Source organism: Ornithorhynchus anatinus, chromosome 6 (assembly GCF_004115215.2).
Source record: "Ornithorhynchus anatinus isolate Pmale09 chromosome 6, mOrnAna1.pri.v4, whole genome shotgun sequence".
Classification (NCBI taxonomy): domain Eukaryota; kingdom Metazoa; phylum Chordata; class Mammalia; order Monotremata; family Ornithorhynchidae; genus Ornithorhynchus; species Ornithorhynchus anatinus.
The window spans coordinates 15,307,088-15,379,176 of record NC_041733.1 but is presented as its reverse complement, the minus strand read 5'-3'; the positions used below and the strand labels follow the sequence as shown (position 1 = coordinate 15,379,176).

Below are 72,089 nucleotides of genomic sequence, written 5' to 3'. Positions count from 1 at the left end.
GACACTGACCATGTCCCACATGGAGCTCCCATTCTTAATCCCCCATTTTACAGATGAGATAACAGAGGCACCAAGCAGACAAATGGTGTATCTGGAATTAGAACCTAGTTCCTTCTGACTCCTAGGCCTATGCTCTATCCACTAGGCCATGCTGCTTCTCATCTCTACAGAGAACAACCTTTGTGACCTACATCTCAAGACCAGGCTGCCACTTGTTAATTCATTCATTCAATAGTATTTATTGAGCGCTCACTATGTGCAGAGCACTGTACTAAGCGCTTGGAAGGTACAAATCGGTAACAGATAGAGACAGTCCCTGCCCTCTGACGGGCTCACGGTCTAATCGGGGGAGACGGACAGACAAGAACGATGGCAATAAATAGAATCAAAGGGAAGAACATCTCATTAAAACAATAGCAACTAAATAGAATCAGGGTGATGTACATTTCATTAACAAAATAAATAGGGTAATGAAGATATATACAGTTGAACGGACCAGTACAGTGCTGAGGGGATGGGACGGGAGAGGGGGAGGAGCAGAGGGAAAGGTGGGAGAAGAGGGTTTAGCTGCGGAGAGGTGACGGGCGGGTAGAGGGAGCAGAGGGAAAGGGGAGCTCTTGTCTGCTAAGTGACTTGTCCAAGGTCACCCAGACAAGTCACTTAACTCCTCTGGGCCTCATCTGTAAAATGGGGGCTAAGACTGTGGGCCCATGTAGAACATGGACTGTGTCCAACCTAATAATAATAATAATAATGAATAACTGTGGCATTTGCTAAGCACTTACTATGCGCCAGGCATTGTACTAAGCTCTGGGGGTAGGGACAAGGTAATTGAATTCGATACAGGCCCTCTCCCACCTTGGATTCACAGTCTTAATCCCCATTTTGCAGATGAGGCAACTGAGGCACAGAGAAGTAAAGTGACTTGCCCAAGGTCACACAACAGACAAGTGGCAGGTCCTTCTGAGTCCCAGGCCCATGCTCTATCACCTGTGTCATGCTACTTCCCTGATTAGCCCGACTAGCGCACTTAATACAGCGCCTGCCACATAGTAAACACTTTACAGATACCACAGAAAAACCAAAACTCAAAAAACCCAAACAAGAAAAAACAAAACCCAAAATCACCTACACGTGATTTCCCAGACAGATAAAAGCGGCACACAGTGCTGACTGAGTTAGGCCTCGACTCTCCCCTCTCCTCAAAGGACCTCCTGCCCTAGGCACCAAGAAGGAAACCCAATTGGGTGTTCTGGGAATTGGCCCCTCAGAGACCCCTAAAGCCTATTCACTGCAAGAAAAGGAACTGTGAGAAACTGGATGTAAACAGAAGCCCTTGGCAACTTGAGCCAGCTCATTTCTGATTGCACGGGGCAGAAAAGGTGTCAAGAATCTTCCGATTAGGTAAATCAAGCCACGGGGCTTTGTATCCTGGAATTCCTCAACTGGCGACATGTCTACGGTTTGCAGACGCGTCCCCCATCGAGTACAAGGGCTACCTGAGCTGCAGATGGGAAAACCAAGGAAGACGCTGTAGTTCACACTCCAGCAGACATGGGGCAGAAACGGAATGACTTAATGAAAGACAAGAGCTCAGGATCAATCAGTGGTATTTACAGAGTGCTTTCTGTGTGCAGAGCATTGTAGTAAGCACTTAAAAAGCCCTTTTGTTTGATTCTGTTTTGCTTTGCTGTCTCCCCCGCTTTTAGACTGGGAGCCCGTCGCTGGGCAGGGATTGTCTCTATCTGTTGCCGAATTATACATTCTAAGTGCTTGGTACAGGGCTCTGCACATTGTAAGCGCTCAATAAATACTGATGCATGAATGAAAGAGGAGACTGTAACCTGGTCTGCAAACTGACCCCTCTTATGCCAACCTACTCGATGCACCTTGATCTCATCCGTCTCCCCTCTGACCTCTTGCCCACGTACCGCCTCTGACCTGGAATGCCCACCCTCTTTGAATCCAACAGACCATTCCTCTCCCTCACTTCAAAGCCTTATTGAAGACCCATCTCCTCCAGGAGGCCTTCCCTGACTAACCCCTCCTTTCCTCTTCTCCCATTCCCTACGGCATCACCCTTGCAATTGGATTTGCTCTTTTCATTCACCCTTCCATCTCCCTCACAGCACTTCCTCAAAATCCATAATTTATTTATATTAATGTCTGCCTTCCCCTCTAGCCAGTAAGCTCATTGCGGGCCGGGAATGCGTCTCCCAGTTCTGTTATCTTGTTATATTCTACTCTCCCAAGTGCTTAGTACAGTGCTCTGCACACAAGTTACCTGTTAGGGGGTATTAGGGGTGAGGAGAGATTCAATGCCCGGCTCAAGAGCTGCAAGCACTGCTTCTCTGAATGGAGCTGAAGGAATCGTGCCTGGTAGGGGTATGGCCAACGAGTCTACCCACTCTGTTGGATCGTACTCTCCCAAGTGCTTAGTGCAGTGCTCTGCACAGGGTAAGCGCTCAATAAAAACCCCTGACTGATTGAAGGGCAGCCAGTCTCAGGGTTTTTAATACAGCTTCGGCTTTGGGCTTTGAGTCTTTCGCATCTGGGGCTGGTCCACCCATCTCAGGTCGATGGGCAAGCATCTAGCAACTCCGTTAGATCGAACTCTCCTATGCATTTAGTACAGTGCTCCGCACGCCGTAAGTGCTCAAAAAACACCATCGATTGCCGGTTCGATCTCGGGCATCCACGGCTTCGGCTTCTGCATCTGCGGCACGAGAATGTCACGCAGCCAATTCTCTTGATGAGGATCAGGGTCTGTTGAACTGCCCAGTCAGTCTTCGTTCTCCAACTTTACCGACTGAGTGCGAGTGAGGCCTTAATGTGGGTTTGACAGTCATAACTCACCGGGCCCACGGGATGACTCCCTTCGGGCTGACGTCTTGCTGACGTTATCATCTCCTGGTTCTGTTTTCATTTTTGCAGCCTAGCCTTGTGGTCCTCTGGCAGTCTCTGTTCAAAAAATAAAAGCCGGATTCTCGAGCGAAGCATGTCTGGCTGGTCTGCTTGGTGCGTTGTCTCCCAGCATTCAGCTACGATGCCGCAACGTCTGTGAACTATAAAACGTCAACTATAAATACCATAACAAAAAGTTCCGGCTCCGTCGAGCAAACCGGCATCTTCAGGCTACTTTGGTTATTAACCAAGTACAAAATAATTCCTAAAAAAACCTTCCATCTCTCTCACAGGATTATTGTCAGTTGATTCATTTAGACCCATTTTTGGCTTATTGAACCGTTTGGAATTTGACGTGGTTTGGATTTGGAAAATCCGTCATAGAAAATATTATTGCTGTCACTAGAGCTAATTCATTTTAACGAGCCATTATTCCTGCAATACTTTTCTCTCCCACGTACCCCCGAATGGTGCCACTCATGCTTTCTGTTGTTTCTATAGCTCCCTTAAGAAATAAAAGCCACACACTGGGAAATGATTAAAAAGACAGAGAGGAGCTTGTCTAAGAGGCAGAAGCCATGGGTTGCTAAAATGTTAAAATCATCCCTCGATTTCTATAGCTCACTTTTGTTTCCAAAACCACCACCCCAAACACACACCAACACAATCGTGGGTAGAACATGAACTTGGGAGTTAGAAGGCCTTGGGACTAAATGTGGGCTTTGCCTCTTGTCTGCTGTATGACCTTGGGCAAATCACTTCACTTCTCTGGGCCTAAGTTACTTCATCTATAAAATGGGGAGTGAGACTGTGAGCCCAACGTGGGACGGGGACTGGGTCCAACCCGATTTGCTTGTAACCACCCCAGCGCTTAGTAGGGTGCCTGGCACATAGTAAGCACTTAACAAAGACTGTAATTATCATTATCACAACCCCGAGGGTATTTTCAAATGACATCCAAAGGGGTGAAGTGACTTAGCACTTCCTTATCCCCTTCCTTAGCATTTGTAATGATAGTAATATTTATTGTTCCTGTCTGTCTCCCCCATTAGACTGTAAGCCCCTCAAAGGGCAGGGACCGTCTCTATCTGTTACCGATTTGTACATTCCAAGCGCTTAGTACAGTGCTCTGCACATAGTAAGCTCTCAATAAAGACTATTGAGTGAATGAATGAATGAACAGTAATACTTGTAGTGTTTAAGTGCTTACTAGGTACTAAGTGCTGGGATAAAGATAACCAGATTGATCACAGTCCCTGTCTCTAATGGGACTCACGGTCTACGTTGGAGGGAGAATGGGCATTTTATCCCCACTTCACAAATAAGGAAACTGAGGCTCAAAGAAGTGAAGTGACTTGTCCAAGGTCACACAGAAAGCATATTCACTTATTCAATTCTTTATTTCAGTTACCCTTCTTGTAAATAGTTTACTGTGTGTCTCCTCCTTTAAAAAGTAAACTGCTTCTGGGTAGGGAATGGGCTACTTGCTTGTTTTGTACCGCCCAAAGTTTAGTGCATTGCACCCACTGGGTGCTCAATAAATGCTATATTATTAATCATAGTGGCATTTAAGTGCTACGTGCCAGGCACTGTATTAAACGCTGGGGTGGATACAAGATCATCAGGTCCCACTTGGTGCTCCCGGTCCTCGATAGGAGGGAGGACGGGGAATTGAATCCCCATTTTGCAAATGAGGGGACTGAGAGAAGATCAGAGAAGTTGTGACTTGCCCAAGGTCACACAGCAGATAAGTGGTGGAGCCCGGATTCGAACCAAGCCTCTCTGACTCCCAGGTCTGTGTTCTTTCCGGTAGGCCGTGCTACTTTCCCTAGTATATTACTACTACTGACGGTGGCCTTCTTCGAGTGTTTAGTACGTGCTGAGTACTGTGGTTGATACAAGGCAATTGGCTGGGATGCCATTTTTTAAAAACGGTATTTCTCAAGAGCTTATTATGTGTCAGATAGAGTTAACACTTCAGAGAAGTGAAGTGACTCGCCCAAGATCACACAACAGACAAGTGGCAGAACTGGGATTAGAACCTAGGTCCTTCGGACTTCCAGGCCTGTTCTCTATCCACTGACCCATCCTACCAGCCCTGTCCTACAACTACTTGTTTTAATCAATAGTATTTATTGAGAGCTTACTACGTGCAGAGCACTGTACTAAGCGCTTGGAATGTACAATTCGGCAACAGAGGGAGACAATCCCTGCCCATCGACGGGCTCACAGTCTAATCGGGGGGAGACAGACGGACAAAAACAAGACAACTTAATCGCGATAAATAGAATCAAGGGGATGGACACCCCCTTAACAAAATAAATACCTCCTTAACAAAACACCCGTTACCTGAGTTAATGCAAAATAGGGAAGAGGGGGAAAATTCATATAAAAAAAATTTACCTGCTCCAATAAATTAAGAGATTAAGAGCCTAATACCCGGCCCGAACTTTACTGCTTCCCTCGGAAGTTTATATAAAGCGTAGCATATCTTCATGGATTACGAAGACACTTTTTCAACCATATCCCCTGTCCCCTCTGATAATGCACCATCTCAGAGATGGTTAAGGAATCTGAGGGAAAACCGACAGCTAACTGCAAATGTAATTTTTAATTTGAAAGATTTAAGTTACTCTTTCTCGGCCATGATGCAAACAGCAGTTCATCCTTTTGCTTTTACTAGTACTCAGTTTTGTTCATAGTATGGATCGATTTGTTAGACCACGTCAGAGATGAATCCTTATTACATCTCTGTTGCTTACCGTCGTGTCCGACTCATAGTGACGCCACGGACACCTCTCTCCCAGAATGCTCCACCTCCATCTGTAGTCGTTCCGGTGGTGTCCCCATAGAGTTTTCTTGGTAAAAATCCAGAGACGGTTTACCGCTGCCTGCTTCCGTGCAGTAAACCCGAATCTCCGTCCTCGACCCTCCCCCGTGCCGCGGCTGCTCGGCGCGGGTAAGTTTTGACTTGTAGCGGATGGCCTTCCACTCGCTAGCCACTGGCCAAGCCGGGAAGGGAATGGGTAGGCCTCCGCTTGACCCTCCCTCCCGTAGTTGAGAGCGGTAGAGGACTGGCAACTCCTACTTGTCTAAAACTCAAACAACTGGCCATTTGCTGAACTGGGATTAAATCCTCTAAGCTAGAGGAGTCTAGCTCTGTCTACTGGAGAACCCTGAACCACATTCAATTCCGTTAAATACACCAATCCAGCAATGGTCTCTATCGAGCACTTACTGGGTGAGGAGCACTGTATTAACTGCCTGGGAGATTAAAATACAACCGAGTTGGTCGACACATGCCCCGCCTAAAGTGATCTTACCGTCTAGAGAGGAAGGAGTGTTGGGATGAGGGAGTTAAGGTCCGTAGTTTGTACTAGAACCCGGCTGACGATGAGAGAGACGGGGCTTTTCGTTTCAACGCGGAAAAGGAGCGTCACGGGGCCAAAGATCCGAGAGAGGCAAAACTATAAACCATTATTTAGTTGTGCCCTTTTATTTCTCTTGCGTGCTTTAGGCGAGGGGAGGGGATGAGCTATGAAAACATAAGAACAGGGCCCTTGGTTTTAACAAGCGTAAAGAAAACTTGGAACACTTCAGCAAGGGATTAATGTATCTTGTTAAATGTCAGATCCTTCCCACTGCCGCAGCTGGGAACCGAAGAGCTCACAGGTGACTGGCCTTTGAAGGGGCCTCTTGTGTGTTGCCTCCTTGGGACCGATTGCCCCCCTTGGCGTGTTAACGGACACTCCGGAGAGGGATATTTTTCCAGATCGCTCCATAGATATTTGCTGACAGTTGGGAAGAGGAAGTGGCAGCTACCTGGTTTGGGGACCTCGTCTTCTCCCCGCTCCTCTGAGTTTTCAGCAGTAAGCGACGACGTCAGTAGACAGTAGCAAACCCAGAGGAGCAGCGGGGCCTGGCGGACAGAGCACGGGCCCGGGAGTCAGAAGGACTTGGGTTCTAATCCCGGTTCCTCCACCGGTCTGCTTTGTGACCTTGGACAAGTCACTGACCTTCTCTGGGACTCAGTTACCCCATCTGTAAAATGGGGATTGAGACAGTGATCTCCACATAAGATAGGGACACTGTCCAATCCGCTTTACTTGTATCCACCCCAGTGCTTAGTACAGTGCCTGCACATAGTAAGCACTGAAATACCACAGTTTCTTCTTCTTCTCAACCGAATGGTTTTGAGGCTCTACTTTTTAACTCCAGTTCGGCCGGTCACATCCTGGGAAGCCTCGTGGCCCAGGCTGGGAGCCAGAGGACCTGGGTTCTGATCCCAGCTCTGCTACTTGTCCACTGGGTGACCTTGGACAAGTCACTACGCTTCCCTGTGACTCAGTTGCGTCACCTGTAAAATGGGGATTAAAACCGTGATCCCCACGTGGGACACGGACTATTTGCAACCTGATTAGTTTGCATCTGCCCTAAGCCCTTAGTACAGTGCCTGGCACAGAAAGCACTTAGCAAATATCATTTAAAAAAAATCTGTTTCCCAAGAGGTCTTAATTAGAAGATAACATAACTTGGTGTTTAATAATGAGTATTCTAGTATGGGTTATGGGGAAATGAGAGCAGGGAGATCACCCAGTGAGGAAAGGGGTAGCTCTCCTGGAGACGATGCCTCAGGAAGATGCTGTAACCCAGAGGCATTTTAGAAAACCATGACAGATCCTGAACGTGGCAAATCCAGCATAATTAATCAATCAGTGGTATTTATTGAGCATGGTATTTATTGAGCACTCTCTATATGCAGAGCACGCAGCGTGGCTCAGTGGACAGAGCCCGAGCTTGGGAGTCAGAGACCATGGGTTCGAATCCCAGCTCCGCCACTTGTCAGCTGTGTGACTGTGGGCAAGTTCACTTAACTTCTCTGGGCCTAAGTTCCCTCATCTGTAAAATGGGGATTAACTGTGAGCCTCACGTGGGACGACCTGATTACCCTGTATCTCCCCCAGCGCTTAGAACGGTGCTCGGCACATAGTAAGCGCTTAACAAATACCGACATTATTATTAACTTCTCTGGGCCTAAATTCCCTCATCTGTAAAATAGGGATTAACTGCGAGCCTCACGTGGGACAACTTGATTACGCTGTATCTACCTCAGCGCTTAGAACAGTGCTGTGCACATAGTAAGCGCTTAACAAATACCAGCATTATTATTACTAATCCCCTGGAGAGAACAAAGAGAGTAAGTAGACACATCCTTGCTTTCAAGCGAACCCCCCCTCCTTATTAGAGCCACATCTTTTCCAAGAGACTTTCCTCGATTAAGCTTTCCTGTCCCCGACTCACTCCTGCATCATTTCTGCACTTGGATCTCTAGCCATTGGGCATTTGATACTCACCCCACCCTTAGCTTCACAGCACTTATGCACATATCTGTAAATTATTTCTTTATATTAATATCTGCCTCCCTCTCTAGACCGTAAACTGACCGTGGAAAGGCAGTGTGTCTACCTACTCTGTTGTTTTGCAGTCTCTCAAGAGCGTAGTACGGTGCTCTGCCCACATTAAGTGCTTAATGAATATCACTGATTGATCAATCAAAATCTTAGTACAGTGCTTTGCACGCAGTAAGCGCTCAATAAATATGATTGCATGGATGAATTAATCGAAAGGGGACTTGACCCTGATGCTGGCCTCACTGGATTGAGCATAGGCTTGTAAATCAGGAGGACCTGGGTTTTAATCCTGGCTCCGCCATTTGTCTGCTGCGTGACCTCGGGCAAGTCACTTCACTACCCTGGGCCTCAGTTGCCTCATCTGTAAAATGGGGTTGAAGACTGCAAGCTCCATGTGGGAAAGGAACTGTGTCCAAACCTGATTAGCTTGTATCTACTGTGCTTAGAACAGTACTTGATACATATTTAGTGCTTAACAAATGCCATTATTATTATTATTAATTTCCAGTTTTCTCTGTGGTTGGAGGAGCTCTAAGCGTTAAGTTGGCAGGGAGGGCAACACCTCAGGTTTCTCCTCACCTGAGAGGTAGCAGTCCCTGCTCTGTTCACTGTTTCCCTTTCACAAGAGCAATCAATCCATCCGTGGTATTTACTGAGCACTTACTATGTGCAGAGCACTGTACTAAGTGCTTGGGAGAGTACAATACAGCAGAATTAGCAGACACATTCCCTGTCCATAAAGAGTTTATAGTCTATGAGGAGGAAGGGGAGAATCCCAACCTCAGGGGAACCACAAGAGTGAGGAGATGTCTATAGTTTATAGACTAGTTTATAGTAAAAATTGATTAAGATAAATAAAATAAATATTTCCAGTAGGTTAACTTCTTGGAGAGAGTGTGAGCAGGGAACATGCCTCTCAACTCTGTTGTGTTCATCCAAGCACTTATTACAGTACTCTGCACATAGTAAGCACTCATGAAACACAATATTATATTATCACAGATTGGTAATAATAATAATGGTATTTAAGTGCTTACTATATTTCAAGCACTGTTCTAAGTGCCGGGGGAGATAAAAGGTTATCAGGTTGTCCCAAGTGGGATTCACAGTCTAAATCCCCAATTTACAGATGAGGTAACTGAGGCATAGAGAAGTTAAATGACTTCTCCAAGGTCACACAGTTTACAGGTGGAAGATCCGGAATTAGAACCCCCCCACCCCTGACTCCCAAGCCCGGGCTCTTTCCACTAAGCCACGCTGCTTCTCGTGGCACTTCCCGGTGTTCTTGTGAGGGTTGAGGAAGGATCACAAGATTCCTGGGAAGTAGTATAAAATTTTCTGCTCCATTCACAAATGGGAATAATCAAGACTAGAAGGCATGACATTTATTTAAGATCTAGCTAAGAGCAGATTCTGACCTTCAGTCAGTCAATCAATAATTTATTGGGTGCTTACTATATGCAGAGCACTGTACTAACTGCTCGGGAGAGTGCAGTATAGCATCGGAACAGAATTGGGAGACACGTTCACTGCCCACAGTGAGCTTACCTTCCTACTTCACTCAGTTCCTGGATTTTGTTCGGATCTTTTGTGATTTCTTTTATGGGACATCCATTTATTGGCTGGAATTCAGAAAATGAACTGATATTAATGATGCAAGGGCTGTATAATGTCATGAATGGATATGGGCTTTAATGCAAATGTTTCTTCCTAAGGGTGACTTACATGACTGGGCGGTTTACATGATTGCGTGCCTGATTTTAGTCTCAGAAATGTGTGTTCTCACAATAAAGGAAATTCACAGATGATGTGCTTTTCTTTGGGCTATAGTGATAAGAAAATGAATCAAGTACTGTGATTTCATGATTGATGTACAGCCAACCGAAGCGGAGGGAGGAAAGCAGCGTGGCCTACAAAGAGCCCAGGAGTCAGAAGCCCTGGGTTCTAATTCTGGCTATTCCAATTGCTTGCTGACCTTGGGTCAGTGACTACTTCTCTGCCGTCTCATCCGTAAAATGGGTATTATATCCTCTTCCCTATGATTTAGATTGAGAACCCCATGTGGGACAGAGACCACGTCCAACCTGACAAACTTGATCTGACCCAGTGCTTAGACCGGTGCTCGACCCGTAGTAAACGATTAACAAATACCTTTTAAAAAAAGGAGACTGGAAGCAAGGATTTGGGGCTGGGAAATGATTCTACCCTATTCACTCTCCCTCATTCTACCTCATCTGTAAAATGGGGATTAAGACTATGAGTCCCATGTGGCACATAGACGGTTTTCAACCTGATTAGCTTGCATCTACCCCAGCGCTTGGTACATTGCCCGGCACGTAGTAAGCGTTTAAGTGCTTAGAACACTGCTTGGCACATAGTAAGCACTTAACAAATACCGTCATTATTCTATATTATAAATCATTCATATTAATGTCTGTCTTCCCCCTAGACTCATTATGAGCATGGGACATGTCTGCTAATTCTCTTGTAATGCGTGCTCCCGAGAACTTAACACAGTGCTTGAGAAGCAGCGTGGCTCAGTGGCAAGAGCCCGGGCTTAGGAGTCAGAGGTCACGGGTTCTAATCCCAGCTCCGCCACCTGTCAGCCGTGTGACTTTGGGCAAGTCACTTCACTTCTCGGTGCCTCAGTTACCTCAACTGTCAAATGGGGATGAAGACTGTGAGCCCCACGTGGGACAACCGGATTCCCTTGTATCTACCCCAGCGCTTAGAACAGTGCTCGGCACATAGTAAGCGCTTAACAAATACCAACGTTATTATTATTATTGCTCTGCACGTAGTCAGCGTTCAATAAATACCAGGGAGTGATGAACGAAAACCATTCAAGAAAACAACGCAAGTGAACAATGTGCGTGTTAGAAAGTTTACACCTATGCACAGTCTCTAGCCCCATCTGGTGTGGAGATGCAGCAGCCGTGGGCTTGAGGAGAGTCTCCGTGTGGTTTTCCACGGAGATCCTGAAAACTTTTGGCAGTTCCCTGTTTAAGAGTGTCATATTGCACTTTGGACTTCTGCTCCTCTCTTTAGGCGCTTGATCTCCTCTCTGTTTTGAGCAGCTGCTTTGCTACTGGCTCTCGACAAGGATCGACCGCGAGCGAATCGGTAAACTTTGTTTCTCCTGTCCACTAACTCTCCCTGAGACGTGTCTTTTAATGGCAAAGGTGACACATAGTAATTTTGGTAGTTGGTGAGCCATTCTGTGCTGTGGCAAGCTCTGGGATGGGTATAAGATGATCAGGTCTGACTCGGTTCCTTATCATTTGGGCCTCGCAATCTAACTGGGGAAAGAACAGATATTGAATCTCCACGTTACAACTGAGGAAATCGAGTCACAGAGAAGTGAAGTGACTTGCCCCAAATCACACAGCAGGCAAGTGGCGGCGCTGGGATCAAGAACCCAGATCCTCTGACTCCCAAACCCGGGATCTTTCCACCGGCCAGTACTGCTTTTAGATACTATGGCATCGGCCCTGCAGTGGCAGTGAGATCCTAGGTTCTGGAAAAGTGGAATAGGCTTGTAAAATGGGGATTAAGACTGTGATCCCCATGTGGGACACGGACTGTTTGCAACCTGATTAGTTTTGCATCTACCCTAAGCCCTTAGTATTTGGTCAGCCTGAGACCTAGGACTACCTAGGTCATTTCATGTAGAAAAAGGAGCATCCTGTCAGGCCTTAGAAATACATTTGCTATGCTGAACAGGATACGTTCTACATGGAGTCATTTCTGCTGGTGGATTTTTCAAGAACCCCGTTTTCACCTTAGGGTGAAGGGAAAAGAGTAGCAGAAATGAGAAGCGGCATGGACTAGTGGAAAGAGGAGGGGCCTGGAAGTCAGAGGATCTAGGTTCTAATCCCAGCTCTGTCACATGCCTGCTGCGTGACCTTGGACAAATCACGTAACTTCTCCCTTACCTCATCTGTAAAATTGGGATTTCGATACCCGTTCCCCCTCCTAATTTGACTTATGAAGCAGCGTGGCTTAGTGGCAAGAGCATGGGCTTGGGAGTCTGGTCGTGGGTTCTAATCCCGGCCCCGCCCCTTTTCAGCTGTGTGACTTTGAGCAAGTCACTTAACTTCCCTGGGCCTCAGTTCCCTCATCTGTAAAATGGAGATTACACGCGGGACAACCTGATTACCTTGGATCTATCCGAGTGCTTAGAACAGTGCTTGGCATATAGTAAGTGTTGAACAAATACCATTATTATTATTAGACTGTGAGCCCCATGTGAGACTTGAGTATCCTATAACTACCCAGCACTTAGCACCATGTTTGGAACATAGAAAATGCTTAACAAATATTATTATTTATAGTTTTCAGAGTGTGGGGGGTTACTGCATCCTTCCTGGTCCCCTCATAAGCAGATGGACTGAAATATACCTATCTCCTGGTAAGTAATGAAGGTACAGTTGGTCCAAGGTCAGTGTGGGGGGAGAAGGAGACAGAGTGTTTGTGTGTGTGTGTAATCAGGAGTGGGCAGCTCTTGGAATGCTGATCCCAGATTAACCCTGAAACGGCAATTTCCTGCTTAGTTAATTTCGGACCATCTGCTCATCCCATAAAGGAAGGTGCAGGTCAATCTGGGTCACTCTGCCACTGGCTGGGGCGGGCAGTGGATCCCCCGCCCCCCTCGGTTGCGCTGGCCCGCAGCGGAGGGCAGCCAACTGCCAGTTGGATAGAGTGAGAGCTGAGAAAACCAGCTGGCAACCAACCCTCTAGACCGTCACCCCGTGGGAGGATGAGCCACTCTTTCCGTTACTGTAGAGCCACCCGCTGTCTCTGTTCTCTGAGGGCGTGGCTGTGTCTTGCTAGTTCACCAACGGGAGATTTGAATCATGGTGTGCAGGCTTTAGCGCTTAGTAGAGTGCTTGGCACATAGTAAACGCTTAACAGATACCACCGTTATTATCATCAAGGTCTTCTCTGCACAGATTTACCTGAACGGAGCTTCTGCCGTCGATCGACTTTCACCCGCTCCCAAATCTGGAAATGCTGAAGTTCAGATCTTTCAAAATGATGTTTACGGTACTCGTATGCACTGCTCTGATCTGATTTGGCTGGGAACGCTAATGATTACTCTCGGAACACCGATGAATATTGTACAGGTGCAGAGGCGATTCCGGGAGCTGCATGTAGCGTATGTAAATCGAGGGAACCACCCCTCCCAGATGTTCTGGCTGCGCCATTTATCTGCTGTGTGATCTTGGCCAAGTCACTTCATTTCTCTCGGCCTCAGTTATCTCATCTGTAAAATGGGGATTAAGACCGCGAGCCCCATGTGGGACAGGGACTGTGTCAAATCTGATTAGCTTGTATCTACCCCAGCGCTTAGAACGGTGCTTCACACATATTAAGTGCTTAACAAAAAGAGCAATAATAATAATAATAAATGCTCCCAATCTGCTACTTATGTCCCTGGGATTCATGGGACAACACGATTACCCTATATCTACCCCAGCGCTTAGAACAGTGCTCTGCACATAGTAAGCGCTTAATAAATACCAACGTTGTTATTATTATCCCTTCTTTGACACGGTCAGGGCTGTGCTAGTTGGGGAATGGAGGTGCTGTTTTAGGAGAAAGGGCAGTAATAGCTGAGGGACGTAGTAATAATAACTGTGGTATTTGTTAAGTGCTTACTCTGTGCCAAACACCGTACTAAGCGCTGGGGTAGATACGAGCAAATCGGGTTGGATACAGTCCCTCTCTCACGTGGGAATCGCAGTCTCAATTTCCATTTTACGGATGAGGTAACTGAGGCACAGAGAAGTGAATTGATTGGCCCAAGGTCACACAGCGAACAAGTGGCGGGGCTGCGATTATAACCCACGACCTTCTGACTCCGAGGCCCGTGCTCTAGCCACTACGTCACCCCTTTCGTCCATCTGCTAAAGTGGTCCTAATTGGTCAGGTCACGGGGATGAAGTTCGGTTAGCGATGGAATTTAAATGTTATCGGCTCGAAGTCTCTGAGACTAATGCATTGGAGAAACAAGCGTGACTCAGAACGATACGCAATTCTATCAGACCTGGAAAGTGCAAGGGCAGACTTGGTGTGGTAAAGGTCTGTGAAACACACAATTCTATGAGTTGAAATTCACTCCCTTTTTCAAAGCATAGGTGAAACAAGGAGTTCTCCACCCTGTCCCACTTCTACGCTATACTTCAGCGGGGTTCTCGTTCACTCTTGAATTGGAAAGAAGAGAGGTTGTTACTGAAACCATATTAAATTCCAAAGCACCTGGATTTTCCTTAGAAGACCCCTTTCTAAAGGGTGATCCAGCTGAGTATACGCAATATGACAAGATTTGAAACCCAAGGTGGGAGCTCTCCTTGATATGAATGAACTACTCTATCTCCTCCAGTAAAACAAAATGAATCTGTGCAACCTTTCTTTCTGACACATGCAGACAAACTCTCTCGGTCTCTTCATGCCCTTCCCTATTGCCAAGATGATACCACAGATCATTTCTTCCAGCTCCTCTACCTATCTCATTCATTCATTCATTCAATAGTATTTATTGAGCGCTTACTATGTGCAGAGCACTGTACTAAGCGCTTGGAATGTATAAATCGGTAACAGAGACAGTCCCTGCCCTTCGACGGGCTTACGGTCTCATCGGGGGAGACGGACAGACGAGAACAATAGCAATAAATAGAATCGAGGGGATGGACATCTCATTAAAACAATAGCCGATAAATAGAATCAAGGTGATGCACATCTCATTAACAAAATAAATAGGGTAATGAAAATATATACAGTCGAGCGGACGAGTACGGTGCTAAAGGGAGGGGAAGGGAGAGGGGAAGGAGCGGAGGGAAAGGGGGGAAGAGAGGGCTTAGCTGAGGAGAGGTGAAGTGGGGGGGTAGAGGGGGAGCAGAGGGAGCAGAGGGAAAAGGGGAGCTCAGTCTGGGAAGGCCTCTCGGAGGAGGTGAGCTTTAAGTAGGGTTTTGAAGAGGGGAAGAGAATCAGTTTGGCGGAGGTGAGGAGGGAGGGCGTTCCGGGACCGCGGGAGGACGTGGCCCGGGGGTCGACGGCGGGATGGGCGAGAACGGGGGACGGCGAGGAGGCGGGCGGCGGAGGAGCGGAGCGTGCGGGGTGGGCGGTGGAAAGAGAGAAGGGAGGAGAGGTAGGAGGGGGCAAGGTGATGGACAGCCTTGAAGCCTTGAGTGAGAATCATATTTATTTAGAGTGAGAATCATATTAATCATATTTACTGAGCACTGACTCTGTGCAGAGCACTGTACTAAGGGCTTGGGGGAGTACAACAGAACAGAGTCAGTAGATACATTCCCTGCCCACAGTGGTCTGACAGTCTAGAGGAGGAGACAGAAATTAATATAAATAAATGAATTGCAGATATGTACCTAAGTGCTGGGGGGTTGAGGGAGGAATGAATAAAAGGTGTAAATCCTAGTGCAAGGACGATATAAAAGGGAGTGGGAGGAGAGGAGAAGCAGCGTGGCCTAGGGGATGGAGCACGGGGATTGGCATCAATAGGAACCTGGGTTCTAATCCCGCTCTGCCACCTGTCTGCTGTGTGACCTTGGGTAAGTCGCTTAACTTCCCGGCATCTCAGTTACCGCATCTGTAAAATGGGGATTGAGACTGTGAGCCCCATGTGGGACAGGGACTGTGTCCGACCCAATTTGCTAGTAACCACCCCAGCGCTTAGTACAGTGCCTGACACAGACTAAGCACTTAACAAATATCACAGTCATTAAGAGCAATGAGGACCTAGTCGGGGAAGATGTCTTGGAGGAAATAGACTCTTTCATTCATTCTATCGTATTTCTTGAGCACTTACTCTGTGCAGAACACTGTACTAAGCACTTGGAATGTGCAATTCGGCAACCAATAAAGACAATCCCTGCCCAATAACGGGCTCACAGACAGCAAAGCAAAACAGAACTAAACAAGACAACATCATCAAGATAAATAGAATCATGGAGATATACACCTCATTAACAAGATAAATAAGGTAATAAATAATATATATATAAATATGCACAGTGCTGAGGGGAGGGGAAGGGGGAAGAGCAGAAGGTGGGGGGGAAGGGGAGGTGAGGAGGAGTAGCGAGATGGGGGGGCTCAGTCTGGGAAGGCCTCCTGGAGGAGGTGAGCTCTCAGTAGGGCTTTGAAGAAGGGAAGAGAGTTAGTTTGGAGGATGTGAGGAGGGAGGGCATTCAGGACAGTGGTAGGAGGTGGGCCAGGGGCCGACGGCGGCCCAGGCGCGAATGGGGGACGGTGAGGAGGTGAGCGGCAGAGGTGCGGAGCGTGCGGGGTGGGCAGTAGAAAGAGAAAAGGGAGGTGAGGTAGGAGGGGGCAAGGGGATGGAGAGTTTTTAGGTCAAGAGTGCGGAGTTTTTGTTTTGTGCGAAGGTTGATAGGCAACCATTGGAGGTTTTTGAGGAGGGGAATGACAGGCCCAGAGCCTTTCTGTAGGAAGATGATCTGGGTAGCAGAATGAAGAATAGACTGGAGTGGGGGGAGGCAGGAGGAAGCGAGATCAGAGAGGAGGCTGACACAATAATCCAGTCGGGATATTACGAGAGCTTGTACCAGCACGACAGCAGTTTGGATGGAGAGGAAAGGATGGATCTTGGCGATATTGGTGTTGGTGACTCTGCTTAGCCCCAAGAGGACAGTCAGCTAAACTACCCAACCAAACAGTCTTTGCATCTTCAAAATATAAGACCAGCTCCATTAAGAAACCAAGATTTCCTTTCATAGTGCCTTTTATCTGTTCCACCAGTATGTTGATAATTGTTAATTTGGTACTGGTATCTGACTGGGAAAAGCACAGACCTTAGGCTCTACTGACGGGAGAACTAGGAGGAAACGCTGCTTTAGAAATGGCACCTGGAACTTGAAAGAGGCGGACCCAGAGTCTGAGTGACCTGAAGAAAAGAGTTAGTGGCAGTTGAGAAGAAAGGAACGTCGACCTCTCTGTTTCTGTCCGGAGGATGCTCAGGGAAAGGAGACTTGGGAGAGAGAATGTTTTTTCGATGTGAACGTGCAGAGGCTGTCTGCAATTTCCTTTCTTAACTGCACTTTCAAGTTTGCGGAGAATAACGGTAAATTTATGGGGGCCCGGAAGTCATGACGGCATAAAGAATCTAGGCTGAGTTGTCCACCGGTTTGGCTGGGCCTGTCTCCGATTTTGTACATTGCTTTAACCATTTGGGGAAAACGTCTGATAATGATAATAATAATTATTTGTTAAGCTCTTACTATGTGCCAGGCACATATGTGTTCCCATGTTGCACAGATACTAATTGACCTGTATCTACCCCAGCGCTTAGAACAGGGTTTGACATATAGTAGGTGCTTAACAAATACCATAAAAATCAAGTGGGGCAATAATAACAATGATTATGGTATTTGTAAGCGTAAGCGCTTACGATGTGCCGGGGTAGATCCGATGCAAGCAGATCAGACAGGGTCCCTATTCCACATGGGGCTCACGGTCTAAGAGGGAGGGAGGACAGGTATTCAATCCTCATTTTTCAGACGAGGAAACGGAGGCACAGAGAAGTTAAGTGACGTGCCCACGATGATAGAGCAGAAAAGTGTGGAACCACAATTAGAACCCAGGACTGCTGATTCTCAGGTTCGTTGCTTTCCCCTAAACTGAGGACTTTCAGCTATTTGAGGTCTTACCTCCTGTTAATGATAATAATAATAATAGTATTTGTTAAGAGCTTATTTTCTGCCAGGCCCTGTACTCCCCCAAATCCTTCCCTCTCTCTAGCCATAAAAAATAGAAAGGTCAAACCAACTTTAGCCTAGAACACACTAACCTCAGTGACTCAGGTATTGGAAGGTGGGGAATGAAGAGTAGGGGGTTGTATTGAGGAGTGGCATCTTTGTACTTGAACAAGTTAGTGGGCGAGATGGCATTTTCCAAAAATATCTGTAAATGTAGATGCAAAATAAAGAGCTAGCCAAATAGAGGTGAAATGGGCCCATTTGATGGAGCCCTGGATGGGGAGCACTTGAGGGTGAGCATTCAGCAGGGACCACTAGATGGGTTTAGGAAAGCGGTGTGACCTAGTGAAAAGCATAAGGGCCTGGAAGTCAGAGGTCCTGGATTCCAATACCGACTCTGCCCCATCCCTGCTACGTGACCGTGGGCAAGTCATTTTATTTCTCTGTGCCTCGGTTCCCTCATCTGAAAAATGGGTATTCAATACCCACCCCCCTTCCCCCTAAGACTGTGAGCCCCGTGTGGGACCTGCGATCTCGGAATCTACCTTAGTGGTGCTTAGTACCGCGCTTGGCGCGTAGCACGGACCAAATGCCACGGTTATTTAGGCCTCTTCTTGAGGTAGGTTGGGTGGGATTGAGGGTGGACTAGGGCACCATTTTCTATACTACTTTGGGAGTGAATCACAGGAGAGGAGGAAATGGCGTCGCTCCCATCTGCGGAAGTTGGAATACATTTCCGGGATGAGCGAGGCGTCGCAGGAGTGACGGATGGGGCCGTTATCCTCCCTTTGGCGGGGGTTGGGGGTCGAGGGGCGGGGGCGCGCAATTAACACCATTCATCCACGGTGACCATGCGTCTCGTCAGGAGTCACGATTAGCCCGGGCGCTAACTGCCATGCTCGGGAAAGCGTCGCTTCCTTTCTTGAGAAAAATGGTTCCGTCACCAGAAATCGGAAACGCTTTAATTGGAAATTGAGCAGAATGGTTATCCTTTCAAGGTCGATTGATCTTTCTGGGGGAAGTGAAACGCCCAGAGGAGCCCTTGGCAAGGGAATTCTGTCTGGGAGGCAGTTCTCTTCCGCGTCCACGTGGTCTCCTCGGGGTTGGCAGCGCCGAGACCGTTTCCGCTTTGGCTTGCGGAATTACGCTGAGGGCGGCAGACGTGGCCCGATAAGGTCACTAGGTCCTTGGGCTTCTTTTTCCAGACTCCGCATTAGTGCCCCACCCCTAATTCTCCAACTGCCCCTCCTCGCCCAGCCCCCCAGCATTTCTGGATTTCTCGCTCTGCTCCTCGGTTCCTCTGTGTCTTCCCCGACTGAGCCCTCATTTCCCCTACTCCCTCTCCCTTCTGTGTCACCCTTGTACCCTTGGGCAAGTCAGTTCACTTCTCTGTGCCTCAGCTACCTCATCTGTAAAATGGGCATTAAGACTGTGAACTCCACGCGGGACAGGGACTGTGTCCAATCGGATTTGCTTGTAGTAATAGTAATTATGGTATTTATGAGCTTACTGCGTGCCAGACACTGTACCAAGCTCTGGGCGGATACGAGAAAATTGTGTTGGACACATTCCCTGTCCCACATGGGCTCACAGTCTCAATCCCCGTTTTCCAGATGAGGGGACTGAGGCACAGCGAAGTCAGGTGACTTGTCCAAGGTCACACAGCAGACTAATGATAATAATAACGTTGGTATTTGTTAAGCGCTTACTATGTGCAGAGCACTGTTCTGAGCGCTGGGGGAGATATAGGGTAATCAGGTCGTCCCATGTGAGTCTCACAGTTAATCCCCGTTTTCCAGAGGAGGTAACTGAGGCACAGAGAAGTGAAGCGACCCGCCCACAGTCACCCAGCTGACGAGTGGCAGAGCCGGGAGTCGAACCCGTGACCTCTGACTCCGAAGCCCAGGCTCTTTCCACTGAGCCGCGCTGCTTCCCAAATTGTTGGTATTTGTTAAGCGCTTACTACGTGCAGAGCACTGTCCTAAGCGCTGGGGGAGGTACAGGGTCGTCAGGTCGTCCCACGGGAGGCTCACAGTTAATCCTCATTTTGCAGATGAGGTAACTGAGACCCACAGAAGTGAAGCGACTCGCCCACAGTCACCCAGCTGACGAGTGGCAGAGCCGGGAGTCGAACCCAGGACCTCTGACTCCGAAGCCCAGGCTCTTTCCACGGAGCCTCGGGATTAGAACCCGTGATCTTCTGACCCCCAGGCTCGTGCTCTATCCGCTACGCTACTCCGCTTCACTTGTATCCACCCCGGCACTTAGTACAGTAATAATACCATAATTATAAAACCATAATTATTACGTTATTAACCCCACCCTCAGCCCCACGGCACTTTCATACATGCCATTTATTTTAATGTGTCTCCCCATCTAGGTGGTAAACTCCTTGTAGGCAGGGAACATGTATATCAACTCTCCTCTGCTATACTCTCCTAAACACTCAGTACAGCGCTCTGCACCAAGTAAGCGTTCGATAGTTGATCGATTGCTAAGTGCTTAGTACGGTTCTCCGCACACGGTCAGTGCTCAATAAATGCCACCGATCGATGATCGATTTCTACGGTTCTCCGCACACGGTAAGTGCTCAATAAATGCCACCGATCGATGATCGATTTCTACGGTTCTCCGTACACGGTAAGTGCTCAATAAATACCCTACCGATCGATGATCGATTTCTGCGGTGCCCTAGTCATCAATTCTCCATCCCCTTTTTGTCTTGCAGAAGAGCTTCAGGTCGGAGATTGATGCCAACTGACTTTAGGACCTGAGACAAGCGCTCAGCACAGTGCTCTGCATATAGAAAGCACTCAGTAAATACCACTAATTGATTAATAAAGTGCCCGGTCACCAATTCCCTATTATTTGTATTGCAGCAGTCCAGAGATGGGTGCCCGGTGATGAGGACTTGAGACAGTTGCTGAGTCCAGTCGTCTCGTCTTATCCGTCAAATCGTTTCCCACCCGTAGCGACACCACGGACACTCAGTGGAAAAAGCACGGGCTTTGGAGTCCGAGGTCATGGGTTCGAATGCCGGCTCGGCCACGTGTCCGCTGTGTGACTTTGGGCGAGTCACTTCACTTCTCGGTGCCTCAGTCACCTCATCTGTAAAATGAGGATTAAGACTGAGAGCCCCACGTGGGACAACCCGATTCCCCTGTGTCTACCCCGGCGCTTACAACAGTGCTCGGCACATAGGAAGCGCTTAACAAATACCAACGTTATCATCTCTCCCAGAACGCCCAGCTCTCTACCCGCCATCGTTCCGGTAAGCGGATTCATAGAGTTTTCTTGTTAAAGATTCCAGGAGCGGTTTACCGTCGCCGCCTTCCGCGCGGTCAACTCGAGTCTCCTCCCTCGACGCTCTCCCGTGCCGCCGCTGCCCAGCACAGGTGAGTTTCGACTCGTAGCCGATGGCCTTCCCCTCGCTAGCCACTGGCCAACCTAGGAATGGGCCGGCCAGGCCTCTGCTTGACTCTCCCTCCCGTAGCCGAGACCGGTAGAGGACCGGAGACTCTTCAGGTGTGACTCCGAGAAGGGTGAGCACTCAGTGAATACCGCTAATTGACCACAGGAAATATTCAGGGAAAATTTTTACCAACAATAAGTGAGTGAACTTCAAGGAGATACCTGTAAAAAAACAAAAAAGCAACAAAACCCCCAAAAAATGAGAGGTAGAAGGGGAAAAAGAAATGAAATGGTAGGAGGTGGGTCTGGCCCATGGGATCGTGCCACCATCTAGTGGCTAATTTGTCTTCATCTGGTTGTCCCAGAGAACCCTGGATTTGCCTATTTTGCTGGAATTTCATTCACTCCCTCAATCATTTATTGAGCACTTACTGGGTGCAGAACACTGTACTGGGCGCTTGCTGAATTTGTCTACCCTTCTTTCATTTGGACCTCTGGGTAACAGACCTCTCCCAGGAACCAAAGAGGAGTGAGATGGTTCCCCTCTCCCAGAGAATGACCCCGAAAAAGAGAAGCAGCGTGGCAGGGTCAGGAGACCCGGGTTCTGATCTCGGCTCTGCCACTTGCCTGTTGTGTGATCTTGGGCAAGTTTCTTTCTGTGCCTCAGTTTCTGCATCTGTAAAATGGAGATTAGAGCGCTCTATCAGCCTCCCTCCCTCTTAAGGGGAAGCAGCGCGGCTCAGTGGAAAGAGCCCGGGCTTCGGAGTCAGAGGTCATGAGTTTGACTCCCGGCTCTGCCGCTTGTCCGCTGTGTGACTGTGGGCGAGTCACTTCACTTCTCTGGGCCTCGGTTCCCTCATCTGTTAAATGGGGATTAACTGGGAGCCTCACGTGGGACAACCTGATGACCCTGTATCCACCCCAGCGCTTAGAACAGTGCTCTGCACATAGTAAGCGCTTAACAAATACCAACGTTATTCATAATAATAATACTGTTTGTTAAGCGCTTACTATGTGCTAGGCACTGTACTAAGCGCTGGGGTGGATGTAAGCCTATCAGGTTGGACACAGTCCCTGTCCCAGGTGGGGATCACAGTCTCAATCCCCATTTTCCAGATGAGGTAACCGAGGCCCAGGGAAGTGAAGTGACTTGTCCAAGGTCACCCAGCAGACGTGGGGCAGAGCCTCGATTAGAGTCTATTTGTACTGATGTCTGTCTCCCCCCGCTCTAGGCTGTGAGCTGGTTTTGGGCAGGGATTGTCACTCTGTTGTTGTATTGTACTTTCCCAAGTGCTTAGTAGAGTGCCCTGCACGCAGTAAGCGCTTAATAAATATGATTAAATGAATGAACTCATAACCTTCTGATGCCAAGGCCCGTGTTCTATCCACTGCTGATGGTGAACGTGGAACAGGTATCATGTCTGATCCGATTGAATTGTATCTACCCCTAGTGCTTAGTTACAGTGCTATGCACGTAGTAAGGGCTTAACAAAACCTATTATTATTATTGTTATTATTAGTATAGACTAACAAGGACTCTATGGGAGCTAAGAAAGGAAATTTACCTGAGCCTAAAGGGATTGGTTTAAAGGGATCACTGGAATGATTGACAGAAGCAATATGGCCTAGTGAAAGAAAAGCACAGGCTGGGGAGTCAGAAGGTCTTGGGTTCTAATCCTGCCCCGCCACTTTGTTGTGTGACCTTGGGCAGATCGCTTTACTTCTCTGTGCCTCGGTCACCTCATCTGTGAAACGGGGATTAAGACTGTGAGCTCCACGTGGGGCAGGGTCTATATCCAACCCGATTTGCTTGAATCCACCCCAGCGCTTAGTGCAGTGCCCCGAACAAAGTAAGTGCTTAACAGATGCCGTGATGATAATATTTGGAGTGTTCATTTGAAATAGCACTACCCAAGGCACAATCTCAGCAACCGCTGCCGCAAACCCGGATCATCAATTGGAGACTACCTGCGTCCGTATTCGCTACCCATCCATCGATCAATCATATTTATTGAGCGCTTACTATAATAATGTTGGTATTCGTTAAGCGCTTACTATGTGCAGGGCACCGTTCTGAGCGCTGGGGTAGGCACAGGGGAATCAGGTTGTCCCACGTGGGGCTCACAATCTTAATCCCCATTTTCCAGATGAGGGAACTGAGGCCCAGAGAAGTGAAGTGACTTGCCCACAGTCGCACAGCTGCAAGTGGCAGAGCCGGGCTTCGAACCCATGACCTCTGACTTCAAAGCCCGTGCTCTTTGAAGAGAACTGTACTAAGCACTTGGGAGAGTGTAATATAACAATATAACAGAGTTCATTGCAGTCGCTGCCTACGGGGAGCTTACGGTCTAGAGGACCTGGGTGATTCTGGAAACGTAAGCACTCGTGGGTGGGGAAAAATGGGGCCTATTTTTGGCCCAGATGATGTTGATGATGATGATGATAGCGATAGTTAAGTATTTTTGTGCCTAGCACTGCACTACAATCAGATTGGACACAGTCCCTGTCCCGTATGGGGCTCAGGGTCTGAGGAAGAGAAGCTGATATGGCACTCTTACTACAATGTGATAAATTCTGGAACCAGGATAGTGGTTGTTTAGATGGAGAGGAAGGGCGGAACTGGAAAATGTCAAAAAGAAAGAACAGGCAGGAATTCGCAGTGGAATTGAATGCGAGATATGAAAGCTGGCGAGAATTCAAGAGCGACACCGAGGTTGCGATTTTCTGGCACGGGGCCCATGTTATCGACAGAGAAGGGAAAGTCGAGGGGAGGGTTTAGGAGGGAGGTGAGAAGTTCCGTTATAGACACATTGCCTTTTTGAGCTATCCATCTGAGTGGAAATGCCCTGGGGGAAAGAGGAAATGTGAGATTGAATGGCAGGAGAGGTCAGGGCTAGAGATCTAGCTTTGGAAATCATCCGCAGAGAAACTCTCCTTTCTTCCCGTTAGTTGAGAGAGAGACAGAGGGAAAACACCGAGGATCGGTGATCGTTTCCAGTTGTCCTTTCCAAGTCCACTAGAGGTCCGCCTTAGTCTGAAGGACCGGAATTGCCAAAGAGGAGAGAAAAGACCTACGAAAATGGAAATGGAATTATCCTTTATAGGCATCCGAGTCCTGCCACCTAGCATTGCCAAGGCAGGTGCTGCTAGGGAGTGAAAGCGGAGGCTTTTCGTGTAGAAACGTTTAGATGAGGGGAAAAAAAAAAGGAAGAGGAGGGGGTTGACGTAGCAGAAATAGAGAAGGAAAGTAACAGAGCTACTCCAGAGCTTACTGCAGTGTCTGGCGTATAGTGAGAGTTTAACAAACGCCATTAAAATAGAACAGAGCAGAAGAGGGAGCGGGGAAAGAGGTAAATGGAAAAGAGAGAAGGGGGCAGAAAGAAAGGGGAGGGGAGGGAAAGGAAGGTCACTGAGTGGAAGGATATTGCTAGGAGAGAGATCAGGCACTATTAGAGAAGCAGCGTGGCTCGCTGGAAAGGGCCCGGGCTTGGGAGTCAGAGGTCGTGGGTTCGAATCCCAGCTCTGCCACTTAATGTTGGTATTTGTTAAGCGCTTACTATATGTGCCGCGCACTGTTGTAAGCGCTGGGGTAGACACAGGGGAATCAGGGTGTCCCACGTGGGGCTCCCAGTCTTCATCCCCATTTTCCAGATGAGGGGACTGAGGCCCAGAGAAGTGAAGTGACTTGCCCACCGTCACACAGCTGCCGAGTGGCAGAGCCGGGATTCGAACTCATGACCTCTGACTCCAAAGCCCGTGCTCCTTCCACTGAGCCACGCTGCTTCTCTATTTGGCAGCTGGGTGACCGTGGGCAAGTCACTTCACTTCTCTGGGCCTCAGTTCCCTCATCTGGAAAATGGGGATTAACTGTGAGCCTCAAGTGGGACATCCTGATGACCCTGCCTCTCCCCCCAGCGCTTAGAACGGTGCTCTGCACGTAGTAAGCGCTTAACAAATACCAACATCGCTATCATTAGTGGTAAGCCACCTTGGTAACTGGTTGCAGCTCAATTATGTGCTCCCGGAAGAATCCGAGGTGTCCACTCCTGGAGACGATCCGATGCTTGGAGAAGCAGCGTGGCTCCGTGGAAAGAGCACGGGCCTGGGAGTCAGAGGTCACGGGTTCGAATCCCAGCCCTGCCGCTCGTCAGCTGTGTGACTGTGGGCGAGTCACTTAACTTGTCTGTGCCTCAGTTCCCTCATCTGTAAAACGGGAATCAAGACTGTGAGCCTCACGTGGGACCACCTGATGACCCTGTATCTCCCCCAGCGCTTAGAACAGCGCTCTGCACACAGTAAGCGCTTAACAAATACCGACGTTATTATTGTGGTGAAGGAAGGCAGGCTTAAAGCCCCAAATTGCAGTGCCGAGGCTTGGTCACGTGTCCTTAGGTCTTTAATGGGCATTTGCCTAATCAAACGTACAGGTCCAGGGCTGCCTCAGATTCTCATGGACGCGAAGGTGGGTGGTGTTGGACCCCACATTTCCACAGGGAAAGTTGAGGCCGTGCTTCGTGAATGGCCCCCCTAAAGTACAGGGACCCTGGATCAGCCGTAACACGGGCCTCAGTAGCTCTTTGGTTTTTGGCGAATCAGAGAGAAGGGGGGGGGGGGGCCCAATCTGCAGGTGGGAACACTCACCTTTCTAATTAATTCCCAGAGCTGCCTTGTGGGAGAGAGAGGAGACGGGACTTAATCACCTCAAAATCGACTGGTTCCTGCCGAGGAAGGAAGAGAAACAGCATGGCTTAGTGGAAGGAGCGTGGGCTTGGGAGTCGATTCCCCAACTCCGCCGCTTGTCAGCTGTGTGACTTTGGGCAAATCACTTCACTTCTCTGGGCCTCAGTTCCCTCATCTGTAAAATGGGGATTAAGACCGTGAGCCCACCCCACTGTGCTTAGAACCACCTAAATACCATCATCATTAACGAATACCGTAATACTTACCGCTCCTGGTACGGTGCCTGGCACATAGAAAGCGGTTAACAAATACCATAATTCTTACCTACAGCTCTTAGTACGGTGCCTGGCAGCAGCGTGGCTCAGTGGAAAGAGCCTGGGCTTTGGAGTCGCTTTGGAGTCCAGGGTCACGGGTTCGACTCCCGGCTCTGCCACCTGTCAGCTGCGTGACCGCGGGCAAGTCACTTCACTTCTCCGTGCCGCGGTTCCCTCATCTGGAAAATGGGGATGAAGACCGTGAGCCTCACGTGGGACGACCTGAGGACCCCGTATCTCCCCCAGCGCGTAGAACGGTGCTCTGCACATAGTAAGCTCTTAACAAATGCCGACATTATTATTATCATTCAGCACTTAATGAATATCATAATTAAATCAATTATTACCTACGGTCCCTCAACCCCAGGCGGGTTGGTTACCCCTCCTGCCCGGGAGAGGGTAGGATTGGGCAGACTAGTAGAAGAGTCTAAAGGGCAGGGACCATGTCTTCTACTCATTCTCTTCTACTCATTCTACTCATACTCATGAGAAGCAGCGTGGCTCAGTGGAAAGAGCACGGGCTTTGGAGTCAGAGGTCATGGGTTCGAATCCCCGCTCGGCCACTTGTCGGCTGTGTGACTTTGGGCAAGTCACTTCACTTCTCGGTGCCTCAGTGACCTCCTCTGTCAAATGGGGATGAAGACTGTGAGCCCCACGAGGGACAACCCGATTCCCCTGTGTCTACCCCGGCGCTTAGAACAGTGCTCGGCACCTAGTAAGCGCTTAACAAATACCAACGTTATTATTATTATTATTCTCCAGGTCCCCCGGTACTTTGTACAACGTTCTGCGCACAATAAGCACTTAAGGACACTCATGGGGGTGAAAACCCCCTCCTCTCTCCCTCCTTGTGATCCAGTTAGGAGGGTGATTGGTCACTCGTGTTTCCTGTTATCTGGAATCATTCTCTCGACTATTGATTAATTGATGCTCCGTGTGGCTCTGTCTACACTAGGGCCTAAAGCTGCTAGTGCTGAGCAGTTGCCAGGTTTTCCGGATGCTTGTTCAATCCGAAAGTATCGGGAGAGACCAGCTGCCACCAATAGTCTGGCTGCGGGGATTGGGTTTAATCAGCTTCATGGCAGCTGGACTTATTCATTAGCTGTCACTGGCCGGTACAGCAGAAATCTTCCTCTTCCTTACCAGCTGTCACCCACGTTGGCCATTGACTTGTTATTTTTTCCCTCCCGATCTCCCTGTTCCCCGGACCCACGGTCTCCGCCCTCCTTTAAAACACGTTTTATCTTAACCCCCCCCCCCCCGATCCCATTCCCGAGAAACAGCCTAGTGGATAGAGCAGGGGCTTGGGAGTCAGAGCACGTGGAGTCTAATCCTGGCTCTGCTGTGTGTCTGCTGTGTGACTTTCGGTCGAGGTATTTAACTTCTCTGTGCCTCAGTAACCTCATCTGTAAAATGGGGATTAAATCCTACCCCCTCTTATTTAGACTGTGAGCCTCACGTGAGACAGTGACTGTGTCCAGACTGAATACCTTGTATCTACCCCAGCCCTTAGAACATTGTTTGGCACAGAGTAAGCACTTAATAAGCATAATAATGATAATTACCCTCTACTCAATCACCTGACCCCGTGCGCCATTTTGAAAATCTATATATAGATTTTAGATCTATCGATATAGATCTATTTTGAAAATCGATATATCTATAGATTTTAGATATAGCTATATAGATCTATATATATAGTATAGATAAATGTAGCATGGAGAAATGAAGACTTCTCTGTGACTCAGTTTCCTCATTTGTAAACTAAGGACTCAATACCTGTTCCCCCTCCTATTTAGACCGCGAGCCTCAAGGAGGACAAGGACTGGGTTCGATCTGTTTATTTCGGATTCACCTCAGTCCTTAGTACAGTGCTTGGCTCATAGTAAGGGCTTAATAGAGATTATAAGTATTGAGGGCTTAGGAGGGTGTAAAGAAGTTCCTCGCAAATGTGAGCACAGCTCTGTTCGGCTCTTTGACGGTGAGAAATCTTGGGCCCTAGAAACTCTTCCCCTGCATTGAATTTAGTCTGATGAAACAGTTGAGGGAAAACCAACTAGCTGGACAGAAGCCCTTAGCAATGGATGAGGGAACAGTTTAAATTGAGATCAGGTTCCGAGATACTAGGAATTGACTGACTTTCGATGAATTGTTGTAATGGAGGTAGACATGGGCTTCCATTTTATATTTGGTTTAAATACAGCCCTGCCACAACTTAACCGGTACAGAGTTTCCTCCATGCCTCTTTGTCTCTACTGCTTCCTAATAATAGTAATGATGGTATTTGTTAAGCGCTTACTATGTGCCAAGCACTGCTCTAAGCACTGGGGTAGATACAAGGTCATCAGGTTGTCCCACGTGGGACTCGCGGTCTTAATCCCCATTTTACAGATGAGGGAACCGCGGCTCAGAGAAGTGAAGTGACTTGCCCAGGGTCACACAGCAGACGGGTGGCGGAGTGGGGATTAGAACCCATGACCTTCTGACTCCCAGGCCCGTGCTCTATCCACTAGGCCGTGCTGCTTTCTCATTTCTAGCCGGGCATTTTCTTTCACCTACGTACTTCTATAGCACGATTTTGGTTTTGTTTTGTTTTTATGGTATTTGTTTAGTGCTCACTGTGTGCCACATGCTGTACTAAGCACTGGGGTAGAATCAGGTTAAGCAGGTTGGACACGGTCCGGGTCTCACACGGGGCTCACAGACCTCATTTCCTTTTTATGGGTGAGATAACTGAGGCAAAGAGAGGTTAAGTGACTAGGCCAAGGTCACACCGCAGGTGTTAAGCGGAGGAGCCTGGGATTAGAACCCCATCCTTCAGACGCCCAGCCAGACTTTTTAGACTTCTCTAGAGAGGGTCAGCATTTGAAGAGAAAGACTTTAAGACTAGAATGGCTCAGTGGAAAGAGCACGGGCTTGGGAGTCCGAGGTCATGAGTTCGAATGCCGGCTCTGCCACTTGGCAGCTGTGTGACTGTGGGCGAGTCACTTCACTTCTCTGTGCCTCAGTCCCCTCATCTGTAAAATGGGGATTAACCGTGAGCCTCACGTGGGACCACCTGGTTCCCCTGTATCTCCCCCAGCGCTTAGAACAGTGCTCGGCACATAGTGAGCGCTTAACAAATGCCAACGTTGTTATTATTAGAATACTGCAGTGCTCAAGAGAGCCAACTGGATTGTGGCTGAGGATGATGAGGTGTGTTAAGTCTATCAGAGGCCAGAGTCCTTTAAAAGGTCTTAGAAACAGGTATTTTCCATGTTAATGTAACATTTATGATAATATACACAAACCCTTTCTCTACTGAACCTAATGTCAAATCTGGAGAATGTCACTGCAGTAAGATGTTGTCTTAGGATACCAGGCTCCTGCTGGTAGGTAAATGTCGAGGGGAAAGGCTCATGGATCTCAGGCGTTAAGAAAAAAGAAAGGAGTTTTGTTTCAGAATGTGCAGATGTGCAGATAGCGGATTGGAATCAAGGGGTTCGATGTGTCGCTAACCCTGAATTTGGGGTAGGTGTGAGTCTGGGGGTCAAATTCAGGTTGCCAGGCATGGATATGGGAAAGAAAACTTTGTAGTAATAATAAGTGTGGTATTTGTTCGGCGCTTATTACGGGACAGTCTTAAATTAGCACTTACTGCGCGCCAGAGTGGATACAAGCAAATTGGGTGGGACACAGACCCTGTCCCACATGGGGCTCACAGTCTACATTCCCATTTTACAGCTGAGGTAACTGGGGCACAGAGACGTTAAGCGACTCGCTCGAAGTCACATAGCAGACAAGTCGTGGAGGCGGAATTAGAACCCGTGTCCTTCTGACTCCCAGGCCTGTGCTCTTGCCACTGGCATTTTTTGCGGAACCATTTGGTGCGGCGTCCCGTACTCGGTCGGTCGATCGGTCAGTGTGACATTTACTGAGCGCTTACTGTAGTACTGTAGTAAGCACTTGGGAGAGTTCAGTGTACCAGGGTGTGAAGACACGTTCCTAAATAAAGCAGTAACCTACCCACTACCCACAAGGAATTTACACTCTCTAATAGGGAGACAAACATCAAATTATAGTCACTTTGAGAGGCCTGCTTGGGCCTCAGTGATTTTCGTTGCTGATTTAGTCACGCCTGCCAAAATCACATCACCTCCAGGAAGCCTGCCCCGGCAAGTAGCTCATCTTCCCACCCTTCTGTGTCACCCGTATACCTGAGTTCGTATCCTCTAAGACCTTAATTACACATTTCACCCCCTCTCCCCATAGTACTTATATATACAAAAAATCATAATCGTGGTATTTATTAAGCACTTACTCTGAGCCCATCACTGTACTAAGTATTGGAGTAGACCTGAAATAATCAGGGTGGACCCAGTCCTTGTCCCTCATGAGGCATACAGCGTGGCTCAGTGGAAAGAGCACGGGCTTTGGAGTCAGGGCTCATGAGTTCGAATCCCAGCTCTGCCACTTGTCGGCTGTGGGCGAGTCACTTGACTTCTCGGTGCCTCAGTTCCCTCATCTGTAAAATGGGGATGAAGACTGTGAGCCCCACGTGGGACAACCTGATTCCCCTATGTCTACCCCAGCGCTTAGAACAGTGCTCGGCACATAGTAAGCGCTTAACAAGTACCAACATTATTATTATTATTAAATAGGAGGGAGTACAGGGATTGAGACCCCATTTTACAGAGGGGGAAACTGAGGCACAGAGAAGACTTCATTTCTCCAGAATACCTTTATTGCCTCTTTCAAAAAGTCTACCTTGTGCATGAGCTCCTATTGCCGTGGCCAGCTCACCCTCTATCCGTCTTCCTTAGCCCCTAACGTTCTTTTCTGTAAATTATGAATCTGTTTGCACCATTCATCCTCTTCCATTTTATAACAATTTATGGATTTGAGTTTTGTGTTTCCTTGCCTCTCTGACGCGACCGTAAGTTTCTAGAGGGCAAAGAACTTGGAAGTATCCATCCATCGGTGGTATTTATTGAGCACTTACTATGTGCAAAGCCCTGTACTAAGAGTTTGGGAGAGTAAAATAGAAACAGAGTTGGCAGAGGCGATCTCCTCTAATTCTCCTCAGCACCTGGTGTAGAGCTTGCGCAGAATAGGTGATGAATAATCAATAAATCATATTTATCGAGTTCTCGCTGTGTGCCGAGCAGCGTTCCAAGTGCTTGGAAGAGTCCCATACAGCAGAGTTGGTAGACGTGTTCGCTGCCCAAAAGGAGCTTGTGGTCTAGAGGGGGAAACAGATACTAAAATAAATTAGGGATAGGTACATAAGTGCTGTGGGGTTGAGGATGGGATGAATGTCCTGTGCTTAAAGGGTACAAATCCAGGCACAAGAGTGACGACGAAGAGAGAGTAGGGGAAAAGAGAGCTTAGTCGGGGAAGGCCTCTGGAGGAGATGTGATTTTAACAACATGCTTGGTTATTAATAAATAAATCTATTAAATAATATAAATCTATATCATTTATTGAGAACTCACCGTGTGCAGAGCACTGTACTAAGGGCTTGGGGGAGTACTCTGTAACAGAGCCAGCAGAAACAATGCCACAGAATGATTTGACTTGTCGCCCCCTCCCTGCTCTCCATATCAGAGCCCTCCTGTTCTGATAGGTCGTAATCCTAGCTCTACCTCTTGTCTGCTGTGTTACCTTGGGCAGGTCACTTAACCTCTCTGTGCCTCAGTTCCCTCATCTGTAAAATGGGGATTAAGACCGTGAACCTCAAGTGGGACAGGGACCGTGTCCAACCCAATTATCTTATATCTACCCCGGCACTTAGGACGTGCCTGGCACGCAGTAAGCGCTAAGCAAATGCCACAATAATTGTTATTATAGGAGGTCGAAGAAGGTAGAAGCGAGTGGAGGGGCCTGGGAATTAGGAGGTGGGGCAGAAGTAATAATAATAATGATGATAATAGTGATACTTGTGGTATTTTTTAAGTACTTATGTTCCAAACACTGCACCGAGTACTGGCGTAGCTACAGTGTATTCCGGTTAAATGCAGTCCCTGTCCCACATGTGGCTCACGGTCTGAGGTAATAATGGTATTTGTTAAACTCTTCCTATGTGCTAAATTCTGAGGTAAGTGGGATAATTAGATCAGACACGGTCCCAGTCCCATACGGGATTCACAGTCTAAGGGAGCGCAAGGTATTCAATCCCCATTTTTCCGGTGAGGAAACTGAGCATCAGAGACTCTAAGTGACTTGCCCAAGGTCACACAGCAGGCAGATGATGGAGCCGAGATTAGAACCCGGGTCTCCTGACTCCCAATGCGGGGCTGCTTCCACTCGAGTGGTCTCTTTGCAGTAGTCTGCCTCGAGAATCTGTAGCCTCTGTAGGTCAGTCAGCACGACGATAATGTGACTTTGGCCTTGGACCCAGGGGACGCGGGGGTTGTTTTGCTCTTTCTGGTGCCTACGGTTTGAGTTTATTGTTCTGGGCAGAATGAACCAGGCCTCCAGGCTCCTTCCTGTGGCTTAATTTATGGCTGCGATTTTTTTCCTGGCTCTCGCTCGGGCTACAGGGGCCCGAGCCTGTAGCCTGGGAAGAGTTCCACCTGCTGCTCCTTGAGCTGCGGGCTGCCCGCTTTATTGCTTCTGTACAGGTCCCAATAGGCCCCCTGTAATATGGACTATTGAAATCAACAAAATACAAAAAAAAAAGCCAACTTCGGTCCCAAACAGATTTAAGCTACTCATTCATCTTTAAAATAAATTACGGTCATTCATCACCCCAGTACTGCGCCTCCTCTAATGAACAGCGATTTCATAATCGCTGTGCAAATGAATGGTGAGTTACAGACCATGTTCTTGCCTCCCACTGCTGTGGTGGTCTTCTTGCGTGGACCCCTCCGGGACTGAGCAGAGGAGGCTGGAGGGAATGTTGTCTTGAAGTTCCTGGTTGTTCTCCTCAGTGTGATTTCTCAGCAGAGCGATTTCTCTTAAAGAAAAAAGGAGCCGTGGGAAAGCGGACCAATCTTTTCTTTGATTTACTTTTTTTGTTCTGTGCGATGTGGCGGGGGAGATTATTTCCACCGTCCAAATAAAGGGCCTTATTCATTTTCCACTCCCCAGCCTCTGTCTGGAAGGATGTTAACGGGTCTCTTTCTGACACATGGTCTCCAAGCGGGCTTTTCGCCGGCGTGCTAATTAAGAGTGGTATCTTGGGAGTAACCTCTGCCCTGAAGGCGTTTTACCCCCTTTGCTTCTGACCGTCATCCTCCCATACACCAGTGAGGATCGATCGATCGATCTGTCGTCGTTACTGAGCGCTGGCTGTGTGCAAAACACTGTACCAACCACTTGGGAGAGCTAAAAAGTTAGTAGACACGATGTCTGCCTTTAATGAGGAATCCAACAGCAGAGATGGACACGAAAATAAATTACAGATAAGGGGAAGCAATGCATGAAATATAGGAATCTAATGGAATAATAATAAATCTGGTACTAGTTAAGTGCTTACTATGGGGCAAGCACCGTATTAAGTGCTGGGGTAGATACAAGACAGTTAGCGGCTTAAGTCTAAGTAGGAGGGAGAACAGGTTTGAATCAACATTTCGCAGATGGGAGAACTGAGGTACAGAGATGTTAAAATACTTGCCCAAGGCCAAAGCAGACAAGCGATGGAGTCAGAATTAGAATCCAGGTCTTCTGACTCCCGGATCTGGGCTCTTCTCACTTGGCCACACTGCTTCTCGCTGCAAAATTACCTTGACGTGTAGAATGAGAGCAGAGAGGGCAAGTGATAGGGTATTCTTATTGCAGCAGTGTTTTCAGTTCAAATTTGGAATTCCTAATTTGAGTGGAAAGGTCACGACCTGGAAGAAAAAGGAGGGAGGAAGCCTTTTCATTCAAGTTTAATAGCTATGCAATAGACGTGCAGCCCAACAGGTTTGGGTTTTTTTTTTTAATTTAGAGATGTAGCGAGCGTACCCGATGGCAAAATGCAGTTTTCTCCCCAAGGATTTATGCAGTTCTGATCTGAAGGCAGTGGTAAACCACTTCTGTATCTTTACCGACAAAACTCTATGGACATACATACCAGAAAGGTTTTACGATAAAAGATGGGAGGTCTGAAGAGGGTGTGTCCATGGAGTCGCTGTGGATTGGAAACGACCCCACGGGATCTGAAGAAAAAGATCTGACCCCATTCAACTATTTGGCTTGTTACCCATCCGACGAGGCTTCCTATCAACTCAGTGCAATTTGAGATCTAAATCCCGCCGTTCAGCCCATAATCACCCGGGATTAGGGTATAGGAGAACTGAATTTAGGTCTCCTCACCCCGCAGCTGCCGAGAAAACTGATCTTTGCTAATGACATCACCCCAGAACATCAAATCTACGTCTGTTGCAGCTTACCCCGCCCCATTCCTTTTTTTTTTTTTTGGTCCGTGATTGCCTAAACTACCCTCCTGGACCTGAGATTATTTCTATTAACAGAGACATTAACTATTCTGCTAGTTACCGAAGATGGAGAGTTACTCTAGGAAGTGTGGATGAGTGGCAGAAAAAACTTCGGTCTGCTTCTGGTTCTGTAATTCACCGTGCGTCTCTCTTGGATGGTCTATTTGCTAGGCAAAATAGAAGCAATAATATTTGGGAATGAGATGCTGTGAGACTCTTAGATCAAAGGAGCTATTCTCAACAGGCTAAAATATGACCGCAGGAAAATATCACATTATAGTTACCCGCGCCTGCTTCGCTTTGGTGTCTTCGATGGCCAGATACATTGTGAGCGTGGAATCTTAAGATTCTCAGTGGAAGCTAAATCTGTTGTGTGGAGAAGGCAGGGCTGGGACTGATGTGAATTGGGAGTTACAGTCCTCTAGACAGTAAACTTGCTTTTTTAAATAGCATTTAATAAGGGTTTACTGTGTGTCAGGCACTGTTCTAAGCACCGGGATAGGTAAAAGTTAATTAGGTCAGAGGCAGGTCCTGTCCCACATGGGGCCTCACACTTGAAGTAGGAGGGAGAACAGGCATTTAATCCCCATTTTAAAGGTGAGGGAACTGAGGCACAGAAAAGTGAAGTACTTGCCCAAAGTCACACAGCGAGGAATTGGCAGAGCCGAGATTAGAGCCCAAGTCCTCTGACTTCCAGGCCCTCGCTTTTTCCACTAGCTCATCCTGCTTTTCAGGCTTCCTCCCAAACACGTCCCCTCCTAGTCGTGTGCCGGGAAAGTGACTACGAACTCTGCTATGCCGCACTTTCCCAAGTGCTTAGAACAGTGCTCTGCGCAGAGTAAGCACTCAATAAATGCCACCGATCGATTGATTGTTAAAGACAAAGTGAGGAAAGACAATTCCGATCATCCTCACAAAGCTAGAATTTGTAGTTTCCTGTTGGGAGAGAGAGTGTCCCTGCTGAAAAACCTCAACGTTTTTCCGGGGATTTTTAAGAGGCAGCAGTGGGACAGCCTGAGATTTAATGCTCGATCCCCGTTAAAAGGTAAACTCATCATCTCAAGCAAAAGGAAAGAGATGGAGACAGCCTCATTTGCTTCAAAGACTGTCAGATTTCAGGAGGGGGTGAGAGCGCGTTAGGAGATGGAAGAATCAGGGGCCGTCCTTTAAGGAGGCCGGCTCGAGCGTTGCGGTGTTTGTGGGATCGATATTATTCGTTTCTCTCTATCTGGAGAAGGGGTAGACGAGGGCTGAATTATTTATACGCCGTTTCTTTGAGTAGAAAATATTTCTCTTCATTGACGAGTACACGGTAAAAGATTCATGCTTCAGGACGATCGGCATATGGGAACTGCAAAATAGACATAGGGAATATCAGAAAATCAGACGCCGTGAGCTTTGAGTGCGTATCTATTTATTTTCAAAGGTAATTTGTTAAGCACTTACTATGTGCCAGAAACTATACTAAGCACCGGTGTAGACATAAGATCATCTGGCGGTACACAGTCCCGATCCCGTGTAGGGCTCACAGCCTTAATCTCCATTTTACAGATGAGGTAACTGAGGCCCAAAGAAGTGAAGTGACTTGCCCAAGGTTACACAGCAGACACAAGGCAGAGCCAGGATTAGAATCTAGGTCCTTCTCACTCCCAGGCCTGTACTCTATCGACAAAGCCATGCTTCTTCTAGTAATAATAATAACAATGATGGTGTTTGTTAAGCACTTACTCTGTGCCAGACACTGCACTAAGCACCGGGGTGGATACAGGCAAATTTAGTGGGACGCAATCCCTGTCCCACATGGGACTCACAGTCTCAATCCCCATTTTACAGATGAGGTAACTGAGGCCCAGAGAAGAAAAGTGACTTGCCCGAGGCCCCACAGCAGACAAGTGGCAGAACCGGGATTAGAATCCATGAACTTCTGATTCCCAGGTCCGTGCTCCATCCACAACACCCTGTTCTCTGCACGTAATACGTGCTCAAATATCAGTAATACTAATAATGTTTGAGGCATTTAAGTGCTTGGTATGTGCAGGCACTGTTCTAAGCCCTCGGGTAGATGCAAGCTAAGTGGGTTGGACACAGAATACCGTTGACTGACTCCGCATGGCTCAGTGGAAAGAGCCCGGGCTTGGGAGTCAGAGGTCATGGGTTCGAATGCCGGCTCGGCCACTTGTCAGCTGTGTGACTGTGGGCAAGTCACTTAATTTCTCTGGGCCTCAGTTACCTCATCTGTAAAATGGGGATTAACTGTAAGCCTCAAGTGGGACAACCTGATTACCCCGTATCTACCCCAGCGCTTAGAACAGTGCTCTGCACATAGTAAGCGCTTAACGAATACCGACATTATTATTATTATTATTTATCTCAGCCCAGCGTGAAACATCGGCATCCTTGCAAATTAGCCTGGTCTCACCAGCGCAGCCTGAACTGAAATAATAATAATGATAACGATGGTGTTGGTTAAGCACTTACTCTGTGCCAAGCACTAAGCACTGGGGTAGATCCAAGGTAATTAGGTTGTCCCACATTGGGCTCCCAATATTAATCCCCATTTTACAAATGAGGTAAATGAGGCCCAGAGAAGTTAAGTGACTTGCCCCAAATCACGCAACTGACAAGTGGTACAACTGTGATTAGAACCCACGACCTCTGACTCCCAAGCCTGTGCTCTTTCCACTAAGCCACGCTGCTTTTCATTGCCAATAAGGGCAAGCTCTAATGAGACTTGCACACAAGAGAAAGAACAGAAAGTCTGTCTCCTCTTGAGGGTAATTTTTTTTTGTCCTGGTTGGGTGCATCGTTTTGTGACTCTTGCTAGGTGTGTTCACGGAGTTTGCCTTTGGGTCATTTCTCTGATTTGTGGGGCTTATCAATCGATTGATCGTATTTATAGACTTGGGAGAGTACAATATAACTGACGCGTTCCCTGCCAACGACGAGCTCCAACCCTTTGGCAAAGTGTGTGTCTTCCCTGTTCGCGGCCTAGCAGTAGCAGTTGGCAATTCCCACTCTCTGGGCCATCTTGCTCCTGCTGGGCTTGTTGAGGACGAGGCAATAGCATCATCATCAGTGATACTTTTTGTGGCCTGTGCAGAGCACTGGGCTAAGCGTCGGTCACTGTACTTGGTTGATGGTTAAAGCCAATCTGCTGGCCATTCTTGTGTCCGAGACCAGGATGAGACTCGGGGCAGGAAGGGGAACCGACAGGGAGGGGGAGAGGAACCCCGTGTGAGAGAGCGTGTGTGTGACCTTTTCCTCTCAGATGAGGGAAATGCCACAAGCCCCAGGCAACCTGGAGCCCAGGCTCCCGGCTCCATCCCGTTGCTGCTTTTCAAAGGGTCCGGGAGGCTGCTCCGCTATTGATCTCGAGGAAAGAGGCCGGAAAACCTGGCCCCTAGTGGATCGGGCAGGCCCCCCGTCGGCTGCCGGCTCTCGCCGTCGATCATTCGGCTCCCCGTAGAATGACTGGGGTCCCCGCAGGACTCCGCTCCGACATCTGTCGTTCCTCCTGGGCGGTGAAACGGAAAGGCCAGGCGGCCAGGCATCTGTCCGCTAGCATCTTACCGTGGGACATGCAGCGTCCACAAGGGGATGGCAGGTGAGGGACACCCAGCTCCACAGCCCGTGCTGCGTAGAAAAAGCACCAGCCTAGGAGTCAGAAGACCTGGCTCCTAATCCTAGCCCTGCCACTTGTCTGCTGGGGGATCTTGGACAAGTCACTTCACTTCTCTGAACTGTAAAAAAAAAAAAAAGAATGAGGATTTAACGCCTGTTCTTCCTCCCACTTAGACTATAAGCCCCATGTGGGACAGGGACTATGTCCAATTCGATTAACTTATACCTACCCTAGTGTTTAGTACAGTGGTTGACACCTAGTAAATGCTTAACAAGTACTGTTATTATTGTTGTTGTTGTTGTCATCCATGAGCCTTTCTCTTACAGAGAAGCAGCGTGGCTCAGTGGAAAGAGCCTGGGCTTTGGAGTCAGAGGGCACGGGGTCGAATCCTGGCTCTGCCACTTGTCAGCGGTGTGACTGTGGGCAAGTCACTTAACTTCTATGTGCCTCAGTTACCTCATCTGTAAACTGGGGATTAAGACTATGAGCCCCACGTGGGACAACCTGATTCCCCTGTGTCTACCCTAGCGCTTAGAACAGTGCTCGGCACATAGTAAGCGCTTAACAAAACAAATACCGACATTATTACTGACTCTCCTGAAGAATAATGAGGAGCCACCTGTGGAGACTGGGAATACCTCCCCATGATCCCACCCCTCCAGGCCCTGGGCTAGAAGCTTCCATCAGTAGTGGCCAAATATGCATCTTGGTAATGGTCTTCAAGGCCCAATCCCAGAATCCCAGGCCAGACCTTTTGGCATTTTGGTAAATGCCACCCCATCCAAATCAGTTAAATTCCCAAGGGAGGGTCCTGACCTGTACTGAGCCAATTCACAAAGGACTCCCTGGAAACGCAGCAGGGCCTGCGGGCCTGGGAGTCATAGGACCTGGATTCTAATCCCGGCTCTGCCATTTGCCTACTGTGTGACCTTGGCCGTGTCATTTAATCTCTCTGTGCATTTCCTCATATGGAATATGCGGATTAAATACCCATTCTCTCCCCTACTTAGGAGCTTAGTACAGTGCTTTACGTGCAGTTAGCACTCAAAAAATAACATTAAATGAATGAATACTTAGAGTGTGAATTCCATGAGGGACAGGAATTATGTCTCATCTGATTGTCTTGTATCTATCCAAGAGGTGGTTAGTAGAGTGCTTGGCATTGAGTAATCGCTTAACAAATAGTATCATTCTATGCCTGCTTCCCCCTCTACAGTATTTTCTACTAGGGCATCTCATCCTCGGAGCTGACTTTGCCCAGGTCTTCCAAATCCTCTTGCCCAGTCTGACAGAAATAATCTGTTCAAGACGTGTCGAAGATCAAAATGCGCGAGGGTCGTTACTTACACTGTCATGCCCTCATTTCCACAGACTATAATTGGGTATCTTGGAAAATACACTCATCTAATGGATCTATTTGGGATCCAATCTTCTATAGAACACATCTTCTTCTTGTTGGTATCTGTTAAGCGCTTACTATGTGCCGAGCACTGTTCTAAGCCCTGGGGTAGACACAAGGGAATCAGGTTGTCCCACGTGGGGCTCACAGTCTTAATCCCCATTTTACAGATGAGGCGACTGAGGCACCGAGAAGTTAAGTGACTTGCCCAAAGTCACACAGCTGACAAATGGCCGAGCCGGGATTTGAACCCATGACCTCTGACTCCAAAGCCCGTGCTCTTTCCACTGAGCCACGCTGCTTCTCTATCAATCACTCATATTTATTAGGCGCTCACTGCATGCAAAGTACTGTAGTAAGCACTCGGAAAGTACACTAGAACAGAGTTGGTAGACAAGTTCCCTGCCCACGATGAGCTTTCAGTCCATAATTTCCTTTTAAGGGCTCTTGTAAGATTTCTTTTTTTAAAATCAGAGTAAATCTTCCTCTGACTATAAGCTCTAGACTTTAAGCTCCTTGTAGATAGACACATCTACTAACTATATTGTACTTTCCCAAGTGCTTAGTTCAGTCCCCTGCACACAGTGCTCAACAAATGCCATTGGTTGATTTGATTGTTCGGACTTTAAAATTATTCCACGATGCATGGAAATGGAAATGACTTAGTTAAGTTCACTCCTCTGCATTGGGCTTCAAGCCTTATTAAGGCAATGACTGGAGTTTGGTGTGATTCTCCCTTCTGCCGTTGGGTAAGTGCAGCCTTTAAGGCCCTTTTTATCATTTAGATAATGCAAGATTCCCGTAACTGTGCTGCAGAAAGGAAGAAAATAAAGTCAACCCTGCTTTCTCCCCCTCTTAGGCTTTGAGCCCCATGTGGGACAGTGACTTTGAACTGATGATCTTGCTTGTATCTACCCTGGGTCTTAGCACAGTGATTGACCCATAGAAAGGGCTTAATAAATAACATTATTACTAGATTAGCCCACTAACTATACACTCTGGACTGTAAGCTCACTGTGGTCAGGGGACGTATCTACGAACCCTGTTGCATTGTATTCTCCTAAATGCTCAGTCCAGAACTTTGATTTCCTCCTTGATTTCCTACTACAACCCAGCCAGTTCACTCCTCTAATGCCAACCTACTCACTGTATCTCAGTCTCCTCTATCTCATTGCCGATTCTTCACCCGCGTCTTGTCTCTGGTCTGGAATGCCCTCCCTCTTCATATCTGACAGATTATGACTCTTCCCCACCTTCCAAGCCTTATTAAAAGCACATCTCCTCCAAGCGCCTTCCCAGACTACGCCCTTATTTCCTCTTCTTCCACTGGCTTCTGTGTCACCCTTGTGTTTGGATTTATTAATAATAATAATAATAATGGTATTTGTTAAGCGCTTACTACGTGCAGAGCACTGTTCTAAGCGCTGGGGGAGATACAGGGTAATCAAGCTGTCCCACGTGAGGCTCACAGTTAATCCCCATTTTACAGATGAGGTAACTGAGGCACAGAGAAGTGAAGTGACTTGCCCACAGTCACACAGCTGACAAGTGGCAGAGCCGGGAGTCGAACCCATGACCTCTGACTCCGAAGCCCGGGCTCTTTCCACTGAGCCACGGATTTGCTCCCTTTATTCACCCCTCCTTCAACCCTACGGCATCTGTGTATATATCTGTAATTTATATTAACATCTATCTCCCCCTCTGGATTCTAAGCTTGTTGTAGGCAGGAAACACGTCTATTATATTTTACTCTCTCAAGTGTTTAGTACGGTGCTCTGCACACAGAAAATAGTCAATAAATATAATCGATCGCTCTGCACTCATTGTCTTCAATGAATACTATTGATTGATACAGCTAAAGAACAGATAGCTACCTAGATCTATCTGTCGATCTACATCTCTAGCTATTTGTTCTTTAGCTGTATCAGAGGAATTTATTGAGCACTTACTGTGTGTAGAGAAATCAATTACATTTATTGAATGTATTTATATTTACATACATATGTATAATGCATTTTTTCTTTTCTGCAGCTCAGCTACGGGGATCTTGCATTATATATGTGAGTATATATATATATACACATGTGTTCGTATGTATATGTATAAAATATGCTCAAATATATATATAAATGATTGATTGCTCTGCACACAGGAAGTGCTTAATATTATATAATATATAAATAAAAGCAGCACGCCTCTTCCTAGTGGAGATGAATGCCTTTAACGATCCAAGTCGCCATGCATTATACATTTACATTTCTGCAATAATTTCTTTTAGACTGGGACTCTGCTTTCTCAGGCTGACCCCCCCCCCCCTTTGACCCAAGGCAACCCGGTAGAGGACCCTCTTGAGTTTTATGGGCCTTAGGAATCTAGCAAACATGTGGATAGCAGCATGGAGAGTCTTCATCTGGCTCAGTACTGGGAGACAGTCAAATAATTAATTGATAGTTAATGAGTCCCACTCCTGGATCTAGAGCACTATACTGAACACATGGGAGAGTAATGCAATTAATGGGTGGTATCCTCCTTCAAAGAGTTTATCATCTAGCAAGGGAGTTAGATTAAAGGGAGGATGATCAAACGGTGAGGGGTGGCAGAAATGTCAGTTGGCAGATATTTGACAAGGATATGAGAAATTAGTCAGAAAAGGCCTCTTCCTCCTAAAATGATTCACTGATTTTCTGAGTCAGGGCCTGGTGAGCTGCCTGATCCTGGTTCTGGACTCACTTTCTGAGCTTAGCAATGAGATATCCAGTGGGTGTGTGTTACTTTCCTCGGGAGAAGACGGCAGTTCCCACTAGAATCTGGTGTTCCTGTAGGTCAGTCAGGTATTTCTTTATTTTTCCTTTCACAAATGTTTCTGGAACAGTTGAACCTCCAGATCCCAGTCTGTTCTTTCTTTCTTAAATGGTATTTGAGTACTTACTACGTGCCAGGCACTATAAGAAGTGCTGGGGTAGATAGAAGCTAATCAGGTTGGACACAGTCCATATCCCACATGCGGAACCCAGTCTTTAGGCCCAATTTACAGGAGAAGTAACTGAGTCAAAGAGAAGTTAAGTGGCTTATCCAAGGTCACACAGCAGAGAGGTGCAGAGCCAGAATTGGAACCGAGGTCCTTCCGACTCCCAGGGCTGTACTTGACTCATCAGCCGGTCAATCGTATTTACTGAGTATTTACTGTGTGCAGGGCACTATACTAAGCATTTGCTCTCATTATATCCCAACTGGATTATTGTGTCAGCCTCCTCTCGGTTCTCCCTTCCTCCCGTCTCTCCCCACTCCAGTCTGTTCTTCATTCCGCTGCCCGGATCATCTTCCTACAGAAACGCTCTGGGCCTGTCGCTCCCCTCCTCAAAAACCTCCAGTGGTTGCCTTTCAACCTCCTCACGAAACAAAAACTCCTCACTCTTGGCTTCAAAGCTGTCCATCCCCTTGCCGCCTCCTACCTTACCTCCCTTCCTTCTTTGTACTGCCCACTCTGTACACTCCGGTCCTCTGCCGCTCACCTCACGCTCCCCCGTTCACACCTATCCCCCCGTAGACCCCCGGCCCACGTCCTCCCGCGGTCCCGGAACGCCCTCCCTCCTCACCTCTGCCAAACTAACTCTCTTCTCTTTCTTCAAAGCCCTACCGAGAGCTCACCTCCTCCAGGAGGCCTTCCCAGACTGAGCCCCCCTTTCCCTCTGCTCCCCCTCCCCTCCTCCCTCTGCTCTTCCCCCTTCCCCTCAGCACTGTGCTCATTTGCATATATTACCCTATTTATGTTGTTAATGAGGTGTTTATCTCCTCGATTCTATTTATCTTGATGATGTTGTCTTGTTTTTGTTTTGTTCTCTTTTGCTTTGCTGTCTGTCTCCCCCGTTTAGACTGTGAGCCCGTCATTGGGCAGGGATGGTCTCTATCTGTTGCCGAACTGTCCATTCCAAGTGCTTAGTATAGTGCTCTGCACATAGTATGCGCTCAATAAATACTACTGAATGAATGAATTTGCCCTAACCACTTGAAGTAGACATAGCCTCTCTAAAATGTGAGCTCACTGTGAGCAGGGAATGTGTCTACCAACTCTTTCATTCATTCAGTAGTATTTATTGAGCGCTGATTATGTGCAGAGCACTGTACTAAGCGCTTGGAATGTACAATTCGGCCACAGATAGAGACAATCCCTGCCCATTGATGGGCTTACAGTCTAATCGGGGGAGACAGACGGACAAAGATATGTCTGTGGGTGCTGAGGGAATGGGGGTACTTTGTTGTACTGTACTCTCAAGCGCTCAGTACAGCGCTCTGCACACAAAATAAATTCGATAGATTGATTTAGTCTCAGGATGAGTAGTGGCTGGAGTAGGACCTTTTTCTTGCTTATCTTTTCCCAGCCTTTCCCAGGGTGGTGGATGGTTTATTGAGCCCTTATTGCCGGCCCCCCCTCTAAACTGAGGTATAGAGGGTTTGCTCTTTCAGAAAAAAGACCAAACTATAAAGAACAAACCCAAATATCAGGCTGCTTGCAGGGCTTCTGGTTTAAAAGGGCCCGGCCTGGCTTCCTGCTATGCCCTTCCTACTGTTTCATTCTCCTCCTGCTTGTGTGTTGTTAATGAGGGAGGCTTCTCTTCTCCGTGCATCCTGTCCTCATGGATTGAGCCGCTCAGCAACACCTTAATTCCAGGATTGCATATACATTATATATATAATGGAAGCATTGCTGGAATATATGTAGAGAGAGCGCTCACGATTTTCAAAGAAAGGATGTAGGGAGAGGCACAAAGGGGCAATTTAAGGAACCCCGCGCCAGAGCTTATCCGACAGCATGGCTTAGTGGAAAGAGCCCGGGCTTGGGAGGCGGAGACTGTGGGTTCTAGCCCCGGCTCTGCCGCCTAATCAGCTGTGTGACTTTGGGCAGGTCACTTAACTTCTCCATGCCTCAGTTACCTGATCCGTAAAATGGGGATTAAGACCGTGAGCCCCACAGAGGACAACCTCATTACCTTATATCAAACCCAGCGCTTAGAACAGTGTGTGGCACATAGTAAGCGCTTAACAAATACCATCGTTATTATTATTTTTAGATGCATCCCAAGATCTCTGCAGCTTATTTTAGTCCGGCAGCATAACAGCACGTGTATGAGAGAATGTGTGCTACCTGGACAACTTGGATGAGCTGTGCTGGGGTCCTGGTTGGCTTCTATGGGAGCAGATTTCTTCAGTCAGTTAAATAATGGTATTTATTGAGTGCTTGCTAAGTGCAGAGCGCTATACTAAATGCTTGGCAGAGGACGATACAATTTAGCAGACATGTTCCCTGCCCATAACGAGCTTACAGTCTAGAAGACCAATCAGTTGTTTAATTGAGCAATCATTCTATTGTAGAGCAAGCATTTATTCATTCAGTTCATTCACTCAATAGTATTTATTGAGTGCTTACCACGTGCAGAGCACTGTACTGAGCGCTTGGAATGGACAGATTGGTAACAGATAGAGACCGTCCCTGCCCTTTGACGGGCTCACGGTCTAATCGGGGGAGACGGACGGACAAGAACGATGGCAATAAATAGAATCGAGGGGATGAACATCTCATTAAAACATCTCATTTAAGGGAGTAGTGATACTATTTCTTAAGAGAAGCAGTGTGGCCTAATGGAGAGAGCATAGACCTGGGAGACAGATGGACCTGGGTTCTAATTTCCGATCTGCCAATTGCTTGCTGTGGGACCTTGGGCAAGTCACTTAACTTCTGTGCGCCTCAGTTTCTTCAACTGTAAAATGGGGATACCTGTTCTCTCTCTCAGACTGTGAGCTCCATGTGGGACGGGGACTGTGTCTGACCTAATTAATTTGTACCCACCCCAGCAGTTAGTCACATCATAAATGCCATCAGAAAGTGGTTATTGTGTGCAAAGCACTGTACTAAGAACTGGGAGAGAACACACAAGTGGGAATTAGAGTTCCTGTCCCTCAGCAGACTCGGTCACAATTCCTGCCTTCAAGGAGCTTACAGTCTAGCAGGGGAGAAAGACACTCAAGCTATAGGAAGGGGGGCGGGGGGACAACTGATTTTGAAGATATGTCTAGAAGTGGTGAGTGTAGGACAGGGCAAGATAAGTTCTTGAGAGACCCAAGTGATGTAGAAAGGACGAAGACTAGGGCAAGGAGATAAGAGGTTAGTCGGGGAAGGCTTCCTGGAGGAGAAATGAATTTATTAAGAATTTGGAGATGGGGAGAATGATACTAAATATGAAGGGGGAGGAGGCTCCAGGCAGAGGTAGGGTGTGAGCAAGGGGTGGATGGTGAAAGAGACAAGAGCAAGGCAAGCAAATCGGCCTGAGAGTAGCCCAGATGTACAGGTTGGGTTGGAGTGGGAAAGGAGTGAGGATACGTAGTGGGGAGAAAGTTGACTGAGTGTCTCAAAGCCTACGGTGAGGGATTTCTCCTTGAAGCAGAGGTGGATTGGCAACTACTGGAGGCTTTTTTGAGAAGTGGGGTTTTAGAAAAATGATCCAGGTAGCAGAGGCAGCACGGACAAGAGAGGGAATAGCTTGGAGAAGTTCGATGTATCATTTCATTATTAAAGTTGTCCTGGCTGGATTGGAATGTTCACAGTGACTTTGTTATGGTATTAGTTAAATGCTATGGGCCAGGCACTGTACTAAGCACTGGGGTAGATATAATTAGGTTGGATACAGTCCATGTCCCACATTGGGCTCACAGTCTTAATCCCCATTTTACAAATGAGGGAACTGAGGTACAGAGAATTCAAATGACTTGCCCAAGAAGTGGCAAAGCCAGGATTAGAACCCAGGTCCTTTGATTCCCAGGTCTGTGCTCTTTCCGCTAGGAATTTAACAGCAATCAATCATACTGAAAGGAGCGCTTACTGGGTACAGAGCACTGTTCTAAGCCCTCAGGACGGTCAATATGACGGATTTGATAGGCATGTTTCCTGCCCAGCAGGAGCTCAATAGCCAATGCAAAGGCAACTCAACTACTTCACCCTCTCCCCAACTACTTACTGGGGAGCAGATTATAGGCTTATTGCTTTTCTTGGCTCCTTGTGTAATTATGACTACGGTGATGTTTGTTAAGTGCTATATGTCAGGCACCGTATTAAGAACCGGGATGGATACAAACAGATCAGGTTATGTCTCCTGGATTTCTTTTCAGAATTTAAAATTTGGCGATTACAGAACCAAGCCCCAGTAAACCCCAAATGAGAGAGTGGAAGGGTTGTTTAATTTCAGGAATAACCTGAAAATCAGCCTCTGTCGTGCAACTTTGCCAACACCGGGCAGCACAACCACAAGGAGTTATCCTGGTAAATATCAGTTGGGTCCCCCATGCACATTCAGCAAATACTGACTTTTTAATTCCCAGAACATTTTGAAAATACTCCTGCTTCATCCAGGTTTGATCAAAGAACTCTCTCTTGAAGGTAAGGCATGTTTAAAACAAAGAGGAGGCTCATCGAAGGCAGAGCTGTGTTAATTCTCAAATCATAAATGCATCTCAGACCACATTATGCTCAGTTAAGATTTGTTCCTGCCTAACACCTGCCACAGGATTGAGACAATCTTCACAGAGAGATGGAATTTTCAATGTCGGACAGTTCAGGTGCTGACCTACCTGGCTGTAGAGGACCAGCCCAATTCATTGATTCTAGGAAATGTGCTTCTTAGTTTTCCCAACTGTAAATTATGGATGATTTAGCTTGTTTCCCAGCTGGTTATAAAGATGGGCAGGGAATGTGTCTACTGACTCTGTTGTATTGTAGTCTCCCAAGCCCTTAGTACAAAGCAGCAGCAGCTTGGCTTAGTGGATAGAGCCAGGGCCTGGGAGTCAGAGAGGCCTGGGTTCTAATCCAAACTCGACCACATATCTGTTGGGTGACCTTGGGCAAGTCACTTGACTTCTCCGGGCCTCAGCTGGCCCATCTGTAAAATGGGAATTAAGATCGTGAGCCCTGTGTGACACAGGGACGGTGTCCAAACTGATTAACTTTTATCTATCCCAGCATTTAAAACAGTGCTTGGCACCTAGTTAGCCCTTAACAAGTACCATAATTATTATTATTTTTTAATGCTCTGTATGCAGAGAGCATTCAATACATCACTGATTGATTGACTGGCACAGGGGCCTACTCCACATACTTATCTACTCCCAGACTTATCCATCCCACATCTCTGAGGAGCCCTGAGAATAATAATATTGGTATTTGTTAAGCGCTTACTATGTGCAGAGCACCGTTCTAATACCCAGTCAGGGCCAGAGAGATCCAAAATGGCAGCTTTGGGGCCTGTTATTATTATTAACAGTAATAATAATGACAACGATACTTCAGTGCTTACTACTTGACAGGCATTGTACTAAGCTCTGGTGGCCTACGAGCAAATTGATTTGGACACAGCTCTTAGCTGTTAGCTCTTTGAGGCCCGTTTCTGACCCTGTGGTCGAAATGAACTATATATGTATTACACGGCTTTTGCGTTTCAGTGTTTTTGAAAAAGAAGGCCCTTCATTTATTTTAAACTCCTCCGTCTTCCCTTTCTTTGGCCAAATGTCCCCACTTTATCATTTCATTTCCATCTGAGATTATCCCTGCATCCTGCTGTTACAGAGAGGAGGGAAGTCGCTTGGGTGATTTGTAACTTTCTTGGGCGTGGTGGTTTTTCTGGGCTACCTCAACTCTCCTCAATCAATCAATCTGTGGTATTCAGTGAGCACTTACTATATGTGCGGAGCACTGTACTAAGTACTTGGGAGGGTACAACAGAGTAAGTTGACAAGATCTCTGCCCGCGGTGAGTTTATAGCTGGACCATCCAGTAGGATGGATATTACTGTCTGTCTCTCTTGCTAAATTGTCAGCTCCTCGGGGAGGGGGATAAGGTCTACTAACTCTAGTTCACTCTCCCAGCTGCTTAGTACAGTGCTTTGCGCACAGTATGTGCTCAAACACTATTGAGTGATTGAACAGGACAGGCTCTTGATACCTTAACTTGCTGTCTTTATTCCCCAGCACAAATGGAAGTGATGACAAAGAACTGAACCCCGAGGGTTCTGTCTGGTTACTTTTCTTCAAGAGCAACCATCGATTATCTTCAATAAAATACATTACTGTCAAGCCCCTTTTTTTTTCTGGGAACATTTTGTTTTTAAACATTTTCTCTTAGATTGAAGAAAAGAAATAAAACGAGTGAAATCTAGCAGTTTCCCGAGGTTCTTACGAACTGCAGAGGAAATCAGCCCCTCCAGGAAATTCTGTTCTTCACTCAAAATACATCACAAGGTAAGATAACAAATCTAAACAAGAGAAAAAATATCAAAGGACAAAGGAAGATCAAATATTCCTACTGGAAAAGCAGTTTCTAATTTGGTTTAGAAAGAGGCATTTTTCAGGTCTTGGATTTAGCTGTTGGACCAAGCGCAAATGTGATTAGAAATATGTATGAGATGACGTGCATGTGTTATTTTAATAATGATAATGATAATAATGATGGTAATTAAGCACTTATTATGTGTCAAGCACTCTACTAAGCACAGGGCTAGGTATTAAGATAATCGGGTCCCACATGGGGCGCACAGTCTGAGTAAGAGAGAGAACAGCTATTGAATCCCCATTTTATAGATGAGGGAACTGAGGCACAGAGAAGCAAAGTGACTTGTCTAAGGTCACAAAGCAGTTAAATGGCAGAAGCTGAATTAGAACCCAGGTCATCTTCCTGAGAATTGGCCTCAAGGTGGGACTCGTTCACTCAGTTCTCAAGCACTTTCCCCTCCCGCAAGCAAGTCGGACAGAGTCGTAGCGGCAGAAGGATTCAATCTTGTCTAAATCCTCCCGTCTCCCAGCTTACTCCACCTCAGCACTGGGCTCCGGCCATGTGATACTATAAAACACTGTGGAAGTTTTTAATAAACTTGCTCTGGCCAATCCCTGAGGCATTTCATCTTTTCCTGCAATATATCTGAGGTCTATAAGCGCGGCGTATAATTCAGCACAGCCTTCTATGGCTACCCATGTAGGATAATATAGAGAAAAACTATAACTGGGCCAGGGATGATTTCTCTGAAACTCCACACTGGCTCCACTATTAATTGAATTCGCATAAACCGGCTCCTGCAGGTGAATCGATAAATGACAACTATAAATTTGGGCAGAAATGCCTCTGTGATTCATAGGCCTATAAGCCTTTAGCAGGATCCCGTCTCCATATTCAGGGCTGGGAATGGCGCAGGAATCACACCACCCTCTTCAGATTTAGTTCAGATTTAATAATGACATGGATGTGTCGTCAGCCTGGGGCTTTACCAGGAGTTCATTCTTTAAACATACCTTGCGCGCAAAACTGTCCTCGAATCCTGAAACGTCTGCTCTCAAAGTTACAGTAGCTAGTGGAGCTCAGTTTGGATTCTGGAATCTCAATAATTAGAAACATCCAAATCAAATCAATAGGGATGCCCATCGATCGTTTTCCGATTTGCCTAGGAGATTTATGCCCTTTTAACTTTAACAACCAACGGCGGCATTCTCTGAATTTCTTTTGCAGAAAATCACATTAAGCAGTGGGGAGGTAGGGAGGAAGCAGAGAGAAGGGGAGAGAGGAAATGAAATTAATGCTGCACCGACTGGATCCCAGGAGAATATGAGGCAACTCAAGGTAAGAATTTATCGTTTTGTAATTTTGATGATGACGATGATGATAGAAGCCACATTTTGTCATTTACTACTGGGGTAGACCCAGGATTACGAGATCATCATCATCAGTGGAGAAGCAGCGTGGCTTAGTGGGAAAAGCAGCGGCTCCGGAGTCGGAGGTTGTGGGTTCTAATCCCGGCTCTGCCATTTGTCTGCTGTGTGACTTTGGGCAAGTCACTTAACTTCTCTGTGCCTCAGTTATCTCATCTGTAAAATGGGGATTAAGACTGTCAGCCCCATGTGGGACAGGGACTGTTTCCAACTTGATTAGCTTGTATCTGCTCCAGTGCTTAGAACAGTGCTTGGCTCATAATAAGTGCTTAACAATTACCATCATTATTATTTTTATCAAGCACTTATTGTGTGTAGAGCACTGTACTAAGTGCTTGGGAGAGTGCAGTCAGAGCTGGTGGATGTGCTCCCTGCCCACAGTGTGCTTAAAGCTAAAGAGGGGGAAAGACAATATAAATCGAAGATGAGATTGGACTATCCCTGTCCCACTACGGGGTTCACAATTTATCTTACCTCCGTTTTGCAGATGGGGAAACTGAGGCCTGGAGAGATTAGTGCTTGCTCTGGGACTCCCGGGAGGCCATGAGGGAGCTGGAACTTGAACCTGGATATCCTGACACCCAGACCCAAACTCTCTCCAGCAAACCCTCTTTCCTCCTACTAGTCTTCTCTTCTGCATCGCTTATGGACTTGGATCTTCACCCGTAAGCATTTGATATTCCCCCCACCCGCAGCCCCACAGCACTTATGTGCATACCCCTATTCTCTCCTATTTCCCCTCTCTGTAATTCATTTGAATTTAAGCTCCTAGGAGGCGGGATTGGGTCTTCTGATGCTATTGCATAGTACTCTTCCTAGCCTTTAGAACAGGACTCTGCACGCAGTAAGCACTCAGCAAATACCACTGATTGATAGGGAGGGAAGAATCTTTCCTTCACATGGTCATTTCTAAATCTCGGTCTCTTTACTGGGACCCTGAAGAGTAGATAGTGCTTTCCCAATCCACTATTATTTATTGACCATCTACTGTCTGCAAAGCACTCATTCCCCTCCCACCACCACCCAACCTGCACACTTTGCTCCTTTAACACCACCCTACTCACTATGCCTCCATCTCAGCTCTCTTTTGCTGTTGTCCTCTGTCCTGCCCGTAACACACTCCAACTTCCTATCGGATGGATCACCGGCATCCCCGTCTTCAAAGATTTTCGCTCTGACCCCGCAGCACTGACGTATATATCTTTAAATTATATATTTTAAAGTATTCATAGTAATGTCTGCCTCCCCCGCCAGACTGTGAAGTCGTTAAACTCTGCTAACTCTGTTGTATTGTACTCTCCCAAGCGCTTAGTACGGTGCTCTGCACATAGTAAGCACTCAATAATAATAAGGGTATTTATTAAGCACTTAACTAGGTGCCAGGCACTGGGATGGACACAAGCAGATCCAGCTGGATACAGTCCCTGACCCACGTGGAGCTCACAGTCGCAAACCCCATTTACAGATGAGATAACTGAGGCATAGAGAAGCGAAGTGGCTTGCCCAAGGTCACACAGCAGACAAGAGGCAGAGCTGGGATTAGAACCCACGTCCTCAGACTCCCAAACCTGGGCGATTTCCACTAAGCTGTGTTGCTTTTCTATAGCCGCGCTGCTTCAAAACCTGTTCTCCCTCTTTAGACTATGAGCTTCAGGTGGAACAAAAATGGTTCCTGGACTGATTATCTTGTATCTCTCTCTGTCAGAACTTTAAGTATTAACTGTGTGACAGGCACTGTATTCATTCAATCATACTTATTGAGCGCTTACTGCGTGCAGAGCACTGTACTGAGCGCTTGGAATGTACAATTCAGTAACGGATAGAGACAATCCCTGCCCAACAGTGGGCTCACAGTCTAAAAGGGCGAGACAGTCAACGAAACAGAAAGACAGGCAATCCACTGTAGTAACAATAAAATCACATATTATCCCTGTAATGTCTGTCTTCTCTCTCCCCCTTGAGGGCAGGGATTTGTCCACTATCTTGTTCTTTTCCAGGCTTTTAGAACCACGCTCTGTTCGCCGTGAGCTCTCTATAAATATTATCGATTGATCGATTTTTTTAAAAATCCTCTTCCTCTCTCCCCATCCTTCCATAAAAGAACTAGGAGCCCAGACCATTTCTAGGCATTACTCAAGTCCTAAATTTCAACTGAGTGTGGCACAGATCAGAGGATTGACATGAACTCCCATCACTTGAGCATCTTTTACATCCAAATTCTTTTAAAATCAGAATTATTTATGGGAGCTACGGTTTCATCAACTGCTCCATCCTCTGACGAGATGCGGCCACTTCCACGCTGGAAAGTAGTGACCATTTAAAGCTTCTCAGCAAAAGGCAATATCCGATTGATTAAGACAGAAAGTTAAAGAGAATGTTAACCCCAATTCAAAGCACGGGTGGAAGACAGAGACTGTAATTAGCGCACCGGACGGGAAGGAAGCCACCTTCTTATCTTTCTCCTCCGCCTCCCTGGTCCAAACGCCATCTGTCCTGGAGGACTGCTCTTACTTACAGTCCTTCGTAATTATTTGAACTTCTGTCTAGCTCATCTGCAAAGTCTCGGCAAGTGCGTTCTATGGTGGGGAAGTGGCATTTTATTCCTTAGTTGCTCGGTTAATATTCCGAGGAAAGACGAAGCATTGAGTTGGATTTTATGCCGTTCCCCTCCTGTCTCCTTGGGTCCCACACAGTTAATTAATTATGGTATTTGTTAACCACTTCTTACGTGCCAGGCACTGTACTAGGCGCTAGGTGGATACAAGCAAATTAGGTTGGACCCAGGCCCTGTCCCACGTTGGGCTCACAGTCTTCATCCCCATTTTACAGATGAGGGAACTGAGGTGCAGAGAAGTGAACTTGCCCAAGGTCACACAGCAGACAAGTGGCAGAGCCGGGATTAGAATCCATGGCGTTGGTTTAGCTTTAGCACTGGTCTTTCTGCCTCTCCAGCCTGGCCTAATGGAAAGGGCACAGGCTTGAGAGTCAGAGGTCCTGAATTCTAATCCTGGCCCTGCCCCTTGCCGGATGAGTGACCATAGTCAAGTCACTTAATATCTTTGCACCTTAGTTTCCTCATCTGTAAAATGGGGATTAAATAACTGTTCTCACTTCTACTTAGACTTCAAACCCCTTGTGGGGCATTTCATTCATTCATTCAAAGGTATTTATTGAGTGCTTACTGTGTGCTGAGCACTGAACTAAGTGCTTGGGAGAGTACAATATAACAATAAACAGACATATTCCCTGACCAAACGGGCTTATAGTCCAGAGGGGGAGACAGACGTTAATATAAATAAATAAATTCCAGATAAATAAAATCCATTACATCGGGCTCAAAGCTTTAATACCCATTTTACAGATGAGGTAACTGAAGCACAGAGAAGAGAAGAGACGTGCCCAAGGGTCCCTAGTAGACAAGTGGCGGAGCCAAGGTTAGAAGTCGGGTCCTTTGACTCCCAGGCCTGTGCTCTTTCCACTAGGCAACACTGCTTATTCTCCGGGAAATGATGACAGTAAGCAACCTAACAGTCTTCTGAACCAGCCTGACTCTCACCTAATACCCGTGTCCATCGCCTCACCACCTCCCGGGCCCCACATTTCCGGCAATCACTTGAGGTGAGACGCCGTCAATCAGATACGTCTGAAGAAAACACCCATAAAGTCGATGGAAAAGTACACGAGCCTTGCGTGTCGTTGCCGCTGGCTCTTGGATGGCTTTGGGGAGCTCAGGCTCGTCTTGTTGGAGACTTTGGTCTCCATTGGCTAAAGAAAGCTCAGTTAATTTCTCATCTCTCCTCCCTACATTCCCCACTAATGGCCACTTCAGCACTTCCTAAGGTACTCACCCCTCGCAGCAACTCTGTACATATCTGTATTCTCTGGTACGGCCTCCTATTTTTTTTTTTTTTTTTTTTTATGTCACTTAAGTGCTTACTCTATGCCAGGCACTGTACTAGGAGAAGGGGTAGAGAAAAGATCATCAGTTGGAACACAGTTTCTGTCCCATGTGGGGCCTCATGGGCTTTCTGTAATTTATTTTAATTCTGGCTCCCCTGATAGATTGATTTTAATCCCTACTCTGCCATTTGTCTGCTGTGGGTCCTTAGGCAAGTCACTCCACTTCTTTGGGATTCAGTTACTTCATCTGTAAAATGGGGACTGAGACTGTGAATCCCTCGCGGGACTGTGTCCAACCTGATCTGCTGGTATCCACCCCAGAACTTAGTATGGTGCCTGGCACATAGTAAGCGCTGAACAAATACCACGATTTTTATTATTATAGTAAACTCCCTGAGGACAGGTATCATCTCTGCTAATTCTACTGTGCTCTCCCAAACACTGATAATGATTGTGGTACTTGTTCAGTGCTGACTATGTGCCAGGTACTGTTTTAAGCTCTGGGATAGATACAAGTTAATCAGGTGGGACATAGTCCTTGTCCCACATGGGGCTCACAGTCTTGATTCCCATTTTACAGATGAGGTAACTGAGGTACAGAGAAGTTTAGTGACTTGCCCAGGTCACCCAGCAGACATGTATCAGAGCTGGGATTGGAACCCACGTCCTCTGACTCCCAGGCCCGGCCTCTTTCCATTAGGTCGTGCTCCTTCACTCTGCACACAGTAGGCCCTCAATAAATACAGTTGCTTACTTGACTTACCTCACCTTTTCCTTTACCATTTTTTTACTGCTCTTTCTTCTTCTTCTTATTTAGCGCTTACTATGTATCAGTCAAGTTGGACGCGGTCCCTAACCCACATGGGACTCACAGTCGAGGAGAGAGAACAGGTACTGAATATCCACACTTTGCAGATGAGGAAAGGGAGGCATAAAGTAGTTATCTGACCTGCCCAAGGTCACAAAGCAGGCAAGTGGTGGAGCAGAGATTAGAATCCAGGCCCTCTGACTACCAGGCCCATGCTCTTTCCATTAGGCGATCCACCCCTTCAACTTTTCTGTCTCACTAGGAAGAGCTTATAATGAAGCAAACAGACATATGATGTTCCCTCTGGAATGACTACTGCAATTTAAAAAGATCACCAAAATCTGGCTTGAATCGAAGCCCAGCAAAGCGACGAATGAAATGTCGCTTTACAAAACGATTTGAGAAGTTGCCGTGTTTTCATTTCCAATTCCCAAGAGCTGTTACCTTAACATCAACCTTTCCCGAGCTCATTACAGTGTATGCAAATCAATCAGGTTCTAATGAAATTTTTAAACCCCATTTTTTCTGACTCCCATAGGGTCTCAGCTCTAATTAACCTTCATTATCCCTGAAAGCGGTGGCTTCCGCGGATCAAATCTCTGCTTCTTCCCTTTTTGGAAAGAGCACCCATGTAACGGAGGTGGTGCTGACGGACCAGTGTTGCGAAGGCAACGCGGATACACAGAGCTTAAGTTCCTCCTCTAGACTGGAAACTCCTCGTTTAGGCTGTGAGCCCGTTATGGGGCAGGGATTGTCTCTATCTGTTGCCGAATTGTACATTCCAAGCGCTCAGTACGGTGCTCTGCACATAGTAAGCGCTCAATACATACTATTGAATGAATGAATCGTGGCAGGGATCTTGCCTACCACCACTATTGCATTGTACTCTGCCAAACACTCGGCGCACAGCACATCCCCAATCAATTATGATATTTACTGAGCATTTACTGTATGCAGAGTACTGTACTAAGCACTTGGGAGAGTGGAAGCTCGTTGTGGGCAGGGACTGTGTCCATTTATTGTTGTGCTTAGTACAGTGCTCTGCACACATCATGATAATGTAATAATGTTGGTATTCGTTAAGCGCTTACTATGTGCCGAGCACTGTTCTAAGCGTAGGGGTAGATACAGGGTAATCAGGTTGACCCACGTGAGGCTCACCGTCTTCATCCCCATTTTACAGATGAGGTAACTGAGGCACCGAGAAGTGAAGTGACTTGCCCGCAGAAACACAGCTGCCAAGTGTGGAACCCATGACCTCTGGCTCCCAAGCCCGTGCTCTTTCCACTGAGCCATGCCGCCTCACTGAGCCGTGCTGCTTCAATCCATTCGATTCATTCCTTCAATCATATTTATTGAGTGCTTACTATGTGCCGAGCACTGTACTAAGCGCTTGGAATGGACAAATTCGGTAACAGATAGAGACGACAGTCAGCGCTACTGCTGAATGAATAAAATACAACCAAGTTGGTAGACCTGTATCCCTGCCCACAAGAAGGTTACAGTCTAGAGGGGAAGACAGACATAAAAATAAATTATGGGTACGTACATAAATGCTGTGGGGGCTGAGGGTGGGGTGATATCAAGCGTTTGAAGGGTATAGATCCAAGTGCCGAGGAAATGCAGGAGGAAGAGGAGAAGGGGAAAAATGGCTTAATCATGGAGATGTGATTTTAATAAGGCTTTGAAGGTGGGGAGAGTCGGAGGAGGTGGAGGAGACGGACAAGGGGTCAGCGTCGAGAGAGACCAGATCCAGGTACAGTGAATAGGTTGACTTCGGAGGAGTGAAGCAGCGTGCAGGTTAGGGTTACAGTAGGAAACCAGAGAGGTAATAATAACAATGTTGGTATTTGTTAAGCGCTTACTATGTGCAGAGCACTGTTCTAAGCGCTGGGGGAGATACAGGATAATCAGGTTGTCCCAGGTGAGGCTCACAGTCCTCATCCCCATTTCACAGATGAGGTAACTGAGGCACAGAGAAGTGAAGTGACTCGCCCACAGCCACCAAGTGGCAGAGATGGGGTTCGAACCCATGACCCCTGACTCCCAAGCCCGGGGTCTTTCCACTGAGCCAAGTAAGAGGGGGGTGAACTGATTGAATGCTTTAAAGCTGAAAATAGGGAGCTTCTGTTTTATGTGGAGGTGGGAGGTTTTTGAGGAGGGGGGAGACGGGAATTGAATTTTTTTTTTTTTAGAAAAATGATTTGTACAGTAGAGTAAGTAAGGATTGGTGTGGGGAGAGGCGGGGGAACAGTGCGGAGGCTGATATGGTAGTCAAGGCGTTGTATGTTAAATGCTTGGTTGACTATAGCAACAGTTTGGATGAGAGAAAAGGGCAGATTTTCATAATAATAATAATAATAGTAGTATTTGTTAAGCGCTGTATTCATTCATTCAATAGTATTTGTTGAGCGCTTACTATGTGCAGAGCACTGTACTAAGCGCTTGGAATGGACAAATCGGTAACAGATAGTGACAGTCCCTGCCCTTTGACATATGCCCAGCACTGTTTTAAGCTTTGGGGTAGGTACAAGGTAATCCGGTTGTCCCCCGTGGGGCTCAGAGTCTTAATCTCTATTTTACAGATAATAATAATGATATTTGTTAAGCGCTTACTATGTGCCGAGCTCTGTTCTAAGGGCTGGGTTAGTTATCAGGTTGTTAAGGTTATCGCACTGTCCCCCGTGGGGCTCACGGTCTTAAGCCCCATTTTACAGATGAGGTAACCGAGGCCCAGAGACGTGAAGTGACTTACCCAAGTTCACACAGCAGACGTGGCGGAGGCAGGATTGGAACCCAGGTCCTTCTGATTCCCAGGACCGTGTTCTGAATACCAAGGATCACTTTCAAAATCACCCCTCCGGCTGCAATAGAAGCTGATTAAATGTCACCGATGGAAACTAAATGGTAATCAATTCCTGTTTTCTCTTCAGCGGAGGCCCCCGGGTGCCATCCTCTCTACCCGTCTGCCAGGAGCAGCAGGGTGGCCGCGCTGAAGATCTTTTACTTCTATCACGGGAGGCGAGCGTTCGGATCTTTCCCTGCGCCAGCTCCCCGTGGAGACCTGAGAATGTCTCTCCTGAAAGCCTCCCTGGCTGCTTCTGCAATTAACCCTGCCAACTGTATCCTGCAAGAGGTTTTGGGAAAGCTCAGGTGAGGAGAAAATTGTCCACACCAGACAGTTGGCCTGTACATTTTCCACATTCCCGAGGGAGGGAGGGAGGTATGCATTTCCGAAGTTTACCTGGACCTCAAAAGGGAATATTCTGCTCTCTTGCAATCTATATTATTTACAGGACTCTGCACACAGCGCTTGATTTTTTTTATGGTATTTGTTAAGCGCTTACTATGTGCCAGGCGCTGTTCTAAGCCCTGGGGTGGAGACAAGCTCATCAGGTTGGACCCAGTCCCTGTCCCCCCTGGGGCTCACAACCTTACTCCCCATTTTACAGATGAGGAAACTGAGGCACAGAGAGTGAAATGACAAAGTCACACAGCGGACAAGCGGCGGAGTTGGAGTTAGAACCCAGGTCCTTCTCACTCCCAGATCTGTGTTCTATCCGCTAGGCCGCGGTGCTTCTCTAACAAATACCACCAATTTTTTGAGTGCGTGGGATGGATAACGGATTTCCTGGGACTCTATAATAATAATGTTGGTATTTGTTAAGCGCTTACTATGTGCAGAGCACTGTTCTAAGCGCTGGGGGAGATCCAGGGTCATGAGGCCGTCCCACGTGAGGCTCACAGTTAATCCCCATTTTACAGATGAGGGAACCGAGGCACAGAGAAGTGAAGTGACTCGCCCACAGTCACACAGCTGACGAGTGGCAGACCTCTGACTCCGAAGCTCAGGCTCTTTCCACTGAGCCACGCTGCTTCCCCATGGGTAATAGCTCCTCCTCCACAGTGAGAGCTCAGAGGTCTTCCCGTGCAATATTGTCACGTAGTCCTGGGAGCCAAAGAAGGGCAAGCATGGGCCACCGACAACAGCTTTGGCGGCAGAGGTTGTGCCCGTCCAAGATCATTCAATCATATTTACCGAGCTCTTACTGTGTGCCAAGCACTGTAATAAACGGACACATTCCCTGCCCACCACAAGTTTGCAGTCTAGAAGGGGAGGCAGACGTTAACATAAATAAAATAGATATGTACATAAAGTCATAAAGTCTAAAAACACTATAACTGAGAGAAGTCAACGAGAACTCTATCGCTTCCTCAGCAGGGACTAAACCATTAGGACATTTGTCGTGAGTCAAAACCAGGGAACGTCCCCCTTGCCCTAAAATTTCTCACCTACCTGACTCCAGCCGATTCAACGTGAGTCGCTCCACGAAGAAAAACTTGGCGGCTGATTCTGTAAGTTTAAACAATATAAGCACTTAGTACTGTGTTCTATGCAAAGTAAGCGCTCAATAAATACGGTCGATCTTAAATATATTAGATAATTATTATAGAATAGGTGGATGGGCTCACATCTCTAAAGTGATCTCACGTCCCCAGGTCCTAAAGAAATCAGAGTGGCCTAAAGGAGGTCCCCAGTCACTGGCGTAATCTACATTATCGCTCCTTTCCATTTCCTTTTTGACTACCGTTTCCATAGGAATCTGCATTCGGGGAAGCACTTGAATGCACTGGCCTCAGGCAGATGCTAAATTTCTTATAGCTCGGGGCGATGGGGATCAGAAGGAGGATAGGCTGTAGCTGGGTCAGTGCCAAAGACAATATGATTTTTGAAAACTTTGCCAGGCAGATAAACACAGGCCGTTGATGATATTTACAGGATTGTCAGTTGTATTTTTTCCTTACCTACCTTCCAGATGCATTTGAGTCGACTGGGGAAAAAAATAAATTCTATTATTGAGATTTTTCCGATGCTGCTCATGATTATATAGAAATGTAACTCCCCAAACAAAAGCATTGTCACCTGCCTGGATTGGGAAGAGTAGTAAATGTGAATTTTATTTCTGGTATGAACCTGCTGCAACTTCTATCGGTGCATAGTTACTGACGGTAATCACAGACATCTCCGCACCGCCGTATGTTGCTCTTCCCCAGGAACAACTAGAAAATTAAAGTAGAAGCAAAATTGGACTCCTGCGTGGTGATTTTCACTGGACGTGATTTTCCCTTATTTTGAAGGTTGGGTACTGTTCTCAGCGCTGGGGCAGATATAAGCTAATCAGGTTGGACACAGTCCCTGCCCCACATGGGGCTCACGGTCTTAATCCCTGTTTTACAGATGAAGGGACAGAGCAGTGAAAGGATTTGCCCAAGGTCATAAAGCAGACGTGTGGCAGAGACAGGATTACAATAAACTCGTTAACCAACGGTGAATAAAACCTTGGCCAGGGATTCCTTGTCAGAATTCCTTGCCCTTCTCACCCCAGTGCCACGATGGTGAAAGCAGGGAGGGGAGGGCAAGGAGACAAAGCACCAGCTCCTCATGGTTTGAACGCAAGAGCTTCGGAGTTTTCTTAGCTGATCGAAAATGCCTAAACTCCTACAATCAATTATTTTTCTTGAGCGTTTACTGTGTGTAGAGCACCGTTCCATGCACCTGGGAGACTACAACATAACGGAGTGGGTAGACACGTTCCCTGCCCACGACACCTTTACAGTCTAGAGGGGGAAACGAGAGTTACTGAGGTTTAGGAAACTCTCAAGCAGATTGGGAGTCAGGAGACCTGGCCCTTATTCCCAGCTCTGACACTTGCTTGCTGTGTGACCTTGGACAAGTCCCCTCACTTCTCTATGCCCCCGTTTCCTCATCTGCAGAATGGGAATTAAGTACCTCTTCTCTCTCTCCATAAAACTGTGAGCTCCGAGTAGGACTGGGGCTCTATCTGATCTCCCTGGATTGTACCTACCCCAGTTTGTAGCACAACGCTTGACACCTAGTAAGCTCTTAATAAATACAATTATTATATTATAATTATGAATTTTAAATAGTTTTTCCTAAACACTGTGGGCTCCAGAGAAGTCCTCCTTTGCTGCCTTTCTGGTAGATTCCCTCTCTATTTTAAGGCACTCTTGCAAATAAGGCCGGTTTACCGGTCCGCAATACTTTTTCCATCAGCCTGTCCTACCCCGGGAGGTGAAGTGCTGAATGAAATCAGCTTTTCTTAAGATTCCCACATCAGTGTTTTCCCTGAATGAATAGATGGCTTGCTCTTTGAAAACTGAATTAAATGGCAAAGGAACAATGGAGCGAGACACAAATGTGGCAAACCGGTTTCAGAATCGAAAAAAAAAAAAGCCAACAAAAAAACAACAACCTGGGGAGAAGAGACAGATAATCTATTGAGCCTAATTTGATGCCGATTAAGAAGGGTTAAAAGAGCAAGGAGTGGAATTACATAGTGGTCCTTTAACTAGCCTATTTGTCACTTTCCAAAGCTAATAAGCCTTTACAAAGCAAATTAGTTAACATGCCAGGAGAAGAGATAAAGTTGTTAAACAGAACGGTTAAACTCTTAAATTTTTAAGGTCTTAATTGTGCTGAGCCGGACATAATGTAACGAAGTCATTAATGCCGTAAAAGGTCCCATCACTCTGGCTTCTCCAATCTCTTTCTCTTCGGCCCGCTAACGGGTCCTGTAGGAAATGGAGCCAACCTCTCAGCCAATCTGTTCCTCAGCAACACATGAAACAACAGTGCTCGCATTTGGCTGGAATAAATCGGAACAAATCTAGACCGCCCCCGGATTGTAAATCCAGTATTTTGAGGGGAACTCAGAAACCCAAGCCAGGAACTCCAGGGATAATGTCTCGTAAGTGGAAATAGTGCCGTATTCCTGGATAGTTGGCAGGGGGAGTCAACAGGGTGGAGCCCAGAGATTCGGACTTGGGCATCAAGTGGCAAGTAAACCACTCTAATAGTTTACGGGTGCCTTTTCTGCCTTATCTCCATCCAATAATAATAATAACAATATCAATCGTGGTATTTAACCCAGCACTGTACTAAGCACTGAGGTAAATACAAGTAAGCCAGATTGGACACGCTCCCTGTCCCACATGGGGCTCACAGTCTTCATCCCCATTTTACGGGTGAAGGGTTGAGGTTGCAGTTCTGACCCAGGGAGAAGAGAAATGAATCAGGGGAGGTCTCTTGGAGGAGGTGGAAATTTCAGAAGGGCTTTGAAGTCAGGCAGCCAGTCAATCTTATTTTTAAGTGCTGACTGTGTGCAAAACATTGTACTAAGCTCTTGGGAGAGCACAATATAACAATAAACAGGCGCTTAATTTGCCCACAGTGAGCTTTCAGTCTAAAGGATGGGGACAGCTGTGGTTTGGTGGGTCTGAAAAGTGTGGAGCCCCAGGCAGGAGGAAGGGGATGGGGGGGGGGGGAGGGGGGAATTAGGATGAGCCCCAGTTAGTGACCTCTTAAGAGATCAAGGAGTAGTATGGAAAGGGGAATGAAACCTTGGCAATGCTGGTTAAGACCGGAGAAGAAGTGTGACTTAATTGATAGAGCATGGGCCTGAAGGAATTGAATCCCTTCAGTTCTCTGTGCCTCATCTGTAAAATGGAGATTAAAATCCCACTCTTCTTCCCATGTAGACTGTGGGTACAGTGTAAGACAGGGATTGTGTCTGACTTGATTATCTTGTATCAGAATTTAGGACAGTGTTCAGCATGTTATAAATGCTTAACACAGCACAATTATTCTTCTAATTATTATTATTAGTTCTCTTAAATTTCTGGAAGAACCTTTTGACTCTCTGGAAAGTTTGTATTAATGTCTGTTTCCCCCTCTAATCATTCAATACTATTTACTGAGTGCTTACTATGTGCAGAGCACCGTACTAAGCGCTTGGAATGTACAATTCGGCAACAGATAGAGACGATCCCGGCCCAGTGACGGGCCTCTAGACTGTATGGTTGTTGTAGGCAGGGAACCTATCAACTCTGTTGTATTATACTCTCCCAAGTTCTCCGTATAGTACTCTGAGAAAACAGAAAGCGCTCAAAAATATGATCGATAGATTGCTAATCCTGGAATGGGCTCTCTAGGAAAGTTGTAGACTCTGCCTCTCTGAATCTTTGAACCAGGAACCATCCCAGATATTTCAGATGTTCTTCCCCCTTTAACCCGGAGCCCCATGTGGGGCAGGGACTGTGTCTGACCTGATTATCTTATCTCCACCCCAGCACTTAATACAGTGCGTGGTGCCTAGTAAGCTCTTAATAGCACAATAATTGAGTACGTCATCAATTCCAGGCAGGCATTCACCCGTATGGCAAAGACATCACCGACTGCGGCTCTCCTCTGTCATTGCAAAATTTGCCCCTCGGTGAAAATAGACCAACTCCTTAAACACGTTGAGACTCTCCCCAGCCCCTCAATACTTCATTCAATCATATGTATTGAGCACTTAATGTGTGCAAAGCACCGTACTAAGCATTTAGGAGAGTACATTGTAACGGCAGACACATTCCCTGCCCACCACGAGCTTATTATATAAATATCAGTCAGTAATATTTGTTGAGCGCCTGTGTCCCGAGCACTGTACTGAGTACTTGGAAGAGAACAATATAACTGTAAACAGACTCATTCCCTGCCCACAAGGAGCAGCGTGGCTTAGTGGAAAAAGCACGGGCTTGGGAGTCAGTGGTCGTGGGTTCTAATCCCGACTCCGCCACTTGTCTGTTGTGTGATCTTGGGCAAGTCACTTAACTTCTCTGGGCCTCAGTTATCTCATCTGCTAAAATGGGGATTAAAAAATGTGAGCCTCACGTGGGACAATCTGATTACCCTGTATCTAGCCCAGCGCTTAGAACAGTGCTCTGCATATAGTAAGTCCTTAAATACCATAATTATTATTATTATACTCTACTTCTCTAACTCTGATCGCCTCTAATGTCCGTCTCCACCCATAAGCAGTTACATTTAGTTTCCAACAAGCAATCTAAGAAATTTGATTCAAAGATGTCTTCTATGGATACAAAGATAAGAGTGAAAACACATGATTTAAAAATGTCGAGAAACAGCCCAGTTCCCTCTCTCTGCATCTGTTATCAAGAGTAAGGGATAACACTTTGGGCTGAGAATATGCTTAAGGAGTTTCTTTCACAGCACCATTAACACTCTCGTTTCTTTTTCCTTACTCTCTTTTATCTTTGCCAGTCGGGTTCCTGCTGGGCCTTGGACCTGAATTCAGGTCTCCTGACTCCCAGAGCTGTGTTCTTTCTCTCCAAAATGGAGAAAAAAACCAGTCCCAAACTCCGATAATATTCTCACAGAATTTGTACTGGAAAGCTATCCTTACAGCACTTTCTCTAGACTGTAAGGTCATTGTGATATTGTACTCTGTTATACTGTACTCTCCCAAGAATTTAGCACAGTGCTCAGCACGCAGTAAGCATTCAATAAATACGATTGATTGGTTATTATAACTATTGAATCTTAGAAAGACAGGTGAGGGAGTATGGATGATGCAAAGGAAACCATCACCATTTTAAAAAAGCAGAAACAGTAGTTTGAGCAGCAAATCCTAGAGCTGAAGAAAGTTTAAAAGTTCATTTGCCCAGGCTTCCTGCCTCCAGACAAGATGAATTATTAAACCATCTATGAGAGATGAATGTTGATTATTTTCTTAACGAGCTCCAGGGATGGGGATTCCACAGCCTTCACTGTTGGCCTAAAATAGTATATCATCTTCCCGAGAACCAAGAAATTCATCCTTTAATTGAAGCCCATTTTCCCTTCTTTGCCCTCCACCATTGCCCTGGAGAAAACTAGTCGACAGACTTCCATAAAATTGTCAGCTACTGAAAGACAGGTATGAAGTCCCCTCTTGGCTTGTTCTTCTCTAGTTTTTTAAACCTTCCTCTGTGGATACCCATTTTCCATCCATTTAGCCATTTTTCATGTCATCTTCCCACCCAAGCCCTCTCCTATCCACAACTTTTCCATCACTCTAGGCAACACGCCCATTCCCCCGTCTCCCAAGTCCATAATCTCGGCATTTTCCTCAACTCATCTCTCTCATTCAACCCCCAAATTCAATCTGTCCCCAAATCCCATCAGTTCCTCTTTCACAGCATCACTAAATTCTGCCCTTTCCACTCCATCCAAACTGGTATTACACTGATAGTAATAATAATAATTGTGATGTTTAAGCGCTTATTATGTGCCAGACATTGTACTAAGCACCGGGGTGGATACAAGCAAATCGGGACGGACACAGTCCCTTTCCCACGAGGGGCTCACAGTCACAATCCCCATTTTACAGATCAGCAACTGAGGAACAGAAGTTAAGTGACTTGTCCAAGGTCACACAGCAGACAAGTGGCAGAGCCAGGATTAGAACCCATGACCTTCTGACTCGCAGACCCATGCTCTGTCCACTATGCTTATCATATCCGCTTGGATCTATTACCTTCGGGCCTTTGATATTCACCCCACCCTCAAACCCACAGAACCCATGTACGTATCTACAAATTACCAGTTATAAATTATTTATATTAATGTCTGTCTCCCCCTCTAGACTGTAAGCTTGTTGTGGGCAAAGAACTAGTCTGCCAACTCTGTTGTAGTGCATTCTACCAAGCGCTTAGTACAGTGCTCTGCACATAGTAAGCACTCTATTAATGCCATTGATTGATCCCCACCATGAATAGTGCATTGTATTTGACCTAGGAATTTATGTTAGCAAATTTTGTTATGCTAAATTATGTTAGCAATACAATACTTATTGTATTTGGGGATGGGGAATATGGAGAGCAAGTGAGGCTGATGCAGAAGGTAGTGGGAAAGGAGGCAATGAGGGCTTAGTCAGGGAAGGCCTCTTGAAGGTGGGGAGTGCAATGGTCTGTTGGTTATGAAGAGGGAGAACGTTCCAGGCCAGAGGCGGGACATGGGTAAGCGGTCGGTGATGGGATAGATGAGATCGGGGTACAGTGAGCAGATTGGCGTTAGAGGGGCAAAGTGTGCGGACTGGGTTGTAGCAGGTGAGTAGCGGGGGTGAGGTAGGAGGGGGCAAGGTGACTGACTGCTTTAAAGCCGATCGTGAGGAGTTTCTGTTGGATGCAGAGGTGGATGGGCAACCACTGGAGGTTCTTGAGGAGAAGGGAAACATCTTAGCATCTGTCTCCCCCTCTGGACTGTAAACTCACTGTGGGTAGGGAATGTATTGTTATTTTGTACTCCCCCAAATGCTTGGTACGGTGCTCTGCACGCCGTAAGTGGTCAATAAATAGGATTGAATAAAAACACGAACATGATAATAGGGGAGAAGAGTGTCCAGGGGGGACTCTAACTCAGAACACGAAAACCGATTCCTCTGGGCCAAACATTGCAACCGAGGGTGGAGCTTGTCAGTTTCCCTTGAGATAGTGCAAAAAAAGATAAGTTCCAGTTCATCACAGATGCTCCCTGTTTTGCCGGAAAAACAAGCCTGTGTGCCAGCCCAGAATACCCTTGGGGAAAAGAGGTAGAGGGTTCTTTTTAAAGCTAGGAGGAAAAGAGTGGGGAGAAGGGCAGGAAAGAGGAAGGAAATGACAACTTTTATCTGGAGGAAAAGGGTCAGAAATCATTCCATCCCACCTCATACCGATGAGTGATAGCAGGGACTGGGGCTAGAACTGATAAGAGATTGCAATAGTGACACAGACCAGGGGCTTTCCAGCGGCTGATATGACTTTAATTCAGAGTTGCTGGCCCAAGTCTGAGAGTTCGAAACTCTGCGGCCCTCTGCTGTCTCCATTATCAGTGGCAAAAATACAGTGGTTTAGGAGCATCTTGGATCTCGGTAATACTCTGAACCTACTGCTGGTGCCAGAATTGCGCTAAATGTCTTAAAAATGAGAACTGGGAAGGGTTGTAGGCAGTGTAGACGAACAGACCAGTCTGGCTGCCAGGGGTAGGATTACGGATGCTGGTAACGGGGCCTTGGCAAAGGTAGTAAATCATCCATGCCGCTTCACGGTCCTATCGGGTGCTTATGCTTGATGGCTGCCCTCTTTGTCTCCGAACAGGGGGTCGTGTGCCTCTGTTCTACACCTGTTAGGGTCTAAGCAATTGATTGGACTGTACTACTATTATTAATAATAACTGTGGTACTTAAGTGTGTACTTTGTGACCTTAGGCAAGTCACTTAACTTCTCTGCGCCTCAATTACCTCATCTGTAAAATGGGGACTAAGACTGTGACCCTCCTGTGGGACAGGGACTGTGCCCAACCTGATTACCTCGTATGTACCCAAACACTTAAAACAGTGATGGACACATAGTAAGCACTCACGTATATCATCTTCATTATTAAGTGCTCTTCCAGGCACTTAGTACAGTGCTTGGCACATAGTAAGTTCTCAATAAATGCTATTGACCGATTGATCCCACCTTGACTTTTGCATCCTGGTTGACCTCCCTGTCTCCAGTCTCTCTCCTCTCTAATCCATACTTAATTCGACTGCCCAGACATTTTTCTAAAAAAAGTCCAGGTCACATCTCCCCGCTGTACTAAGCGCTGGGGTGGATACAGGCAAATTATGCTAGACACAGTCGCTGTTCCACACGGGGCTCACACTCTTAATCCCCATTTTACAGATGAGGGAACTGAATCCCAGAGAAGTGAAATGAAGTGAAGCAGACTAGTGGCGGAGTCAGGATTAGAACCCAGGGGCTTCTGACTCTCAGGTCTGTGCTCTATCCCCTAGGCCAATAAAATTCCTCATCCACAGAATCTTAGGGGAAGGTCTGGAGAGGGAGAGCATGGAGGCCTGGCTATGGAGTGGACCTGCCATAGTGGAAAATACGGGAGCTATTTTCTCTGTAAGAATAGGGAAAATAGGGGTGTTTGCTATGATAATAACAATAATGTTGGTATTTGCTAAGCTCTTACTATGTGCAGAGCACTGTTCTAAGCGCTGGGGTAGATACAGGGTAATCACGTTGCCCCTCGCGAGGCTCACAGTCTTAATCCCCATTTTACAGCTGAGGTAACTGAGGCCCAGAGAAACGAAGTGACTCGCCCACAGTCACACAGCTGACAAGTGGCAGAGCCGGGATTCAAACCCATGACCTCCGACTCCCAAGCCCGGGCTCTTTCCACTGAGCCACGCTGCTTCTCTAGATTATAAATTCCTTGAGGGCAGGGATTGTGTCTACCAACTCTATCGAATTGCACTCTCCCTAGCTCTTAGTACAGTGCTCTGCACACAGTAAGCACTCAAATATCACAGAGTCCCTGCATATCTCATCGATGGAACAATGAGCGCTTGCCCCCATTGTAGTTTCAGTGACACGGGATGAAGGGAACTCACAAACAAGGGCATTTACCAGGGTTATAGGGCACCTTCCCTCAGCTTCCCCACAGAAGTAGATCTCGGGGTGCAGTGCCAGAGCTTAGAACAGTGCTTGGCACATAGTAAGCACTTAACAAATACCGTTATTATTATTCAGTTGTGAGAGGGACTGGGAAGCTGTCTGTAAGCTTCTTGGGGGCAAGGATCATGTCTTTTGCTTCCGTTGACTCCCCCAAGCTCTCAGAACAGTTACTGGCCAAGCTTAGGTCTGTTCTGTGTACAAATTGAGGTCCCGAGCCTGTGTTTCATCAAAGTTGAGGTTTGTGTTTTTTTTTCTCTTTAGCAGACAAACCTGTCCTGTTTCCTTCGGGCTCCCAGATGGAAAGAGAAGCCTCTGCTGACCGACTCAGTGAGCAGGGACTGAATTATGATCTCACCGTTCTCTCGCCCGAATCCTTTGGAAAATAAACAAATGCTCTAAAAGGGCTTTGGGGATATACATTTTTTTAAATGATTCTAGCACTTGTCTGAAAGGGTGAGAAATCACTGTGATATTCTGCCACGAATCCTTTCTCCTCTCTGTGCAAATTAATCCATTGTGTTCTCTCTCTCAATTCACAAGGGATTCCCCTTGTCCTCCAAGATCCTACAAGACAAGCAATGGGATAGGATCTCCTTGCTCGGATTTTCACCTGCTTTGACCTATGCTTTGATCCTGCTGAATAAAGCAGCAACTCCATGCAGTCGTGAAGCTTCCCTTCCCAGAAATGCCCGAGAAAGCAGAACATCTGAATAGGAGATTAACGATCTCTCATCTTTAACTACACCTAGCAGAGCCCCGTTGCTGACTTTTTCCAAGACGAAGTAGTGCCCGCCACTGTATTTTTCTTACCCTGCTAGCTCAGCAAGTGGAACTCTAGTGTTTAGTGAAGAACTGGTTGGGGTCTCGGGTCTCAAAAGGTTACAAGCCACTGCAACGGTAGGAGGGGAATGAGAATTAATCGTCGTTATAAATCTCTCTGTCCCAGGGAGATGGTGCAGCGGGAAAGACTGGTGATTAGGCTAGCGGGATGGCACCCTGCCTATGATGAAGTGGGGACGATTAAAAAGAACCAGCCGCTCCGGGAATACTGATCAGGTGCAGTGAGGAACAGCCCTCTTGGTTAGAAGAGAAAAAACACTCCTCAAAATTGCTAGTCTTCCCACGGAGATCCTTGGCCGAGCAACAAAGACGTAGCTAGAGCGTGGACCCTTCTCGTGCCCTCGTTCCACTGCTTTCCTCTTTCTCCTCCTTCAGTATTTCATCTCTGCAGCCATCTCTCTAGACTGTAAGCTCACTGTTGGCAGGGAATTTGTCTATTTATTGTGGTACTGTACTCCCCGAAGCGCTTAATACAGTGCTCTGCATACAGGAAGCCTAAATACAACTGAGTGAATGAACTTAAATATTACAGTGCACAGCAATATGACTAGCTAATTAGTCCCATCATATTTATTGGGCACTTACTGTGTACAGAGCACTGTTCCAAGCACTTGGAAGAATAGTCCCATTCCCTTCCCTCCACAAGCTTACAGTCTAGAAGGGGAGGCACACATTAATATAAATAAATTAAGGATATGGGGATAAGTGCTGAGGGGATGAGAAGGGATGAATAAAGGGAGCAAGTCAGGGTGGTGAAGAAGGGAGAGGGAGAAGAGGTAAGGAGGGCTCAGGGAAGGCCTTTTGGAGGCGATGTGGCTTCAGTAAGACTTTGGAAGCAGAGAAGAGTCACCGTCTGTCGGATTTGAGGAGTGAGGAGTTCCAGGCCAGGGGGTGAGCCCATCCCCACTTGTCCCTGAACGTCTTTTGATCCCAACTGCACCCTCCGCTTTCCCCTCCCACTCTTCTTACAGCTGTTAACATCAGAGTCGGGACAGCTAAAGGGGAAAAGCGGGGGATAGAGAAAATTCTGTCTCAAGCACCTATCAATCAATCAGTTGAATTTATTGAGCACTTAATGTGGGCAGAGCACTGTACTAAGCACTTGGGAGAGTAGAGCGTAACAGAACCGGTAGTCACATTCCCCGCACCAGGAAGGAAATATTTTGACTGAGCAATCGATCGATAGTACTGGGAGCAGAGCACTGTGGTAAGTCTTTGCGAGAGTACAGTAGAATTGTTGACGTGAGGAGTTTTCGGTCTAGTGCTGGCAGGCGGGTATTAAATTACAAGTAGGAGAGGCAACAGAATATGAGGCTATGCATATATGTCCTTTGGGGTGGGGTAAATGTCGAAGTGCTTAAGGGGTATGAACTTAAGGGTGATGCAGAAGTGAGGGAGAATAGGTAGAGATGAAGGTTATCCAGGGAAGACTTCCTGGAGGAGATATGACGTCGGAAGGGATTTGAAGATGGGAGAGTGGTGGTCTATTGGATAGGAAGGGGAGGAAATTCCAGGCAGAAGGGAGGGTGTGAATAAGGGAGCATTCCTAATTCACCCCGCTACAACCCAGCCCACACGCTCTACTCCTCTAATGCTAACCTAGTGACTGTAGCAGCGTGGCTCAGTGGAAAGAGTCAGGGCTCATGAGTTCGAATCCCAGCTCTGCCACTTGTCGGCTGTGTGACTGTGGGCGAGTCACTTAACTTCTCTGTGCCTCAGTGACCTCATCTGTAAAAAATGGGGATTAAGACTGTGAGCCCCACGTGAGACAACCTGATTCCCCTGTGTCTACCCCAGCGCTTAGAACGGTGCTCGGCACATAGTAAGCGCTTAACAAATACCAACATTATTATTATTACCTCCATCTCCTCTATTTCTCTGCCGACCTTTCACCTAAGTCATCCTGCCCCTGGCCTGAAATGCCCTCCCTCCTCCTATCTGACAATTACTCTCTCCCTCTCCAAAGCCGTATTTGAAGGCACGCCTCCTCGAAGAGGCCTTCCCTGACGAAGCCCTCATTTCCTCTTCTCCCACTCCCTTCGGCGTAGCCCCGATTTCCTCCTTTTATTTACCGCTCCCTCAGCCTCCTAGCGATAATAATAATAATGTTGGTATTTGTTAAGCGCTTACTATGTGCCGAGCGCCGTTCTAAGCGCTGCGGTAGACACAGGGGAATCAGGTTGTCCCACGTGCGGCTCACAGTCTTAATCCCCATTTTACAGATGAGGTCACTGAGGCACAGAGAAGTTAAGTGACTCGCCCAAAGTCACACAGCTGACAAGTGGCCTAGCGGGGATTTGAACCCATGACCTCTGACTCCAAAGCCCGTGCTCTTTCCACTGAGCCACGCTGCTTCTCACATATCCGTAATTTATTTATTTATATCAACGTCTATCCCTCCCTCTAGATTCTAAACTCAAGGGTAAGGACTGTATCTATCAACTCCTTTTTATTGTTATATAGGATTCTAACAAGCACATAGTACAGTGCTCAGCACACAGTAAGCACTCCGTAAATAGGATTGATTTATTGATAAATGGGGAGAGAGAGAAGATCATGGCACCGTCAATCCCTTTCAGAGTTGCACCCGGAGAGTTT

At 47.0% G+C, this 72,089-nt stretch overlaps 1 long non-coding RNA gene across 1 annotated transcript; it reads left to right on the top strand.

Moving 5' to 3' along the window:
* Positions 1 to 49,051: 49,051 nt before the first annotated feature.
* Positions 49,052 to 58,452, top strand: LOC120638435. The gene is made up of 4 exons (XR_005660093.1): positions 49,052 to 49,156; positions 50,415 to 50,525; positions 51,102 to 51,279; positions 58,256 to 58,452. It is a non-coding gene; the product is annotated as an uncharacterized LOC120638435 (long non-coding RNA).
* The last annotated feature ends 13,637 nt before the right edge of the window (positions 58,453 to 72,089 follow it).